General features: G+C 44.7%; 1 protein-coding gene and 1 long non-coding RNA gene across 2 annotated transcripts; one reads left to right on the forward strand and one right to left on the reverse strand.

The window, feature by feature from the left end:
- Positions 1-1,351: 1,351 nt before the first annotated feature.
- LOC116941509 (ras-like GTP-binding protein Rho1) lies at positions 1,352-11,582 on the forward strand. Its single transcript, XM_032952640.2, has 3 exons — positions 1,352-1,710; positions 3,335-3,683; positions 7,320-11,582. Exons 2-3 carry the CDS (start codon positions 3,415-3,417, stop codon positions 7,645-7,647), a joined length of 597 nt encoding a protein of 198 aa, XP_032808531.1. The 5' UTR covers positions 1,352-1,710; positions 3,335-3,414; the 3' UTR covers positions 7,648-11,582.
- Positions 8,189-59,195, reverse strand: LOC142924348 (uncharacterized). The gene is made up of 3 exons (XR_012941593.1): positions 57,713-59,195; positions 10,265-10,321; positions 8,189-8,267 (listed from the first exon to the last, which is right to left on the reverse strand). It is a non-coding gene; the product is annotated as an uncharacterized LOC142924348 (long non-coding RNA).
- Between the last annotated feature and the right edge of the window lie 4,767 nt (positions 59,196-63,962).

A 63,962-nucleotide genomic window follows, 5' to 3' on the forward strand; every position in this document is an offset into this window, starting at 1 on the left:
ATCAGTAGATACTACTACGGTCCGTAGATACTGCTATAGAGTCAGTAGATACTACTTATACAGTTAGTTGATACTGTTATACAGTTAGTATTTACTACTATAGTCAGTGGATACTACTATAGAGTCAGCAGATACTACTATAGAGTTACTTTTTACAACTATAGAGTCGGTAGATACTTCTGTAGGGCCAGTAGATAGGACTATGCTCAGTCGATACTGCTACAGTCAGTAAATACTACTACACAGTCAGTAGCTACTACTGGCTCAGTAGATACTACTGTACAGTCAGTAGATACAACTACAGAGTCAAGAGATACTACTTACTCTGTTGTATGTATGCTGTATAGGTATAGATACCTATGCGGGGGTAAATATATATCTTTGGGGGGGGGGGGGTGTCCACAATTTTCGGAAACCTTTTAGATCACCTATTTACCCCACACTTTCTATTAATTTTTGGACTTTTGCAAGCCTCTTATAATTTTGTTGGTGGTGAAATGAACAAATGGCCCACCGGGCTTTCACAATTTCTTAGTATCTGTGTATGTCTATGGAAGGTTTTTAAGAGTTGTTCTAAAATATTTTTTGACCCGGGCAACGCCGGGTACTTACTTAGTCCATAATAAAAAAAAAAATGGGGTTAGATCGCGTAAATGTGTCGTTAAATTAGTAAGGTTTTTCAGGTAAACAGAACATGCCAATTCATTTTGAGTACAGCGCACCGGTGTGTTGGAGAGCAAATCCACAACATTTCCAATTTGAGTTCGACGTTTCGCCAGTAATTACAACTAGCTTCATCAGTCGACAGCCAGATTGTAAATGTTGTGGATTTGCTCTCCAACACACCGGTGTGCTGTACCAGTAATCGAATTGGCACGTGCTGTTTACATGACAAACCTTACTAATTGGCCGTGTCGGGTGGTGGCGGGTTTAACGACATTTATATTTATGCGATCTAACCCCCCAAAAAACCCCTATATTATGAACTGAGTGCGACTATTTCACAGATGTCCAAGTTCTGTTAGCGAGCACCTACGAAGGCCCGAATGGCACACGAGGGAAGTGGGTAGCCAGCACCACGCCCGGCCGCCTTTGTCTCCCTCGGGGCGATTTTTACCCCTAGGTACCCATTTGAGGCTGAGTCTACCTAGATGGGGCCCAGATAATCGTCAAACGTGTTGGCCCAATTCACCGTCAACTATGTTAATGAGTTTCGCAACGTGCAGTGACGGGGGTGTGTGGGGCGTAAGTTTGTGGGTGGGGAGTGAAGGGGTGGGAGGGGGGGAGGCTTGCGCGGCTTCTGATTGGAAGTTTATTTTTAGCTGAGCCGGGTCGGGCAATATAAGGAGAGGGAAGCAGCGGGACCCGCATTGCATGCAGAGGGGACGGTGGGTGCGGGTTGATTGGTCACTGTGGTGGGGGCATCTCCAGTGAACAAAGGGCAAGCGGCAGGCTCTGCTCACCCCCTTCCCCTCCCCACACACACACGCGAGCTTAACACAGGAGGGACAACGCGTGCGACAATTAGGATTGTTCTACACGGGTGAATGGTCGTATTGTTGTAGGGCCGTACACATGGTTATTATATATTGTTTCCCCTTCCAATTGTCGGAATAAGTTTTCGGTTCGCTCGCTGGGTTTTTGTGGCGAGTCTCAAGGAGAGAAGTTGTTGGCTCAAAGTTGTGCAAGGACCCTGAGGAGTTTAGAGAGGTGAGTTGGGGGATGGGATGGGTGTGCTGGATGTTCGGTAGAATGTTTCGGACTAAGTTGAAGTTGGGGTCGTGTGTCTGAGTGAGTGTGTTTGAGTGTGTTTTGAGTTGTGTGTCTTTGAGTGTGTTTTGAGTTGTGTGTCTGGGTGTATGTGTCTGAGTGTGTGTTTGAGTGTGTTTTGAGTTGTGTGTCTGAGTGTGTTTTGAGTGTGTGTCTGAGTGTGTTTTGAGTTGTGTGTCTGAGTGTGTGTGTCTGAGTGTGTGTGTCTGAGTGTGTGTCTGAGTGTGTGTGAGTGTGTGTGTCTGAGTGTGTGTTTTGAGTGTGTGAGTGTGTTTTGAGTTGTGTGTCTGAGTGTGTCTGAGTGTGTGTCTGAGTTTGTTTTGAGTGTGTGTCTGAGTGTGTGTCTGAGTGTGGTCTGAGTGTGGTCTGAGTGTGTGTGTCTGAGTGTGTTTTGTGTGTGTGTCTGAGTGTGTCTGAGTGTGTGTGTGTCTGAGTTGTAAAGAGTTTCTCAGACGTTGGTAAGAGTGGGCGCGGTGGTGGAAGCGGTTCGCGCACCGCGCTACTAAACCCGGTCCTCCCGAGTTCGATTCCCGTTCACGGCCAACAACAAGTGACCCATTATATTCCACCAGTCCCGGGCCTCCCCTAGGTCGACTCGGCCTCATGAGTACCTGGTGCGTGGCGTGGTTGTTGGCCAACCACCCCCTCGTTTACCGTGCCGGCCTTAATAGGTGCTCGCTAACAGCACTCGCCCCAACAGTCTGTTAAAGACTATAACGTGGGATCTTTTGTAAGAGGTTTGATCATTTCGTCTGTAGTTTGCCAAATGTATTGGTTAGTTGAGTTGCTGGCATTTTGTTCGTTGAGACCTTGGAATCCGACTCGTCTGCAGTGCACTGCAGACGCGCACTGTGAGAACTACTGCAGTGGCACTCATGTGCGTCAACATAAGTTTGGGCCCATGCGTGTCGTTCAAGAAGATATGTGGGGATGATAGACACTCCATCATGTAATATAATGCAATAATATAATACTACGGTACCATTTCGAAGACGCCTGGCCACCGTGGAAGAGTAGGCCCAATACTGCACCTTCAGCAGGGGGAGTGGACGCAGCCGCGTCGGGATTTCTTCGTTAATTCTTGAAACGTTGATAAGTGCTGCTTGTTGCTGGCCGCTCGACGTGTTCGGCCTTTGGGGCCTGTCTGCTCCGGTCTACTCTGCAACAGTCTACAGTCCACTGCTGCATACAGAACACAGATACAGCCATCACCTTCAAGTCCCGAAATGTCATGGAGTACACCTCATGGCATCTGTGAGAAAGAGCTTTGTAGCTCCTTGACAGAGTGTTTGTTTGGGGGGTTAGATATTGTAAATATAGATGCGTCGTTAAGCCCGCCACCACCAGATAGACAATTAGTAAGGTTTGTCACGTAAACAAAACGTGACAATTTGTTATACTCGTTCAGCACACCGATGTCTTGGAGAGTACGACGTTTCGCCATCAGGCAGACAGCCTCCCTGTTTCGGTCTTAAATCTAAGGATAAATGTCACATCACTTGTGAGCTTCATAGCTCATCGGATTCCTCCAGCTTAAATATTCTGGTGTGTCGTGACCCCACAGTGAAGAGAGGAACAGCAGCGGGAGGAGGAGGAGATCGAGGCGAGACATCGCTGCTGTTGAGACAGCTGGCGGGCACGACCATGGCGGGCGTTACGACGCGCAAGAAGCTGGTGGTGGTGGGAGATGGTGCGTGTGGGAAGACGTGTCTGCTGACGGTGTTCAGCAAGGATAAGTTCCCCGATGTGTATGTGCCCACCGTGTTTGAGAGCTACGTGGCTGACATCAAAGTGGACGGCAGGCAGGTGGAGCTGGCCCTGTGGGACACGGCCGGGCAGGAGGACTACGACCGCCTAAGGCCGCTCTCCTACCCTGACACCGACGTCATCCTCGTGTGCTTCTCCGTGGACAGGTGAGGAGGGTGGGGATGGGTGGAGGCACCCAGACTGATACACGTGGATATCATCTTGAGTGTTCTTGGAAGATGATGGAATATGGTCGTTAAAAAAATGACCTCAACATCGGCTTCAATGTGGACAGGCAAAGGGTGGCCAGGTGGTTGGATACCTAGGACATAGAATTATCATGTATTTATCAGTGGATTGGTGAGGGTGGGAGGTATGGACACTCATTACTATGGGATTATTGGTGGGCAGGTAGGGTGGTACATGGGTACACATTGGCGTTCAATGTGACCACTGCTGGAAGTGAACATCGTAATGAGGACAGGCGAGGGTCAGGCGGTACAGGTTCCCCACCCCTGCAGTAGAGGATAGTAAAACAGACATCTTGTATTCCTTTGGAGAGATGTTTATTGTGGTTGCACATTACAGGGTGGCCACAGAACTTGTGACATGCAAATACATACAGTTTAACACGTAGGCTTTCGCGACCAATATTCATAATAAATGTTTTTGGGTTAGATCGCATTATTTATAAATGTGTCGTAACCCTCCACCACCCAACACGGCCAATCAGCAAAAAAAGTGTCACGTTGACAAAAGACAAATCATTCACTACTTTAGCCCACCGGTGTGTTGAAGAGTGAATCCACAACATTTACAGTTTGAGTACGACGTTTCGCTGGTAAATACATCCAGCATCATCGGGCAATTCGCCAGAATGGTAAAGCCCTCGTTTGCTCCCGGTTTTATATAGAGCAGCAGGGTGACGTCATCATTTAACTCATATCAGGTGCAGTGATTAGAGGCGGAGGGGGGGTATTGTAATTATTTAATCGATTAGTAATCAGTCAATGGTTATGATTAGTAATGAGTTGTAGATTAGTAATTAGTTGTAATGTGTGTTAGTGATTACATGCTATGTTAGTAATCCGTTAATTAGTATGTGTTTCCCCTATAAGGAATTGTAATGTGCATTCATATTCTTAGCTCCCTCGGCAAAGCCACGCCGAAGGGAAACAACAAAACAACAAACATATTCTATTATTGCATTGCTTCCCCCCCAACGAAAGAGCCAAGAACATGAATTACTGCAGTCACGAAAGCTTTAAATCAAAATGTAATGTGTATTATTTAATAATACGCTTCCAGGCTGCACTAAGCCTGTAGCTGTCAGAGCGATTAAAGTTATTTTTATTCCTCTCAATTTCAATGGATTCTCTAATTAGTCTTTGCCAGTAATAATTAGTTTTACACACCACTGCAACATTGTCAAAATCAATTGAGTGTCCTTGTTGACAAGCATGTTCTGCCACAGCCGACAGTTGTGTTTGAGATAATTTAATATTTCTCTGATGTTCTTTTAGTCTTACGCTAATGTTACGTCCCGTCTGTCCAATATAGCATCTGCCACATAAACAATTAATCCGATATACACCTTCTGTTGATAATTTAGGTAATGCGTCTTTAGTGCAAGATACTAGTTTTTGAATTTTGTGTACTGTACCAAATCTTACTGTAATGTTTTGCTTTTGCAAAACACGGGCTAATGTGTCAGTTACTCCTGAGATATATGGAATTTGTATTGTTTTAACAATCTGATCGCTACTCTTTGGTTCTATTGGGTAAAGTCACGTATGTGAAAATAAAATAACAAAAAATCACGACGTTTCGGCCACAACACAAGCGGCCTTCATCAGGTGAAGGGACGAGCCTGTCTGTCCTCCAGACGTCACCCTGCTGCTCTATATAAAACCGGGAGCAAACGAGGGCTTTACCATTCTGGCGAATTGCCCGATGATGCTGGATGTATTTACCAGCGAAACGTCGTACTCAAACTGTAAATGTTGTGGATTCACTCTTCAACACACCGGTGGGCTAAAGTAGTGAATGATTTGTCTTTTGTCAACGTGACACTTTTTTTGCTGATTGGCCGTGTTGGGTGGTGGAGGGTTACGACACATTTATAAATAATGCGATCTAACCCAAAAACATTTATTATGAATATTGGTCGCGAAAGCCTACGTGTTAAACTGTATGTATTTGCATGTCCTCCAGACAGGCTCGTCCCTTCACCTGATGAAGGCCGCTTGTGTTGTGGCCGAAACGTCGTGATTTTTTGTTATTTTATTTTCACCTACGTGACTTTACCCAATAGAACCAAAGAGTATGGATCCTAGCAGTCACGAAAGCTTTCAATCTAGAATCTGATCGCTTTCAGCAGTATTGCTTTGCGATCGTGATTTGGCATTCATTCGCTCTGACAGCTACAGGCTTAGTGCGGCCTGGAAGCGTATTATTAAATAATACACATTACATTTTGATTTAAAGCTTTCGTGACTGCAGTAATTCATGTTCTTGGCTCTTTCGGTGGAGTCGCGTTGGGGGGAAGCAATAAAATAATAGAATATATGTTTGTTGTTTTGTTGTTTCCCTTCGGCATGGCTTTGCCGAGGGAGCTAAGAATATGAATGCACATTACAATTCCTTATAGGGGAAACACATACTATCTTCTTTGGTTCTTTCGGTAAAGTCACGTAGAATGAGAATAAAATAATAAATTGATAAAATAAAATAACACAATAATATTCTCACGACGTTTCGGCCACAACACAAGCGGCCTTCATCAGGTGAAGGGACGAGACTGTCTGCTAGGACAGCGCTGGAGTGAAAGAGCCACGTTCAGATCACGACCTTTAAGCTGTGTGAGAGGAAACAAAGTGCCTTGACAAAGGAATTAGCATATAATTTAGCATACTAATTAACGGATTACTAACATAGCATGTAATCACTAACACACATTACAACTAATTACTAATCTACAACTCATTACTAATCATAACCATTGACTGATTACTAATCAATTATATAATTACAATACCCCCCCTCCGCCTCTAATCACTGCACCTGATATGAGTTAAATGATGACGTCACCCTGCTGCTCTATATAAAACCGGGAGCAAGCGAGGGCTTTACCATTCTGGCGAATTGCCCGATGATGCTGGATGTATTTACCAGCGAAACGTCGTACTCAAACTGTAAATGTTGTGGATTCACTCTTCAACACACCGGTGGGCTAAAGTAGTGAATTATTTGTCTTTTGTCAACGTGACACTTTTTTTGCTGATTGGCCGTGTCGGGTGGTGGAGGGTTACGACACATTTATAAATAACGCGATCTAACCCAAATACATACACATTGCTGTGAGCGGTAAGTCACATAGTAAAGAAATGTATACCTGGACCCTAGCAGATAAGCCCTCTTTTAGAGAACGGCCTTTGGATGGTGACCTCTCACAAATATGTCTAAGGTTCCTTAAGTTGCCTTTTTACCCATACAAGGTGTTTTTTTTTTATTAAGGCTTCAGATTAGTGTCAGTCAGCCTGAGATGCAACATGACCTAATTTACAAGCTGATTGTGTTTTGGAGTTTGTTATTTTCTAATCCTAAAACAAAATCGGCCTCAATGTAAAGTGAGGCCGATTTGGTTTCCAAGATGTCTGATCAACGTGGAAGAATAAGCCAAATATATCCACTGGAGGTGATGGGAGTTGGGGGGTTCTCTGTAGAACTACAGTCTGCCAACATTAGTATGAGCAGGAATATGCAGGGCTGCAGCTCTACATTGTCCTTCCATGTCCCCTCAGCCCTGACTCGCTGGAGAACGTGTCGGAGAAATGGGTCCCCGAGGTGCAGCACTTCTGCCCCAATGTGCCCATCGTGCTGGTGGCCAACAAGAAGGACCTCCGTGGTGACAAATCCGTGCTGCAAAAGCTGGCACGCATCAAGCAGGAGCCCCTGAAACCCAAGGATGGGAGGACCATGGCATCTCGCATCCAGGCCTTCGACTACGTGGAGTGCTCTGCGAAAACCAAGGATGGTGTGCGTCTCGTCTTCGAGACAGCCAGCAGGGCCGCCATCCAGACGCAGTCCAAACGCCGCAGCCGCTCGTGCTTCAAGTGCAACCTGCTTTAACGGACATGGGGAACGTGCGTGATCGTGTGCGGTCAGGCGGACGTTTGTGGCGACTGAACCACTGTGCCCAGCAACACACCACTGGCAGCAATACAACCGCTGCTGCTGTCTGCACCTTCGATTGGCTACGTACGATGCGAAAGAAGTTCGATGTATGTGCACTCACATCGTGGTCAACGCCAAACAATACAGCCACTGCACACACTTAACTGCCAATGCCACAAGCTCGGTCGCATCAGCACTTGTGCCACTGCCAAAAACGTGAGCACAACCATGACCACCATCACTACTAGCTTCATTGTCAACACCAAAACCTTTTTTCTGCTGCCATCGTGGTGCTGATAGTGGTATTGACGACAACACTATCAATACCACTACCACGACTACTCATTACCACCTCCACTATCACCACCACCATCACTGCTACTGCCACTACTACCGTCGCCGCTTCCTCCACGGGCCTTTCAATGTCTTTACCAGCTCTCGATCTCCATGCTGGCCATTGAACCTCCCCAGAAGCTTCTTGACATCCTCCAATGTCCACCTTACCTGTCTGGCAGCATCACCAGCATCCTTGGCTTCTCAACGTCTGCAGCATCATCTTGAGCGTCTGTGGTACTCTGGGGGTAGTGTGGAAGCGGAGGAGGTAACGGGGGCAGTGAAGGAGAAGAAATATAGCTTTGGTAGACACAGTGGAGAGGTGGTGGGGACAGGGATGAGAGATGGTGGAGATGATGTAGAGTTGGAGGAGAATGAAGAAGTGGTGAAGATCATGTAGAGGTGGTGGCGACCCGGAAGAGTTGGTGTAGATGAGCCAGTCCTGAACAAAATGACACGGAATGATTTTGGCAAAAACGATGCAACTATCTTCAGCAATGCTTTCAGACTGCCTCGTGGAACGGTGCAGTCGACTGTCCCTGATGGCGAATGTGGACTTTTAAGATTACTAATATAGTAAATGCTTATCTTTAAAGGTAAATGTATATTGTACTTTGAAATGTTGAGCGATGTTGATTTAATTTATTTGCGATTTCTTTCAAGACATTTTTTGTCTTCTGTTTTGGACACTAATGAATTTAACCACTTGCGGCTAAAACTGAAAGCGTAAGTTTACACACCGGTTTGACTTTTAAAAGTAAATACTGTACAGAACTCTTTTGGTTGAAATGTCGAGGTAATTTTTTATTGTCAATTTAAGGTACAATTTTTGGGATTACACAACATATAATTTGGTCCTATCATGCACCTGTTGTTTGTGTTGAACATGAAAATCGGTTTACTTTTTATGGGCTTTGTGACGTGTAAACTGAGTTTGTAGACACACGTACATGTGCACTCATACTGTACACACGTACAAAACCTGTACACATACAACTCGCACACATGTACATTTATCTGTACACAAAGACAAAAAGTCCCCTTATAGGTTTTTTTAGGCCTTTTTGGAAGTGCTGGAAACATACTTAAAGCCTATACACGTACACTTACCCATGTACGCTCATCTATACACAACACATCTATGTACAGACATTTGCACTCTTGCACTAAGTTTATATACACACTTCACTGTGTACATGTACACGCTTACACTTACATATACATGTATGTTTACAGACGTGTATGAACAGGTACACACATGGTTTACAGTTCAAGCACTGCAGCTGTGTACATTTCACAATTTAACAAGTTGCCAATAATGGAATGAGTTTCACGGGACTACTTTAAACGAATCCCTTATCCTCTTGTGATTAAAAAGAACAGACCCCCCCCCCCCCCGACTTTTTGCCCACGCATTTTTTAAAAAGTACCCAAATAAAGTTATTTGCGTGGAAAGAAGTTAATTTTAAAATCTTTACGTGAGCTTGGATGACTCAGAGGCAGTAATTGCACAAGCAATTGCACAAGCAGTGTACGCTGCTTTCTTAAACAATGGCACAACATTTTAGGAAGTCTTCAACGGATTTGTCCACACCATGATAATGTGGAATTTCCATCGCTGGCTCCCGGGGTCACCAAGAAAATAAAATGGGCACTGCCACACACGGTTGTTTGGGCAGGGGAACACTTTGACTTGAAACATATATGCAGGTGGTTTATCCAGGAAAAGCCTGACATGGTTTCTGCATTTGGGGGGGGGGGGATAATTGCCATGTATGTACCAATTGAGTCATTTGTGGGTAATTTTTTTCGGATTAATATACTCGCAGAATTTAATCAAGGAGGCCACTGGGTTTGAACTGTGAACGTCCACCGTGAACGCTCTGCTGCTAGACTATCAATGGTGCTACGGTCTCGAAATGTTAACTACCTCGCCTGGTATACAGGAGATTGTGGGTTCCATCTCGACCCTGATGCCTCTATATTTGAAGGTTGTGTGTTCTTCCCCTGGTCGTGTGGATTTTTCTCTGCGTGCTCCGGTATTTTCCTCCACATTTAGAAACTGGTGTTTCGAGAATTGGCTGCTAGGCCTCTTTAAATTCCAGGTTATTGTGGCAGAGCCAGCATCTCCTTAGAGCAATCACTGTTCATGTTGGGCTTCCAGGAGGAAGGATTTGTTTTGATGAGGTCAGGTTGAACTTGGATGAGATTTGAACTAATTTAAAGGGCCTGTACTCACCAGTACGATCAAGTAAATGCCTTCCCGTGTGGGTTGTGCCCCTTTCCATTGGTAGTCCTGAAATGAAGGGAAGTACACATTAACATGACATGGGCCAGTGTATGCATATTATAACCACTTTACAAAGTACTGGATTACTACTTCGTAGATTTAGCTATTTGTGCTGAATATCTCCGATGTGTTTTTGGGTTGTACCATATGTTATTTGGCATGATGCCTGACATTTCACTCCACGTGCTTAGGGCTGGTTCAGAAACTGCGTTCAAATAATTCGCCTCTTTAAGTGATGGAAAAAACGCTCCATCCCATCACGGCAGACACACTAGTGCAGGTCGGAACACAAATATCTCGCAACAGGAAGTTGTGCAATGCATGTACAAAATCTCTACATCTGTGTGTGCTGTTAAATCTAACTATTTCAGTTCACAAAAAAAAATATTCCAGTTCCTGAAGACGTTCCCAGCATGTGGAGTGAAATGTCTGACATTGTGCCGAACAACACAACGTACGAACACACATAGTCAAACATAACCCACAGCGAATGCGCTCTTGGGGCACTTGCCTGTCTGCGACCTTATTCGCAGTCACGTGACTGAAAAATACTGAAGTGACGTCATGCTCCCAGGGTGTGTGAGTCAGACTTGCCAGTGAGCTTGTGTAGGTGGGTGCGTCCGAGGCCTGCTTTGTGAATTCCACTGTTTAGTGGCTGGTTTCAATTAAATAGTGGCCGATTCTCAGTGTGCTGCTGCATTGTAAATATTGGTGTGCGCATTTATTATGTGGGATTGAAGCAGTATTGCAATTCAAGTTGGCAGTTCCATTCACATTTTAGGGTGGCAGACCGATTACCCACATTGCCATGAGTTAAATTGTCAAACGTAACCAACATTATGCTCTGATTAGAGTGTGGGATGGTGCTTAATCCATTATAAACCTTGAGTCAGCGTTGTCCATGCCAGTAGACAGTCTTATTACAAAAACTGCTGGAACCCGTTAAATCAGCATTGACCGACCCGGAGCCTTCTAATTGTGCATCGAGCACCAAACCAAACACCGCCGAGCCGAATAAGGAGCTATAGGTGTGTGCGTTAGGCCTATGACTGGAAAAACGATTAAGACATTTCTTCTTATATATGAAAGTCTCAGCGCGCGTGCGCTTGCGGAGGATTTGACTCTCGGACCGCGGGGTTAGCAGCCCGGGCCCCAGACTCGGCCGGCCGGGCAATCTAGGCGAGGCCGGAGACTTTGCACGGGACTAGGCCTCGTCACGGCAATCTGTCACGGAGTACTTTGTGCAATAAAGTCGATATATACACTGCTACTAGCGGGGAAATATATTTAAAAACGTCTGAAAACTTAAAAACTACATACAAACGAAAAGATAACTAATTAATTTACAATAACAAAACCAGAGTGCGCCAAGAATCGATTCTTTAAATCGCGCAAAGGAATCTAAGGTTGTACATTTCTTTAGAATTGCCCTCTTCCCGTTAACAAAACTTGCTTGCATGTCGCCAAGTATGCTTAACATTTTGAACACACATACTCACAAATTTACCTTTCACATCTAAGATACATAACGTCAGCATGTACTGCTGTCTTCATAGCAGGTACGACCACCACAGTATGCACTGCTGTGATCATAGCAGGTCCCACCACCACACTATGTACTGATGTCATCATAACAGGTACCACCACAGTATGTACTGCTGTCATAGCAGGTACCACGACCACAGTATGTACTGCTCTCATAGCAGGTACCACCAGTGTCAGTATGCACTGCTGTAATCATAGCAGGTACCACCACAGTCGGTATACACTGCTGTTGTCATAGTAGCTACCACCACAGTCAGTATGCACTGCTCTAATCATAGCAGGTACCACCACAATCAGTACGCACTGCTGTAATGATAGCAGGTGCCACAACGTCAGTATGCACTGCTGTAATCATAGCAGGTACCACCACATTCGATATACACTGCTGTCGTCATAGCAGGTACCACCAAAGTCGGAATACACTGCTGTAGTCATAGTAGGTACCACCACAACAATATACACTTCTGTAATCATAGCAGCTACCACCACAGACTATGCACTGCTCTATTCATAGCAGGTACCACCACAATCAGTATTCACTGCTGTAATCATAGCAGGTACCACAACAGCAGTATGTACTGCTGTAATCATAGAAGGTACCACCACAATCAGTATTCACTGCTGTAATCATAGCAGAAAACAACAGCAGTATGGACTGCTGTAATCATAGCTGGTACCACAACAGCAGTATGCACTTCTGTAATCATCGCAGGCACCACCACAGTCGGTATACACTGCTGTCGTGATAGCAGGTACCACAACAGTGGGTATACACTGCTGTCGTGATAGCAGGTACCACCACAATCGGTATACACTGCTGTAGTGATACCAGGTACCACAGTATGCACTGCTGTAATCATAGCAGGTACCACCACAGTCAGTAAGCACTGCTGTTATCATAGCAGGTACCACTAAAATATGTACTGCTGTAATCATAGCAGGTACCACCCCAGCAGTATGCACTGCTGTAATCATAGCGGGTACCACCACAGTCAGTATGCACTGCTGTAATAGCAGGTACCACCACAGTCAGTATGCACAGCTGTAGTCATAGGATACCACCACAGTCAGTATCCACTGCTGTAATCATAGGTATCACCAGTCAGTATGCACTGCTGTAATGATAGCACGTACTACCACAGTATGCACTGCTGTAGTCAAAGCAGGTTCCAACACTATCCACTGCTGTAATCATAGCAGGTATCACCCATCAGTATGCACTGCTGTAATGATAGCACGTACCACCACAGCAGTTTCCACTGCTGTAGTGAAAGCAGGTACCACCACAGTCAGTATGTACTGCTGTAATCATAGCAGGTACCACCACAATTAACATGCACTGCTGTACTGATAGCATGTACCACCACAGTCAGTATGCACTGGTCTAGGGAAAGCATGTATCACCAAAAGTAGGCATGCACTGCTGTAGTCATAGCAGGATACCACCACATCAGCATGCAATGCGGTAGTCATAGCAAGATACCACCACAGTCAGCATGCACTGCTGTAGTCATAGCAGGCTACCACCACAATCGGCATGCACTGCTGTAGTCATAGCAGGATACCACCACAGTCACCATGCAATGCTGTAGTCATAGCAGGATACCACCACAGTCAGCATGCAATGCTGTAGTCATAGCAGGTTCCACCACAGTCAGCATGCAATGCTGTCGTGATCACAGGTACCACCACAATATGCACTGCTGTTATCAAAGCAGGTACCACCAGTCAGTATGCACTGCTGTAATGGGTTCCACTGCAGAAGTATGCAATGCTGTAGTGAAAGCAGGTACCACCACAATATGTACTGCTCTAATCATAGCAGGTACCACCACAGTATGCTCTGCTGTAATAGCAGGTTCCACCACAGTCGGTTTGCACTGCTGTAGTGAAAGCAGGTACCACCACAGCAGTATGCACTGCTGTAATCATAGCAGGTACCACCACACTCAGTGTGCACTGCTGTAATAGCAGGTACCACCACAGTCAGAATGCATAGCTGTACTCATAGGATACCACCACCGTCACTATCCACTGCTGTAATCAAAGCAGATATCACCAGTCAGTATGCACTGCTGTAATGATAGCACATACCACCACTGCAGTTTCCACTGCTGTAGTGAAAGCAGGTACCACCACAGTCAGTATGCACTGCTGTTATTATAGCAGGTACCACCATAATCAGTATGCACTGCTGTAGTGATAGCAGGTACCACCACAGCCGGTATGCACTGCTGTTATCATTGCAGGTACCACCACAATTTGTATGCACTGCTGTAGTCATAGCAGGATACCACCACAGTCAGCATGCACTGCTGTAATAGCAGGATACCACCACAGTCAGCATGCAATGCTGCAGTCATAGCAGGATACCACCACAGTCAGCATGCAATGCTGCAGTCATAGCAGGATACCACCACAGTCAGCATGCAATGCTGTAGTCATAGGATACCACCACATTCAGCATGCAATGCTGTAGTCATAGCAGATACCACCACAGTCAGCATGCTGTCGTGATAACAGGTACAACCACAACATGCACTGCTGTTATCAAAGCTGGTACCACCACAGCAGTATGCAATGCGGTAGTGAAAGCAGATACCACCACAATATGTACTGCTGTAATCATAGCAGGTACCACCACAGTCTCTCTGCACTGCTCTAATAGAAGGTACCACCACAGTCAGTATGCACAGCTGTAGTCATAGGATACCACCACAGTCAGTATCCACTGCTGTAATCATAGCAGGTATCATCAGTCAGTATACACTGCTGTAATGATAGCACGTACCACCACAGGATGCACTGCTGTAGTGAAAGCAGGTACCACCACAGTCAGTATGCACTGCTGTATTTATAGCAGGTACCACCACAATCAGTATGCACTGCTGTAATCATAGCAGGTACCACCACAATTAGTATGCACTGCTGTAGTGATAGCAGGTACCACCACAGTCAGTATGCACTGCTCTAGGGAAAGCATGTCCCACCAAAAGTAGCCATGCACTGCTTTAGTCATAGCAGGTACCATCACAGTCAGTATGCACTGCTGTAATCATAGCCGGTCCCACCATAGTCATTATGCACTGCTGTAATCATAGCAGGTACTACCACAGTCAGTATGCACTGCTGCAATCATAGCAGGTACCACCACAGTCGGTATGCACTGCTGTAATCATAGCAGGTACCACCACAGTCAGTATGCACTGCTGTGGTCATAGTAGATACTGCTATTCAGTTGGTACATCATGCTATATAGAGTTAGTAGATACTAAAACAGTCAGTATATACCACTACGGTCAGTAAATACTGCTACAGTCATCAAATACGACTACACGGTCAGTAGATACTACTACGGTCCGTAGATACTGCTATAGCGTAAGTAGATACTGCTATACAGTCAGTTGATACTGTTATACAGTTAGTATTTACTACTATAGTCAGTGGATACTACTATAGAATCAGCAGATACTACTATAGAGTTACTTTTTACTACTATAGAGTCGGTAGATACTACTGTAGGGCCAGTAGATACGACTAAGCTTCAGTCGTTACTGCTACAGTCAGTAAATACTACTACACAGTAGCTATTACTGGCTCAGTAGATACTACTGTACAGTCAGTAGACGCAACTACAGAGTCAATAGATACTACTTCCTGTTGTATGTAGGGTGTGTAGGTATATATACCTACGCGGGGGGGTAAAGATATTTTTTGAGCGGGGGGGGGGGGTGTGTCGACAATTTTCAGAAACCTTTTAAATCAACTATTAACCCCACACTTTCTATTACTTTTTAGAATTTTGCAAGCCTCTTATAATTTTGTTGGTGCTGAAATGGACAAATGGCCCACCGGGCTTTCACAATATCTTGGTATCTGTGTATGTACATGTAAGGTTTTTAAGAGTAGTTCTGAAATATTTTTTTGACCCGGGCAATGCAGGGTACTTACCGCTAGTAAGTTAATACAACTATTGTATAACACGTAGGCTTTCCCGACTGATATCCATAATATAGTTTTTTTGGGGTTACATCGCATAAATATCAATGTGTCGTTAAACCCGTTTGATGTCCTTGGAAGATTTATACAATCGTTCCTTAAAACAGGATTTCTCCACAAATACGGCTGTCCGCCTGATGAAGCTAGTTGTAATTACTGGCGAAACGTCGTACTCCGATTGTAAATATGGATTTGCTCTCCAACACCCCGGTGTGCTGTACTAGTAAGGAATTGACATGTTATGTTCACGTGACAAACCTTACTAATTGTGTTTGTCAAATTCTGGCAGGTTTAACGACACATTTATATATTCACGTTCTAACCCAAAAAAACTATAATGGAAAACGATTGTAATTATTCGGATACGAATAAAGGCAGCATCAGCCTGCCCAAGCGAGTGTGGGACTGTACTGCAAATGCGTGTTGGCTATCTTGAGCCATTGGGTAGACATCCACATTCCTTTGGCGGGAACCAGTTTATCGAGGGGTGCGACTTCGGTCGACTGTATCCATAGAGTCATCAAAGTGTGTTCCTGTTCCAGCGAGTGCTGTAGCGCTCAACTCTTATTGGCGGCGGTGAAAGTTCCACATGCCTATGGTTGCGATCCCGCCTACACACAGAACAACCGCTGGTGATTTCTCGCAAAGCGAAACTGATTTGATGAGCCCCGCATGGATGATGGGACCCCTAAGCCAATGCACAGTTTACCAATGGCTCATCACTGGGATACTTGAATGACTGAGTACGTGCACACGTACGCACTCGTTGTTTAGAGAAACGCGTATTCAGCTCAGCCTTAGGGGATCAAAGCCTAAACGAAGACTCGCGTTTGTACCTCGAAACATTGGCAGCTGTGTGTGCATTGCATGGTAAGTCGCTAAGCAGCTTGCAGTGCTGTAGTCGAGTGTTGGGGAACGGTGCCGCTTACAAGGGACGCACGACGTAGGGTCGGCACCTGCCCTGGTCTTCCCTTGGTGTCCTCATTGTTAAGGTGGCTATCCTGGGAAATCTATAAATCTTCCAAGGACATCAAAAGTCCCGGTTTTTGTCAGTTGTGTAGATGATATCAAGGATAATAATACTGCACTAAAGGCAAGGTATTTTCATGTAGCTTTCTCCACTTCTGGTATTGTGATATATTCTCTTTCCCATGATGTTTGTTCGTTTTATTAACAGACCCGATTACTTTAAGCTTGTGATATTATTTGCTGTAACATTTATTGATTATGTTCCAAAGATTATCCAAGGCAATGTGAAAGGAAAACCAAACAAATGAAACCATCGCAATTCACGCAGCATGGTGATGTGAATAAACCACAAGTCAGCAGGGCTTTGCTCGCACTTAAGTTCTTGAGCTCTGGGAGAGCAATTAGTACGAAAAAAATACCCACTTTTATATAAAAAATAGGGGTCCTCCATGAACCCCAGATTATTTGGGGGACTCGGTGCATTCGCTCAGGGGTTTTGAAGCTAGTAAGGCTTGGTAAGAGTATTGGCCCAAGGTGGCAATGCGTTCAGGGCACTTTACTCCCAATATTAAGCTAGGAAATGTTTAAAATTAGGGCCAGGCTTCGCTAAGCTCGTCATCCTTGTGTGGTCAATAAAATAAGCACCACTTTGCGGGAAGTCAACAATGATCGTCCTAAGAATAAACTGACCTCTGATGCCCATGCGGAATCCCCACCGCAAACCTTGGGGCTGCCAGTTCAGATGACGATTCGATCGAACAAGAACACATTTTAACTCACGTTTGAATCGTAAAATAAATGAAGGATGTGTAGGTTTTGACTTTAACATAGCCATTTCCGTGACCAGTCACAAGCTAATCCCTCAGCTATTTGCACAAGCTAATCCCTTAGCTATTTAAATGCTAAATTACTAGTTGCCTCTGTGGATGTGTAGGTTTTGACTTTAACATAGCCATTCCTGTGACCAGTCACAAGCTAATCCCTCAGCTATTTGATATGTAAACCCCTTTGTCAAGGTGCCTCACTTCTCCCAACCAGCTTAAAAGTCGCTACGAATCTTAACATCGTTCATTGAAGCTCTGTCGTCCCGACAGGTCTGTACCTTTCACCTGAAGACGGCCGCTTGCGTTGTGGCCGAAACGTCGTGAGAATTTTATTGTGTTATTTTATTATTTTACTCTGATTCTACGTGACTTTACCGAAAGAACCAAAGAAGAGGTAGACGGCACTTAAGAAATATAAACGCAAAATACAGGAATACACGACTGTTCTCATCATTAGTAATCAGTAATCACGGGCTGATTACTTGTTAAAGTTACCCTTAAAAAATATCAAAATGTGTTCCTGCTCACACGAGCAGGAAGCTGTGCTCTTGTCGTGTCTATGGCCTTGCAGTGGGCAGTCGTGGAAATTCCACTTTCTTACGGTGTAAGCAAGTGTCTCAATAGGACAACCGCTATTGCCCCACAGAGTGGTTCTTAATGTATTGACCCAAGAAGAATGACGTGTTGAGTCGAGCCCCACCCCAGGAATTGAACTTGTAACGTTCTCATTTGCGAGCCGTGCGCTCTTAACCACAGTGCCACCACCCGGTGGGATCATCCGCCATTATTTGTGTAGATGTCCTCGGACATAAACCAGAGCCCTGTGGTTTCAGTGCGCCATGATTTATGGGTAACAGTTAATCCCGGAATTAGTGTTACAAACACTGGCTACATTTCTCTATCTCAAGACAGGGAAGCGAATTCATCCTTGCGTATGGCCCGTCGTGGAATTAAGAAAGCTCTCTTCCTACTAAAGAAATAAAATGAAGTGGGATGCTGCCACGGTGTAATGGTGAGCACACTGGAATGCCAATCTGGGGGTCATCGCTTCGATCCACTCTCCGAGCGTAGCAGTCGAAACAATTTTACACGTTTCTGAAATCCCCCCCCACAGCCTCTGTCCGCCCGGCAGTGTAAATGGGCAACAGCACAGTTGTTGATCGGCAGGTCGCGTGAGGTGGGGTAAAATATAGGTAGACGTTTGGCCAGCGTGAAAGAGTAGGCAAGATACCCTCTAGAGCTCCCTCAGTGGGGTATTTGGAAGTCCTCCTGCCAGGAGTGGCATGAGCAAGTAGTCGCAGGGCTGTACCTTTACCCTTGGAAGTGAAAGTATATCCTAATCAATGCCTGATCTTCCATCCGACCGCCAGCAGAGTCACATATTACATGGTGAAATTACTCCGGCCGTGAAGGTACAGGACTTGCTCGTGTGTTCTATAGGGTTCTCTCTTACGAACTCGAGACGAATCGGCCGTGCAGACGAGACAGATAATCTGTGCGCCAAATCTTTAAAAAAGCCAAAAGGTATGCAATGACTCCACAAGTGTATTTTGTGTAGCCAACGTTAATAAGTAAATCTCACTTCATGCTTGGAGATCTGATTACGCATTTTGGTTAAGAGCCTGTTCAAGTGAATGATAACGTCAACATCAAGATGATAACATCTTCGACCGCTACAGCAGACGGTACACGTTGGTATTTACACGCCTCTGTAACGGGACTCCTACGGTCAACTCTATGAGGACAGCACTCTGCCCACTTACAGTGAGCGAAAAAAGTATTTGATCCCCTGCTGATTGTGTACGTTTGCCCACTGACAAAGGAATGATCAGTCTATAATTTTAATAGTAGGTTTATTTGAACAGTGAGAGACAGAATAACAACAAAGAACATCCATAAAAACGCATGTCAAAAATGTTATCAATTTATTTGCATTTTAATGAGGGAAATAAGTATTTGACCCCCTCTCAATCAGAAAGATTTCTGGCTCCCAGGTGTCTTTTATACAGGTAACGAGCTGAGATTAGGAGCACACTCTTAAAAGGAGTGCTCCTAATCTCAGCTTGTTACCTGTATAAAAGACACCTGTCCACAGAAGCAATCAATCAATCAGATTCCATACTCCCCACCATGGCCAAGACCAAACTGCTCTCCAAGGATGTCAGGGACAAGATTGTAGACCTACACAAGACTGGAATGGGCTACAAGACCATTGCCAAGCAGCTTGGTGAGAAGGTGACAACAGTTGGTGCGATTATTCGCAAATGGAAGAAACACAAAATAACTGTCAATCACCCTCGGCCTGGGGCTCCATGCAAGATCTCACCTCGTGGAGTTGCAATGATCATGTGAACGGTGGGGAATCAGCCCAGAACTACACGGGAGGATCTTGTCAATGATCTCAAGGCAGCTGGGACTATAGTCACCAAGAAAACAATTGGTAACACACTACGCCGTGAATGACTGAAATCCTGCAGCGCCCGCAAGGTCCCCCTGCTCAAGAAAGCACATCTACATGCCCGTCTGAAGTTTGCCAATGAACATCTGAATGATTCAGAGGACAACTGGGTGAGAGTGTTGTGGTCAGATGAGACCAGAATGGAGCCCTTTGGCATCAACTCAACTCGCCGTGTTTGGAGGAGGAGGAATGCTGCCTATGACCCCAATAACACCATCTCCACCGTCAAACATGGAGGTGGAAACATGCTTTGGGGGTGTTTTTCTGCTTAGGGGACAGGACAACTTCACCGCATCAAAGGGACGATGGACGGGGCCATGTACCGTCAAATCTTGGGTGAGAACCTCCTTCCCTCAGCCAGGGCATTGAAATTGGGTCGTGGATGGGTATTCCAGCATGACAATGACCCAAAACATACGGCCATGCCAACAAAGGAGTGGCTCAAGAAGAAGCACATTAAGGTCCTGGAGTGGCCTAGCCAGTCTCCAGACCTTAATCCCATAGGAAATCTGTGGAGGGAGCTGAAGGTTCGAGTTGCCAAACGTCAGCCTCGAAACCTTAATGACTTGGAGAAGATCTGCAAAGAGGAGTGGGACAAAATCCCTCCTGAGATGTGTGCAAACCTGGTGGCCAACTACAAGAAACGTCTGACCTCTGTGATTGCCAACAAGGGGCTTGCCACCAAGTACTAAGTCATGTTTTGCAGAGGGGTCAAATACTTATTTCATTAAAATTCAAATCAATTTATAACATTTTTGACATGCGTTTTTCTGGATTTTCTTGTTATTCTGTCTCTCACTGTTCAAATAAACCTACCATTCAAATTATAGACTGATCATTTCTTCGTCAGTGGGCAAACGTACAAAATCAGCAGGGGATCAAATACTTTTTTCCCTCACTGTAGGCTAGCAATGCTGATGGCGACGATCGTAATGGCGATGCTGATCGCGTCAGTAATAATAACAGTGTTTGCGAAGATAATTTTTATGGTGAAAATAAGTGGTGCTGATGTGACAAAGTGAATAACATTGGGAGCGACACATGCAGATGGCAATCACGTGGGTTTTGTTCTAAGGGAAATTACTGGGGAAACTCATTCACTTCAGCCCCCTGGTATTACAAGGCAAAGTTGAAGTCTTGCAAGGTCTCGCTCTTGTCACTGCGATAGCGAGCGTCCACCACCACCACCAGAAGGAGCTCTAGATGGCCCCTCAGGTGGGTATTTTTGGCCTGCTATTCTATCCTGACCAGAAGTCTTAGAAGAGATGGGGAGTCCCCAACCTTTACCCCCACTGCACGTGACCTGCCCGTCGCGACTGCAAACACCCCAAAACACGCGCTCGTGATGCGTGCATGCTGATACGCGTGACGCCACGAGGCACCCGTATTTGCAAATCGCATTTCCCTACGAATTCGTAAAAGTGATGCCTCCTCCTCTGACTGGGCAAAAAAAAACCCGGTTTTGTCGGATAAAGGTCGTTTGTGTTTCTCAGCGGCGTCCGATACTTATTGCCTAACTCGTGCTGCAATCGTCTAAGTTTGCTTATATTTTCCAGTTGTGGTGTTCAGCATAAATAATCGGAAGGCAGCAACATGCCAATCCCAGTCAGGAGACGATATCAGCATCATCATCGGTTGCCATGGTCATTCCACTGCTGGATGAACATGAAAATGTTTGGGAGTGTGTAAAATGGGTACCACTTTGTGGGGAATTCAGCAGCGATTATCTGAAGGTGAGACTAACATCCGTCATAGACAGACTGGAGCAAGTAGGCGCCGAACGTATCCTGAACTCGCAACAAAACACACTGGCGAGCTACCCAGCAAATATTGTTTGTCCTACCAAGGCCGTAGCCATGAAGTCAACATTGGAGGGGGACCAAACCTTCCAGGGGGTCTAGCCCCCCCCCCACCAGAAAAAAATCTAAACAAATTTCCTGCCATTTCCTGCCTAAAATATTTTAAAAATTCACTAACACATGGGATGGACTTTTTTTAAACAATAATATAAAATAGTGTGTTGTATTACGTTGCTCTGTTTTTTTTTCTTTTTTACCTTTTATTGTTTCATTGTATGTAAAGACAGAGATTAGGGATTAATAAAGTACAACCATAACCACAATCATATGAACATAAATCTATGCATTGTTATATGAAGACAAGTCCAGATACAGTGGCCAAGGTTTAGCACTTTTATTTTTATTTACATAGCATAGCAATTATTTTAAAATATTGTTTATAGCAATATATTGGGTGGGGGACATTTTGAACATAATTGATTATTGGGGGGGATGTGTGGGGATGTGTCCCCCCCAATCTTATATATAAAAGTCTCCGCGTGCGCGCGCTTGCGGGGAATTTGGCTCTCAAACGGTGTGGTTCAAGTCCGAAAAAAATTGCCGGGTGCCACGCCCGAGCCCCCTGCTTGGTATAGGCTATTCCGTTTTCTCAGCCGTCAACTTTAAATTAGTTTAATTAGCGATTTAGCGCCATTCTTATTTTAATTATTTATTTACTGCACGAGCTCGACCGTACCAACTGACGACAATTGCGTGGGGGGGCGGACCCTGCCAAGTGATGCGCGTTCAGTCGAGCTCACGGCCACACCACGGCACTCTGTCACGTGAGTACTTTGTGCTATAGAGTCACTAAATATACTGATATACAGTCAGCATGTACTCCTGTACAGTCTATAAATACTGCTATATAGTCAGCATGTACTACTGTAGAGTCTATAAATACTGCTTTAGAGTTAGCCTGTACTACTGTACAGTCCATAAATACTGCTATACAGTAAGCATGTACTACTGTACAGTCGATATATACTACTATAGAGTCAGCATGTACTACTCTACTCATAGCAGGTACCACCACTGTCGCTTGCCCTGCTGTAATCATAGCTTACACCACAGTATACATGCACTGCTGCAGGGAAAGCAGGTACCACCACTGTATGCACTGTTGTAATCATACCAGCTACCACAACAGTATACATGCACTGCTGCAGGGAAAGCAGGTACCACCACAATATGCACTGCTGTAATCATACCAGGTACCAGCACATTCAGCATGCACTGCTGTTGTTAAACCATGTACCACCAAAGTATGCATTGCTGTTATCATAGCAGCTACCACCACAGTATGCACTGCTTTTGTAATAGCCGATACCACCACTGTCAGTATGCACTGCCTTTGTGATAGCAGGTTCCACCAGTCACTAGGCACTGCTGTAGTGATACCACAAACCACCACAGTCGGTTTGCACTGCTGTAGATCAAGCAGGTACCACCACAGGCCGTGTGCACTGCTGTAGCGAAAGCAGGTACCACCACAGTCGGTATGCATTGCTGTAGTCATAGTGCATACCGTCGTGTTGTGTGCGTAAGTCCATGTATGTGTGTGCGTAAGTCAATGTGTGTGCGTGGTGTGTGTGTGTAGAAAACGACTTTTTTAATTAAGTTACTTCTTTCACAGTAATAATGCCTGCGTCTAAGTCCATGTGTGTGTGTGTGGGGGTCGATGTGCATGTCTGCGGCCATGTGTGTGTGTGAGTCAATGTGTGTGTGTGTCAATGTGTGTGTGCGTCGCTCCATGTCAGTGTAAGTACATTTCTTTCTATGTGTGTGTTTTTTGGTCCATGTGTGCGTGTGATTCCATGTGTGTGTGTCTGTACGTACGTGTGTGTGTACGTACGTGTGTGTGTGTGCGTACGTCCATGTGTGTGCGTACGTCCATGTGTGTGTCTCAGTCCATGTTTGTGTGCCTCTATGTGCGTGTGTCAGTCTATGTATGTTTGTGTGGGAGTCTGTGTGTCAGTCGATGTGTGTATGGCAATGTGTCTATGTGTGACAATCCATGTGTGTGTGTGTAAGTTCATGTCTGTGTGTGTGAGTCTATGTATGTGTGAGTCGATGTGTGGCTGTCAGTCGATGTGTGTGCGTGGGTCCATGTGTGTGTGTAAGTCCCCTGTTTGTGTGTCTGTAAGTCCATATGTGTGTGTGTAGGTCAATGTATCTGTAAGTCTATGTATGTGTGTGTGTCACTCGATGTGTGTGTGTAAGTCAATGTGTGTGTGTGACTTGATATGTGTGTGTGTCAGTCCATGTGCATGTGTGTTCGTCGCTGTGTGTGCATGGCTCCATGTTAGTCAGTGTTAGTCCATTTCGTTGCGTGCCTGTAGGTGCATGTGTGCGAGTTAGTCCATATGTGTGCTTTATTCACTTGCTCAGGGCCTATGATACCATCATTAGGCCTGGGCTCTGTGTTGCTCCTCGTACTTTTCGAGTCCCTGACCCTCTGCTCACGATCCTTAAGGACCTTCATGATGGTGAGCGGCCCCACATCAAACTACGTGACCGTGAATCAGAGCCACTCCCTGTACATCTTGGGGTGCGACAGGGATGTCCACTGCCTCCCACATTCTTTTACATATATTTGGACCACGTACTTCGTTAAGCCTTCAATGCCTCTACCGGAAGAATTCACATCTGGTACAGATACAATGGGAGGCTCATCGATGTCCGGGTGCAGTCAATCGATGGCTCCCTATTGGTCAACCATTTTATGTATGCCGATGATCTGGTAATTAATGCTCACTCAGAAGAGGAGTTGGACGCGCTGCTGCTCAACCTGGAGCTTGCCACTAAGAGGTGGGGCCTTACCATCAGCCCCACCAAAACTAAGCACCTGCCTGGGTATTTTGTACCATCGGACAATCCACCCCCATAACTCACAATTGGTGATGGGCCAGTTGTGGAGAGTGCAGAGTTTCCCATACCTGCCCAGTGTACTCATGACCGGCTCCGGTTTAATACCAGAGGTCTCACTCTGAATCAGTTGAGCGGCATTATCTTTTCATCAGCTGTGTAACACTGTGTTGAAGCTCCACGTCGTCTCGCCCACGGTTATTCCCTCCCTTCTCTACACTTGCGAAACTTGGACCCCCCAATGCAACATTTTCGCCGGTTACAAACATATAGGCTGGCCTACCTACGATCCATCCTGGGTTTAACCAGGCTGGATTGTGTGATGAGCTCACAAATACTTGAAAGATCTGGACAAAGTCCCATTGGTGACCTCCTACGCCAGGCAAGGCTGCGTTGGCTGGGCCATGTAGCCTGCATGCCCAGCCACCGCATGCCTAAACACCTTTTGTTCCGCCGGATCGAGGTCTCTAAACGGGCGCGGCACAGGCTAGAGAAGAGATGGAGTGATGTGCTACTGGACGATGTGCAGCTGAGTGGACTTGTCAATGACTGGTACCAGCGGTGTCAAGGTCGGTATCTGTGGAGGAGCCCCGTGAAGGACGCTATAGGCCAGTTGGAGGCAGTCGGCCTCCAACAACAATGGAGGGTGGAGGAGCGATGCTCACAAGAACGAGCGCTGCACCGTGTGGCTAAAGCACAGCAAGTTAGCAGGATACAGGGCACAGGTGGTGCATCTGCCAGTCATCTCAGTCGACCTGTGCCATCTGGGTCTGCCCCGTGACCTCCTGCCAGCAGGTGTTCGACACTTCACGTGGCCTCAAGGTGCACATAGCCTGCCACAAGCATTGTGATGACGTCACTGCCACTTAGTGGCGAATGGCGGTTGTTGTTGTTCAGCCTATGTATGTATGCGTGAGTCGATATGTGCGTGTGTAACTCCGTGTGTTTGAGTCGATTTGTGTGTGTAACTACATGTGTCTCTCAAGTCGATGTCTGTGTGTGTGAGTCCATATGTGTTTGCGTGCGTGTAAGTCAGTCGGTTTCTATGTGTATGGGTCCATGTCTGTTTGTAAGTCCATGTGTGTGTCTGCCTTTTTTGCCCGGGCAACGCCTGGTACTTACCGCTAGTCTAACCTATAAAAGGCATTTTTGTCTGTCTGTCCGTCTGTCTGTGTACGCTCCCTTGCGGGGGATTTGGCTCTCGGACCGCGGGGTTCGCGTGGAAATTTTTTTGCCGGGCGGCGCGCCCCGGGACCCCCGCTCGGCTTAGGCTATTCCGTTTTGCCGTCCGTCGCCTTTGAAGTGGTTTAATAAAAGTTTTGGCGCGGTACCTCTTTATTTATTTATTTTAACCGACCGGCTCGCTGCTGCGCATGCGCGAAACGCCGACGTGAGTTGTTGCCCCTGGCAACGCACAGACGCCGTCGCCCCAGGGGGGACGCTCTCCCCCTCCACCCCAATGTTGTGCACTTACTATTATAGTCTCGGTAGATACTAAAATTCTAGCGATTAAATAGGATTATTGTAGCGGGGGGGGGGGGGGGGGGGGGGTAGCGGCCCAGGCCTCCAGCCTCGGCCGGCCGGGCAATCTAGGCGAAGCCGGAGGCTTTGCACGGGACTAGGCCTCGTCACGGCAAATCTGTCAGGTGAGTACTTTGCTATATACTCGATATATACTGCTACTAGCGGGGAAATATATATTTTAGAACGTCTGAAAACTTATAAACATAACTTACTAATGAAAAGATAACTAATTAATTTAAAATAAAATCCGTTTAAAATAAAATCCGAGCGCACCAATAATCGATTCTTTCAATCGCGCAAAGGAATCGAAGGTTGTAGATTCCTTCAGAATCGTCTTGAAGCGACGACGCTCGATTGCGAGGGATTTGGCTCTCTAACCGCGGGGTTCGCGTAGAAAAAAAAATGACGGGCGGCAAGCCCTAAGCCCCCTGCTTGGCATAGGCTATTCCGTTTTCCCATCCCTACACTTTAAGGTAGTTTAATTAACGATTTAGCGCGCTGCATATTTATATATTTCTTTTTACCGCTCAGCGCACGTTTGCGCATGCGCGAAACGCTGAGCGAGGGTTGCCCCTGGCAACGCGCACACGGGGGAGGGGCGATTCTCATTGCCGTGGGCACGCTACACAAGGTGAGTCGCGCATATTAACAGCTCCGTTAAAACATAAATATTACTCTTTACTAATTTGTATTACTCTTAATTATTAGGTCAGATGATAGAGGTTGAGCAATGTTTGATGATCGTACATATGCACAATGTAACACTTTTTTTTCCCACCCTGGGTAGTAAGTGTTATTTTTAATTTGCTTAAGCCTACTATTTATGGAAAATGTCTTATTATTCCCCGCAAACTTTGCTTTTGTGACCAGGCCTTTATGTGAAGGAATGACACAATTGCACACCACGTATTATCATTGAAAATTGCTACATTTCTAAATATGTCCTTGACACAAAAGCTAAGTTTGAGGGGAATTATATATTTTTGGTACTTTTGAAGCATAAGCATATAGAGAGTAACACTTACTACGCAGGGACTAAATAAAGAATCACTTTTTTGTTACACAGTGTTTATTTACGATACCAAATTTGCTCCTTTTAGACTTTGTTATTAAAATAAATAAATATGTTTATGTTTTGGTTCCAGCTTATTCACACTTTCTTCCTCTGTGCGGGGGTTGGTCAGTGATATGTTTATTCGGGTTTATTTGTGTGCATCTGGACATAGTTAAAGGTCTCGTAAGTTTATTAATTATTATTAGCTTATATTTTTTTACACTTTCGCTCGCGGCTAATTAAAAAAAACTAAATAGCGGCACTTGAGTCAGTGTATGATGTGTAAGTGACTCAGCGTATGATGAGTGAGTCATTGTATGATGTGTGAGTGACTCAGCGTATGATGAGTGAGTCAGTGTATGATGTGTGAGTGAATCAGCATATGATGAGTGAGTCAGTGTATGATGTGTGAGTGACTCAGCGTATAACCACTGCTGTAATCATTGCAGGTACCACCACAGTCAGTATGCACTGCTGTGATCATAGCAGGTACCACCACAGTCAGTATGCACTGCTGTAATCATAGCAGGTACCACCACCACAGTATGTACTGCTCTCATCATAGCAGGTACCACCACAGTATGTACTGCTGTCATCATAGCAGGTACCACCACACTCGGTATGTAATTCTGTCATCATAGCAGGTACCACCACAATCGGTATGTACTGCGCTCATCATAGCAGGTACCACCACAGTATGTGCTGCTGTCATCATAGCAGGTACCACCACAGGATGTACTGCTTTCATCATAGCAGGTACCACCACCACAGTTTGTACTGCTGTCATCATAGCAGGTACCACCACCATAGTATGTACTGCTGTCATCATAGCAGGTACCACCACAGTATCTACTGTTGTTATCAAAGCAGGTACCACCACAGTATGTACTGCTGTAATCATAGCAGGTACCACCACAGTATGTACTGCTGTCATCATAGCAGGTTCCACCACAGTATGTACTGCTGTCATCATAGCAGGTGCCACCACAGTATGTACTGCTGTAATCATAGCAGGTACCACCACAGCAGTATGCACTGCTCTAATCATAGCAGGTACCACCACAGTCAGTATCCACAGCTGTATTCATAGCAGGTACCACCACAGCAGTATGCACTGCTGTAATCATAGGTACCACCACAGTCAGTATGCACTGCTGTAATAGCAGGTACCACCACAGTCAGTATGCACTGCTGTAATCATAGCAGGTACCACCACAGTCAGTATGCACTGCTGTCGTGAAAGAAGGAACCACCAGAGTCTTTATGCACTGCTATCGTGAAAGCAGGTACCACCACAGTCAGTATGCACTGCTGTTATCATAGCAGGTACCGCCACAGCCAGTGTGCACTGCTGCAATCATTGCAGGTCCCACCATAGTATGCACTGCAGGTACCACCACAGTCAATATGCACTGCTGTCGTGAAAGCAGGAACCACCAGAGTCTTTATGTACTGCTATCGTGAAAGCAGGTACCACCACAGTCAGTATGTCCTGCTGTAATCATAGCAGGTACCACCAGTCAGTATGCAATGCTGTAGTGAAAGCAGGTACCACCACAATATGTACTGCTGTAATCATAGCAGGTACCACCACAGTCAGTATGCACTGCTGTAATAGCAGGTTCCAACCACAGCAGAATGCAATGCTGTAGTGAAAGTAGATACTGCTATCGAGTTGGTAGATACTACTATATAGAGTTAGAAGATGCTAAAACAGTCAGTATATACCACTACAGTCAGTCAATACTGCTACAGTCAGTATGTACTACTATACAGTCAGTTCTTACAACTATGATGAGTAGCTACTGGAGTCAGTAGATACAACTATAGAGTGAGTAGATACTGTTGTAGAGTTAGTAGTTACTACTATAGTCAGTGGATATTACTATTGAGTCAGCAGATACGACTATACAGTTAGTCGTTACTACTATAGATTCAGTAGATGCTACTGTATGCCCAGTAAATACTACTATGGTCAGTAGTTACTGCTACAATCAGCAAATACTACTACACAGTCAGTAGCTGCTACTGGCTCAGTAGATACTACTGTACAGTCAGTAGATGCAACTACAGAGTCAAGAAATACTACTTACTCTGTTGTATGTAGGGTGTGTAGATATAGATACCTACGCGGGGGTAAATATATTTTTTGAGGGGGTGTCCACAATTTTCGGAAACCTTTTAGATCAGCTATTTACCCCACACTTTCTATTGCTTTTTGGACTTTTGCAAGCCTCTTATAATTTTTTTGGTCGTGAAATGGACAAACGGTCCAACGGGCTTTCACAATATCTTAGTATCTGTGTATGTATACGTAAGGTTTTTAAGAGTAGTTCTAAAATATTTTTGACCCGGGCAACGCCGGGTACTTACCGCTAGTCTTATATATAAAAGTCTCCACGCGTGCGCGCTTCCGGGGGATTTGGCTCTCGGACCGCGGGGTTCGCGAAAAAAATGTTTTGCCGGGCGACACGCCCCGGGCCCCCCGCTTGGCATAGGCTATTCCTTTTTGCCGTCCCTCACTTTTGAAGTGGTTTAATTAACGATTTAGTGAGATTTCTTCATTATTTATTTACTTACTTTTACCGACCGGCTCGCTGCTGCGCATGCGCGAAACGCCGTTGCCCCTGACATCGCACAGACGCCGTCGCTGCAGGGTGGACGCCATTGCTCATTCAAAATGCAACAAATGTACACGCAACGCTGAGGTACATTCATCAAAGTGTCACGTCCTGTCCCCCTCCACCCCAATGTTGTGCACTTACCATTATAGTCTCGGTAGATGCTAAAATGATAGCGATTGAATAGGATTATTGTAGCGCAGCGGGGGGGGGTAGCGGCCCGCGCCCCAGCCTCGGCCCTCCGAGGCCGGAGGCTTTGCACGGGACTAGGCCTTGTCACGGCAATCTGTCAGGGAGTACTTTGTGCAATAAAGTCGATATATATACACTGCTACTAGCGGGGAAATATATTTAAAAACGTCTGAAAACTTAAAAACTATATACAAATGAAAAGATAACTCATTTTAGAATAACAAAACCATATCGCGCCAAGAATCGATTCTTTAAATCGCACAAAGGAATCGAAAGTTTTGATTTAAAGCTTTCGTGACTGCAGTAATTCATATTCTTAGTTTTTTCGGTAAAGTCACGTTGAAGAGAAACAACAAAATAACAAAATATATATAAAACAATAAAAAATTCTCACGACGTTTCGACCATAACTCAAACGGTCATCATCAGGTGTGTTGGTTTGCATAAATTTATTTTTAAACGGCACATTTATTTATTTATAAATATATTTTGTTATTTTGTTGTTTCTCTTCAACGTGACTTTACCGAAAAAACTAAGAATATGAATCGAAGGTTGTACATTTCTTTAGAATTGCCCTCTTCCCGTTTACAAAACTTGCTTGCATGTCGCCAAGTATGCTTAACATTTCGAACACACACACATACTCACAAGTTTACCTTTCACATCTAAGATACGTAACGTCAGCATGTACTGCTGTCTTCATAGCAGGTACCACCACCACAGTATGTACTGCTCTCATCATAGCAGGTACCACCACAGTATGTACTGCTGTCATCATAGCAGGTGCCACGACAGTATGTACTGCTCTCATCATAGCAGGTACCACCACAGTATGTACTGCTGTAATCATAGCAGGTACCACCACGGCAGTATGCACTGCTGTAATCATAGCAGGTACCACCACAGTTAGTATGCACTGCTGTAATCATAGCAGGTACCACCACAGTCAGTATGCACTGCTGTAGAGACAGCAGGTTCCACCACAGTCGGTTTGCACTGCTGTCATAACAGGTACCATCACAGTCACTATGCACTTTTGTCATCATAGCAGGTACCACCAGAGCAGTTTGCACTGCTGTAATCATAGCAGGTACCACCACAGTCAGTATGCACTGCTGTCGTGAAAGCAGGTACCACCACAGTCGGTATGTACTGCTGTAATCATAGCAGGTACCACCACAATTAATTTTCACTGCTGTAGTGAAAGCAGGTACCACCACAGTCAGTATGCACTGGTCTAGGGAAAGCATGTCCCACCAAAAGTAGGCATGCACTGCTGTAGTCATAGCAGGATACCACCACAGTCAGCATGCAATGCTGTAGTCATAGCAGGCTACCACCACAGTCGGCATGCACTGCTGTAGTCATCGCAGGATACCACCACAGTCAGTATGCACTGCTGTTGTGAAAGCAGGAACCACCACAGTCCGTATGCACTGCTGTAATCATAGCAGCTACCACCAGTCAGTATGCAATGCTGTAATCAAAGCACGTACCACCACAGTATGCACTGCTGTAATCATAGCAGGTACCACCACAGCAGTATGCACTGCTGTAATATCAGGTACCACCACAATATGCACTGCTGTAATCATAGCAGGTTCCACCACAGTTGGTATGCACTGCTGTCATCATAGCAGGTACCACCACAGTCGCTATGCACTGCTGTCATCATAGCAGGTACCACCACAGTCAGTATGCACTGCTGTAGTGACAGCAGGTTCCACCACAGTCGGTTTGCACTGCTGTCATCATAGCAGGTACCATCACAGTCGCTATGCACTTTTGTCATCATAGCAGGTACCACCAGAGCAGTTTGCACTGCTGTTATCCTAGCAGGTACCACCACAGTCAGTATGCACTGCTGTCGTGAAAGCAGGTACTACCACAGTCCATATGTGCTGCTGTAATCATAGCAGGTACCACCACAATTAATTTGCACTGCTGTAGTGATAGCAGGTGCCACCACAGTCAGTATGCACTGGTCTAGGGAAAGCATGTCCCACCAAAAGTAGGCATGCACTGCTGTAGTCATAGCAGGATACCACCACAGTCAGCATGCAATGCGGTAGTCATAGCAGGATACCACCACAGTCAGCATGCACTGCTGTAGTCATAGCAGGCTACCACCACAGTCGGCATGCACTGCTGTAGTCATCGCAGGATACCACCACGGTCGGCATGCACTGCAGTAGTCATAGCAGGATACCACCACAGTCAGCATGCATTGTTGCAGTCATAGCAGGTTACCACCACAGTCATCATGCAATGCTGCAGTCATAGCAGGATACCACCACAGTCACCATGCAATGCTGTAGTCATAGCAGGATACCACCACAGTCAGCATGCATTGCTGCAGTCATAGCAGGTTACCACCACAGTCATCGTGCAATGCTGCAGTCATAGCAGGATACCACCACAGTCACCATGCACTGCTGTCATCATAGCAGGTACCACCACAGTCGCTATGCACTGCTGTCATCATAACAGGTACCACCACAGTCAGTATGCACTGGTGTGATCATAGCAGGTACCACCACAGTCGGTATGCACTGCTGTAATCATAGCAGCTACCACCAGTCAGTATGCAATGCTGTAATCATAGCACATACCACCACAGTTTGCACTGCTGTAATCATAGCAGGTACCACTACAGCAGTATGCACTGCTGTAGTGATAGCAGGTACCACCTCAGTCGGTATGCACTGCTGTAATCATAGGTTCCACCACAGTATGCACTGATGTAATCATAGCAGGTACCACCACTGTCAGTATGCACTGCTGTAGTGATAGCAGGTACCACCTCAGTCGGTATGCACTGCTGTAATGATAGGAGATACTGCTATTGACTTGGTAGATGCTACTATATAGAGTTAGAAGATACTAAAACAGTCAGTATATTCCACTACAGTCAGTCAATCCTGCTACAGTCAGTATATACTACTATACTGTCAGTACATACTACTACGGTGAGTAGCTCCTGGAGTCAGTAGATACTACTATAGAGTGAGTGCATACCGTTGTAGAGTTAGTAGTTACTTCTATAGTCAGTGGATACTACTATAGAGTTAGCAGATACTACTATACAGTTAGTCGTTACTACTATAGATTCGGTAGATACTACTGTAAGCCCAGTAAATACTACTACGGTCAGTAGTTACTGCTACAATCAGCAAATACTACTACACAGTCAGTAGCTGCTACTGGCTCAGTAGATACTACTGTACAGTCAGTAGATGCAACTACAGAGTCAAGAAATACTACTTACTCTGTTGTATGTAGGGTGTGTAAATATAGATACCTACGCGGGGGTAAATATATTTTTTGAGGGGGTGTCCACAATTTTCGGAAACCTTTTAGATCAGCTATTTACCCCACACTTTCTATTGCTTTTTGGACTTTTGCAAGCCTCTTATAATTTTTTTGGTCGTGAAATGGACAAACGGTCCAACGGGCTTTCACAATATCTTAGTATCTGTGTATGTATACGTACGGTTTTTAAGAGTAGTTCTAAAATATTTTTTGACACGGGTATCGCCGGGTACTTACTGCTAGTATATATGCTTATACATCTGTGTATGTTCATGCAGTTATAATACAATAATTATTTCATCAGGAAAGCCTCTGCTTTCAAAAACACCTTTAATAAATATTTTCAGAAGTAATGTTTTGCATGTGGAATGACTTTAGATCTCAAATATAAAATATGGATGTGATGGAATAACACTCAAAATACGGACAGGCCAATAATATACTTGAATTACTGAAATGTCCTAACCATGTTGCAGCCCATTGGGTTTGTAAACCGCATGCAGATGATGCCAACCCATACCTCCAATGTACTGGCAAGTTCCTCCACGCCAGTCTTAATTGTGAAATTAACAGGATAAAGCTAACGTCTCGTTTTTTCATGTACACACTGTACTTTCCAGTTATCGAACACGAAGAGAAGCCACGCGCCCTGTACAACAATGTCAAGGTCACCTTTTTAAATATATTGCGCATCTGGAAGGAGACCAGGGTGGTCAGCATCAAGGAGATGCGGAGGGTTGGTGATGCGCTGGACAAACTGGAGAAAGATGTCACCATCTCCCAGACAGCGGGCACGGTCACCAGCCTTGTTGGTGGCATCGTGGCTACCGCTGGAATCATTACAGCCCCATTCATCTTCGGTGCCTCTGCTCTAATAGCAGGTGTGGTGGGAGCTGGGATTGGCATAACGGGTGGTTTGGTGACAGCTGGGAGCAGCCTATCCAAGTTCTTCATAAAAAAATGCAGACTCAAGCCCACTGATGCATCCATTAAATTGGACACAGAAATGCTGGAAGAGGTCATGAATTCACTGATCAACCTCACCGAAGCATGATTCGAGCTTACTCATTTCGACAAGCAAGACCACAGGGCGTATTCTTTCAGGAAAGCTTACGGAAAGCTGTGCATACATGTGGGGGTCCGGCCTGGCAGTGGTGATCAGTTCACCGAGGCTCTGGTACGAGTGTTCATTGGTGTAGGCATTGTTCCAGTGCAGGCAGCTGATGCAGTTGAGATTGGAGTGAGTGTGGTCAAGGCAGCAAGATTTGGGACAAAAGCAACCTTGGTGGGAGCTGAGTTGGCAAATAATGCCAGAATGGGGGCTTCTATGGTCAAAACCGCCAGTATGGCAGTGGGAAAGGCTGCATTTTCTGGCGTCTTTTCTTCCCTGGGGATTGTCTTAGACGTCGGATTCCTTGCCTACTTGGGAAGAAAGCTGCACAAAGAGAGCCCATCCCAGGTGGCGAAGGAGTTGCGAGAGAGGGCTGACATGTTTGAGCAGCAGCTGCGAAAGTTTGATGAATTTGCCAAACGTTTTCCTGGGCCGCCGTCGTGTCTGGAGCGACTCGACCTCCAAGCACGTCGCAAGATCTCTAAAATGGATCTGTGCTCTATTGTTCTGTGCTTTGCTGCTCTGCTGGTCGGTATATGGGCCCTAATCGCATGGCTCTGTAGTGGTCCCATGCCGATGACCGCGCTAGGTTTCCCTCGCCCTGCAGAGCGAGCGAGGTTTGTCGGGCAGGAGCAGAACTCATTTTTCTGGCACGTGGTTTACGTCACTCTGACCTTTGTGTTCATGCTTGGTACTGGGGCCGTTTTGCTCCTTTTTTAACAAACGTGCAATCACATCAGCGGCGGTACAACAGGCATGCTTTCGGGTGCGGGAGCCTGTGTGCAATGTAAGATTGTAGGCTGAAAGAGGTGGGTTAGGAAGGTGTTGTTTTGCAGGTTGCCATTCCACAAGGCTCTTTGCCGTCTCTGACATTATTTCTTCTCTTTGTGACTTGCTATATCCTGCTCACACGATTCACTCTTCATAACAGCACTCGTAATTCATCATACTCATCAGAAGTCTAGAGTCCACTCTCAGCTGCTAAATGTGCCGAATCAAAAGGAGGAGGTCTCGTTTACGAACCGTTTTCCCATTTGCCTTTGAGTTTGTGGATCGCGGATTTGCCGATTCCGGATATTTTCAAGAACGTAACCCTTGCCATAGGTAATGGTTTGGTGTACAAGTTCAGCCGGAGTTAGAATGCTGTTGTCAAATCTGGGATTGCCTTATTCCTACAGTTCTGACATTGGAAAGCATGAATACTCCCCATTTATGCATTTTTGTCTTGTTTGCATAGTTTAGTGAATTGCCATGTATTTGTATGAATGCTTGCAAATCTTGTTGTAGTGTCGTATAAACATAGTAATTTTTTTTTAGCTGAAGGTTCGAGTTGCCAAACGTCAGCCTCGAAACCTTAATGACTTGGAGAAGTTCTGCAAAGAGGAGTGGGACAAAATCCCCCCTGAGATGTGTGCAAACCTGGTGGCCAACTACAAGAAACGTCTGACCTCTGTGATTTCCAACAAGGGTGTTGCCACCAAGTACTAAGTCATGTTTTGCAGAGGGGTCAAATACTTATTTCCCTCATTAAAATGCAAATCAATTCATAACATTTTTGACGTGCGTTTTTCTGGAATTTTTTGTTTTTATTCTGTTTCTCACTGTTCAAATAAACCTACCATTAAAATTATAGACTGATCATTTCTTTGTCAGTGGGCAAACGTACAAAATCAGCAGGGGATCAAATACTTTTTTCCCTCACTGTACCTTGAGTCCTTGTTTGCTTGTATTGTTGGAAGTGATGTATTGAGTCCCAGAGCAGTGCTGGAACTCACTACATCTCGCCCAACAAAATAGTTGCGTGGATCGGTTCATAAGTCTGACCGAACGTTCGCAAATCAGATGGTTAAAAAAAAGAATGTTTAAAAATATTTCTTTTTTGATAGAATATAGTATTGTCATCAGTATGACATAAGTATACCAAGTTTGCAGTCGATGCCACATTGGGAAGTTGGTTAAAAATTGAGTTACAAGATTTGAGGATACAACAACAACAGACAGAATGAGTTAAATAAAAGCGTGTAATAATAATGTCTTATGGCGGTTCGTTCATGAGTGCAGATGTTCGTAAGTTCGATGTTCGTATCTCGGGAACTGTAACATCAGTCACTATTACATACTGTGCTCACGAGTTCCATCTACTGTGCTCGTACAAGGGAGTGGTGTGCTCCCAGTGATGCCCTCAAAGTTTCTGTGGTGAGGTTTCTTTTCGGTGGAGCCTGATACTTTATCCTGTTCTCGTGAGTTTTTACCTGCCTAAACACACTGTAGTCAGATTTAAACAAAAGCATCGATATTTTTAGTTTAATCGTGACCATGAATTGTCGTCATCGAATCGTTGGGGGTGGGGTCCGGTCAGCTCAGCGTACATCGCTCTCATTGGCTGAGCGAATGATGGAGGAGGATACGTTTCTTCGGCCTGGGCTGCGTGTTCTCACTCGTAAGCGCTTTGTAGATAGTTGGATTTCATTTTATTTTAGTAAAAAAATTCTCCAGGCGAAAGAACACTATAAGGAATAAGCGTTTTTTGGGTTCGAGCTAAGCGAGGTCTGCCTGTATAATATAAAGTGATTGGTGTGACTACTACAATTATTCCTGTTTTAAAACATGTGATTATAATAGCTTTCTTCAAATAAATTTTGCATCAAGTGTGCTGAATACATTGCATCTGTTGCTGAGTTCCGCGTCGTTAATATTTGGTATAGGTCATCTCAAAGCTTGCCAGTATCATAGTAAAGCCACCAAAAGTCCTAGTTTGGTCAGGACAGTCCCGGTTTCAGAAAGAGTGTCGTGGATTTTCAGAGCTTTTGAAAATCTAAAATTTGTCCCAGTTTAAAATGTTCTGGCCTCAAGTTCAACTCATGATACAAGAAAAGGATGGAGATGGAGCTACCAAAGCAGTGGGTAGAGTTGCTAGAGTAGGAGGGTCTTATGAGTAGACGGGACTGATGCAAGGAAGAGCTGCCAGATCGCCATGAATTCTGATCAAGTCTCTTAGAAAAGCTTAAGCTCATGGGCTACAATACACTGAGGGAAAAGGAAGTCAAGTGCAGAATGAGTTAAACACGTATCAGACACGGGCCACTACCATGCTCAAGAGCTATGCACTTTTAAATCTAGATGAAAACTTATTTCTTTAGAATTGTTGTATGTGTTTCGTTTGTTGTCCTTCCCCCTACCTCCGATTAGCACAGTTGGCTACGTAACCAACCGTGCGAAACACGTTCTACATATGGTACGTACAACACACACATGTTAATGATATTCAAACTGTTAAGAGAAGCAAGTTTACTTGGGCAGGACACGTGGCGAGAGCTGATGATGCCCAGTAGAAAATAATTGCTGAGTGGCAGGCACGGAATTGAACGCGTCTGACAACACGTCCACCGAGGAGATGGAGTGATGAAATCAACTCGTGTGCAGCGCGACGTGGATTATTACGTCACAGGTGCATGATGTATGGCAATGGTTTGGGGGGAGATCTTCATCCAGCAGTGGATTGACTATGGCTTAGGGGCCGTCCATAAATGACGTCACGCACCTGGGGGGGGGGGGGGGGTCAGACATTTGTGACGATGTGTGACGAGGGGGTGGGGAGTTTGAGAAATGTGACATCACATCAAAATGCGCAACTTTAAATAAATATACACAACATGTTCTACTTAATTAAATATACTTTTTAATAAATGTTTTCTCCTAAAACATCAGAGTGCAGCGGCACATTAAATACGCACTACAATGACAATAGTTTAAAGCGATTTGAAGCATATTTTTTGTGGGGGGGGGGGCAGAGCCTTGTGTCATATTTGAGGGGGGGTCTGACTTTTTGTGACGCCGTGTGACGAGGGGGGGGGGGGTCAAATCGTCCAAAATCGCGTGACGTCATTTATGGACGGCCCCTTATAATAACGCTCACCCGCGCAGCCCAAACAGGCGAGGACTCGCCGTAAAGGATGGGCGCTCAGCCGCCGCCTCAATCTCCACCGTGGAAAGTAGTTAGCAGCGACGTTGCAGAGATAACACACAACGTTAAATGCATTAATGGGTATTGTTTCATCGGCGACGTTAAACGTGCCGACGTGAAGCGAGGAGCGACTGTACAGGGTGGCTACAAAGTCCCTTTGCATGAAACAAAAATATGTGCATGGATGCACCTCGACTGGAACGCATCTGTGTGTTGCCATCGAATCCCAAGCACACAGCTGGGTTCGTACCAACGTTCTCCTCGACAGGGAGATCCCTCCAATTGGATGTCTGCGTCCTGTAAAAGCAATTACTGACAGCTGTTTAGATCTACTAAATATCTGTCAATCTTAAGTGTGATATACTGTCTCCTCAATCATTCCCGAAAGATAATTATTACATGCTGTAGTTGTTAGGTCTGGGCTTCGGGCGGACAAAACAAATCAGATCTTTTCCAATTCCATTGTCCATTGAATTCCTGATTCAAGTACGTATTCCCGAATTGCGAGAGCATAATGCTCCAGGGAACATGCATATTTATTTCAGGGGGACTTTGTGGCCACACCAAACTGTTAAAGCCCACTGAGCTATTAGCTACTTTTCAGAAGCGACCTGCCCACAAATGATAGCGCAACGAAGTGGCTTATTAAGTAGAAATTTATAGCAGCCAAATCCTCTAAACGCATGTTTCTAAATATGGAGGAAAAAACAGGAGGATCCGGAGATAAATCCACACCACCACGGTGAGAGAAACATGGAAACTCCAAATATACACGCATCAGGGTCGGGATCCAACCCATGGCCTCTTGCATACCAAGCAAGAAAGATAATTTTGCCACCGCAGAGCTGGAATGTTAAAATTGGATAACCATATCTTTGGTTCTTTCGGTAAAGTCACGTAGAAGGGAAACAATAAGATAATAAAAATATAAAACAATTAAATTCTCACGACGTTTCGACTGCAAAACAAGCAATCATCATCAGGTGGGAAAACCACAACAAGAACATTTGATAAAAGTGGCGGTTATTTTTAATGTTAGAACCACGGAGAGAGATTTGATAGTCTTTTCAGATTATTAGTACATCAAAGCTACCCATACGGATGCTTACTTAAAACCGGATTCCCACCACCATCCATCCCAGAAGAACTCCCTCATCAAGACTCTATACCATAGAGCCCAATGCATTTCCGACCAGGATCACATTGACAGTGAACTCAAACACATACACCAAGCTCTGAAGGCTAATGGTTACTCCGACTACACAATCTGCAAAGCCATCACTCCAGTCATGAAGAAGGATCCTTTTGAGGAACCATTCAAAACCATCACCTTACCCTACATTGCTGGGGTCACACAAAGATCTCCAAAATCCTGAATAAACACAAGATCCAGGTCCGATTCAACACAGTACATAAAATCCGTGATCTGGTTCCATTTGTAAAAAATGTGGTTGCAGACATACAGTACCCGGGCGTTTATGAACTAAAGTGCCTCTGTGGTAGCAGCTACATTGGAGAAACCAAACGACATATCTCGGACCGCATTCGTGAACAGAAAGCAGACCTGAAACACAGTAGGACCAACACCTCGGCCGTGGCAGATCACTGTTATAATTCAGTAGGTTCACATGACATTGACTTCTCCAAGACAGAGGTTATTTGCAAGCCATCTGGCTACCATGAGAGATTCGTTCATGAGGCTATCCACATATACAAACACAGAGACAATTTCAACGGAGAAGATGGATTCTGGCTTAGCAATCATTGGAAGAATTTGATAAACCATTTCAGATCTTAAATTTTGATTTAAAGCTTTCGTGACTGCAGTGATTCATATTCTTGGTTCTTTCGGTAAAGTCACACCTGATGATGACTGCTTGTGTTGCAGTCGAAACGTCGTGAGAATTTTATTTTTTATATTTTTATTATTTTATTGTTTCCCTTCTACGTGACTTTACCGATAGAACCAAGAATATGAATCCCTGCAGTCACGAAAGCTTTAAATCAAAATTGGATAACCAATTAAATAACCGATCAGAGATCTGACCATATATGATGTTGTGGATCATGAATCGAGGCTAATTGTATCGATTCTGCTCAGTTAATCTGGCAGGCAGCTCAAAGTCGATCAGGCAGCCATCTTGAAAATGTCCGTTTTTATCTTAAATAACATTCTGGGGTTCGCAGTGTACAACGGTATTGATTTTGATTTAAAGCGTTTGTGACTGTAGTGATTCATCTTCTTGGTTCTTTCGGTAAAGTCACGTAGAATGGAAATAAAATAATAATAAATCAATAAAATAATACAATTCTCACGACGTTTCGGCCACAACACAAGTGGCCTTCTTCAGGTGAAGAAACAGGTCTATCCAGAAGACAGAGCTTGAATGAACGCTTTCAAGCAAGGTCCGCGTCTTTTAAAGCTGTGCGGGCGGAGTTGAATTAGCATGTTACCAACAAAATCATCTCTGATTCAACAGCATTAATTGATCAGACCAAACAGTTCTCGTTGAAACCTTCTGCGGCCAGACCACCAAGATTATATGGCCTTCCAAAGATACACAAAGAAGATATACCCCTTCGTCTCATCGTCTCCACTATCAACTCTCCCACCTACAAACTGGCTTGTTTTCTTTCTGATATCCTACGACCTTTCACTGGAAAAACCACCTCTGAGGTACTAAACTCTACTCACATGGTATCGACATTCAAGGGTATTTCCCTGTCCCCAGACGACCTGCATGTCAGCTTTGATGTGGTTTCCTTATTTACCAAAGTTCCGGTACTTGATACCATCGCAATCATTGAAGACTTGGTTCATCAAGGACTGCATACGGAGGTACCCCCTCTGGTGAGACATTGGTTAACCAACACATACTTCACCTGGAATGGAACTTTCTACACACAGACTGAGGACACCCCAATGGGTTCTCCCCTATCACCAGTTGTAGCCAACGTGTTCATGGAAAAATTTGAAACTGACGCCATCCAGACTGCCACTCTACGCCCGACCTTGTGGAAGAGGTACGTGGATGACACCTTTGTCATCTGGCCACATGGCCAATCTGCTCTAGACCAATTCCTCGACCACATCAATTCCATACACCCAGCCATCAGATTTACCATGGAGGTCGAAAAAGAAGGCAAGCTACCCTTATTAGATGTCTTAATTAAAAGGAGACCTGATGGTTCAATGAGCCACTCTGTCTACAGGAAAGCTACCCATACGGATGCTTACTTAAAACCGGATTCCCACCACCATCCATCCCAGAAGAACTCCCTCATCAAGACTCTATACCATAGAGCCCAATGCATTTCCGACCAGGATCACATTGACAGTGAACTCAAACACATACACCAAGCTCTGAAGGCTAATGGTTACTCCGACTACACAATCTGCAAAGCCATCACTCCAGTCATGAAGAAGGATCCTTTTGAGGAACCATTCAAAACCATCACCTTACCCTACATTGCTGGGGTCACACAAAGATCTCCAAAATCCTGAATAAACACAAGATCCAGGTCCGATTCAACACAGTACATAAAATCCGTGATCTGGTTCCATCTGTAAAAAATGTGGTTGCAGACATACAGTACCCGGGCGTTTATGAACTAAAGTGCCTCTGTGGTAGCAGCTACATTGGAGAAACCAAACGACATATCTCGGACCGCATTCGTGAACAGAAAGCAGACCTGAAACACAGTAGGACCAACACCTCGGCCGTGGCAGATCACTGTTATAATTCAGTAGGTTCACATGACATTGACTTCTCCAAGACAGAGGTTATTTGCAAGCCATCTGGCTACCATGAGAGATTCGTTCATGAGGCTATCCACATATACAAACACAGAGACAATTTCAACGGAGAAGATGGATTCTGGCTTAGCAATCATTGGAAGAATTTGATAAACCATTTCAGATCTTAAATTTTGATTTAAAGCTTTCGTGACTGCAGTGATTCATATTCTTGGTTCTTTCGGTAAAGTCACACCTGATGATGACTGCTTGTGTTGCAGTCGAAACGTCGTGAGAATTTTATTTTTTATATTTTTATTATTTTATTGTTTCCCTTCTACGTGACTTTACCGATAGAACCAAGAATATGAATCCCTGCAGTCACGAAAGCTTTAAATCAAAATTGGATAACCAATTAAATAACCGATCAGAGATCTGACCATATATGATGTTGTGGATCATGAATCGAGGCTAATTGTATCGATTCTGCTCAGTTAATCTGGCAGGCAGCTCAAAGTCGATCAGGCAGCCATCTTGAAAATGTCCGTTTTTATCTTAAATAACATTCTGGGGTTCGCAGTGTACAACGGTATTGATTTTGATTTAAAGCGTTTGTGACTGTAGTGATTCATCTTCTTGGTTCTTTCGGTAAAGTCACGTAGAATGGAAAAAAAATAATAATAAAAAAATAAAATAATACAATTCTCACGACGTTTCGGCCACAACACAAGTGGCCTTCTTCAGGTGAAGAAACAGGTCTATCCAGAAGACAGAGCTTGAATGAACGCTTTCAAGCAAGGTCCGCGTCTTTTAAAGCTGTGCGGGCGGAGTTGAATTAGCATGTTACCAACAAAATCATCTCTGATTCAACAGCATTAATTGATCAGACCAAACAGTTCTCGTTGAAACCTTCTGCGGCCAGACCACCAAGATTATATGGCCTTCCAAAGATACACAAAGAAGATATACCCCTTCGTCTCATCGTCTCCACTATCAACTCCCCCACCTACAAACTGGCTTGTTTTCTTTCTGATATCCTACGACCTTTCACTGGAAAAACCACCTCTGAGGTACTAAACTCTACTCACATGGTATCGACATTCAAGGGTATTTCCCTGTCCCCAGACGACCTGCATGTCAGCTTTGATGTGGTTTCCTTATTTACCAAAGTTCCGGTACCTGATACCATCGCAATCATTGAAGACTTGGTTCATCAAGGACTGCATACGGAGGTACCCCCTCTGGTGAGACATTGGTTAACCAACACATACTTCACCTGGAATGGAATTTTCTACACACAGACTGAGGGCACCCCAATGGGTTCCCCCCTATCACCAGTTGTAGCCAACGTGTTCATGGAAAAATTTGAAACTGACGCCATCCAGACTGCCACTCTACGCCCGACCTTGTGGAAGAGGTACGTGGATGACACCTTTGTCATCTGGCCACATGGCCAATCTGCTCTAGACCAATTCCTCGACCACATCAATTCCATACACCCAGCCATCAGATTTACCATGGAGGTCGAAAAAGAAGGCAAGCTACCCTTATTAGATGTCTTAATTAAAAGGAGACCTGATGGTTCAATGAGCCACTCTGTCTACAGGAAAGCTACCCATACGGATGCTTACTTAAAACCGGATTCCCACCACCATCCATCCCAGAAGAACTCCCTCATCAAGACTCTATTTCATAGAGCCCAATGCATTTCCGACCAGGATCACATTGACAGTGAACTCAAACACATACACCAAGCTCTGAAGGCTAATGGTTACTCCGACTACACAATCTGCAAAGCCATCACTCCAGTCATAAAGAAGGATCCTTTTGAGGAACCATTCAAAACCATCACCTTACCCTACATTGCTGGGGTCACAAAAAGATCTCCAAAATCCTGAATAAACACAAGATCCAGGTCCGATTCAACACAGTACATAAAATCCGTGATCTGATTCCATCTGTAAAAAATGTGGTTGCAGACATACAGTACCCGGGCGTTTATGAACTAAAGTGCCTCTGTGGTAGCAGCTACATTGGAGAAACCAAACGACATATCTCGGACCGCATTCGTGAACAGAAAGCAGACCTGAAACACAGTAGGACCAACACCTCGGCCGTGGCAGATCACTGTTATAATTCAGTAGGTTCACATGACATTGACTTCTCCAAGACAGAGGTTATTTGCAAGCCATCTGGCTACCATGAGAGATTCGTTCATGAGGCTATCCACATATACAAACACAGAGACAATTTCAACGGAGAAGATGGATTCTGGCTTAGCAATCATTGGAAGAATTTGATAAACCATTTCAGATCTTAAATTTTGATTTAAAGCTTTCGTGACTGCAGTGATTCATATTCTTGGTTCTTTCGGTAAAGTCACACCTGATGATGACTGCTTGTGTTGCAGTCGAAACGTCGTGAGAATTTTATTTTTTATATTTTTATTATTTTATTGTTTCCCTTCTACGTGACTTTACCGATAGAACCAAGAATATGAATCCCTGCAGTCACGAAAGCTTTAAATCAAAATTGGATAACCAATTAAATAACCGATCAGAGATCTGACCATATATGATGTTGTGGATCATGAATCGAGGCTAATTGTATCTATTCTGCTCAGTTAATCTGGCAGGCAGCTCAAAGTCGATCGGGCAGCCATCTTGAAAAATGCCCGTTTTTATCTTAAATAACATTCTGGGGTTCGCAGTGTACAACGGTATTGATTTTGATTTAAAGCTTTTGTGACTGCAGGGATTCATCTTCTTGGTTCTTTCGGTAAAGTCACGTAGAATGGAAATGAAATAATAATAAATAAATAAAATAATACAATTCTCACGACGTTTCGGCCACAACACAAGTGGCCTTCAGGTGAAGAAACAGGTCTATCCAGAAGACAGAGCTTGAATGAACGCTTTCAAGCCAGGACCGCGTCTTTTAAAGCTGTGCGGGCGGAGTTGAATTAGCATGTTACCAACAAAATCATCTCTGATTCAACAGCATTAATTGATCAGACCAAACAGTTCTCGTTGAAACCTTCTGCGGCCAGACCACCAAGATTATATGGCCTTCCAAAGATACACAAAGAAGATATACCCCTTCGTCTCATCGTCTCCACTATCAACTCCCCCACCTACAAACTGGCTTGTTTTCTTTCTGATATCCTACGACCTTTCACTGGAAAAACCACCTCTGAGGTACTAAACTCTACTCACATGGTATCGACATTCAAGGGTATTTCCCTGTCCCCAGACGACCTGCATGTCAGCTTTAATGTGGTTTCCTTATTTACCAAAGTTCCGGTACCTGATACCATCGCAATCATTGAAGACTTGGTTCATCAAGGACTACATACGGAGGTACCCCCTCTGGTGAGACATTGGTTAACCAACACATACTTCACCTGGAATGGAACTTTCTACACACAGACTGAGGGCACCCCAATGGGTTCCCCCCTATCACCAGTTGTAGCCAACGTGTTCATGGAAAAATTTGAAATTGACGCCATCCAGACTGCCACTCTACGCCCGACCTTGTGGAAGAGGTACGTGGATGACACCTTTGTCATCTGGCCACATGGCCAATCTGCTCTAGACCAATTCCTCGACCACATCAATTCCATACACCCAGCCATCAGATTTACCATGGAGGTCGAAAAAGAAGGCAAGCTACCCTTATTAGATGTCTTAATTAAAAGGAGACCTGATGGTTCAATGAGCCACTCTGTCTACAGGAAAGCTACCCATACGGATGCTTACTTAAAACCGGATTCCCACCACCATCCATCCCAGAAGAACTCCCTCATCAAGACTCTATTTCATAGAGCCCAATGCATTTCCGACCAGGATCACATTGACAGTGAACTCAAACACATACACCAAGCTCTGAAGGCTAATGGTTACTCCGACTACACAATCTGCAAAGCCATCACTCCAGTCATAAAGAAGGATCCTTTTGAGGAACCATTCAAAACCATCACCTTACCCTACATTGCTGGGGTCACAAAAAGATCTCCAAAATCCTGAATAAACACAAGATCCAGGTCCGATTCAACACAGTACATAAAATCCGTGATCTGATTCCATCTGTAAAAAATGTGGTTGCAGACATACAGTACCCGGGCGTTTATGAACTAAAGTGCCTCTGTGGTAGCAGCTACATTGGAGAAACCAAACGACATATCTCGGACCGCATTCGTGAACAGAAAGCAGACCTGAAACACAGTAGGACCAACACCTCGGCCGTGGCAGATCACTGTTATAATTCAGTAGGTTCACATGACATTGACTTCTCCAAGACAGAGGTTATTTGCAAGCCATCTGGCTACCATGAGAGATTCGTTCATGAGGCTATCCACATATACAAACACAGAGACAATTTCAACGGAGAAGATGGATTCTGGCTTAGCAATCATTGGAAGAATTTGATAAACCATTTCAGATCTTAAATTTTGATTTAAAGCTTTCGTGACTGCAGTGATTCATATTCTTGGTTCTTTCGGTAAAGTCACACCTGATGATGACTGCTTGTGTTGCAGTCGAAACGTCGTGAGAATTTTATTTTTTATATTTTTATTATTTTATTGTTTCCCTTCTACGTGACTTTACCGATAGAACCAAGAATATGAATCCCTGCAGTCACGAAAGCTTTAAATCAAAATTGGATAACCAATTAAATAACCGATCAGAGATCTGACCATATATGATGTTGTGGATCATGAATCGAGGCTAATTGTATCTATTCTGCTCAGTTAATCTGGCAGGCAGCTCAAAGTCGATCGGGCAGCCATCTTGAAAAATGCCCGTTTTTATCTTAAATAACATTCTGGGGTTCGCAGTGTACAACGGTATTGATTTTGATTTAAAGCTTTTGTGACTGCAGGGATTCATCTTCTTGGTTCTTTCGGTAAAGTCACGTAGAATGGAAATGAAATAATAATAAATAAATAAAATAATACAATTCTCACGACGTTTCGGCCACAACACAAGTGGCCTTCAGGTGAAGAAACAGGTCTATCCAGAAGACAGAGCTTGAATGAACGCTTTCAAGCCAGGACCGCGTCTTTTAAAGCTGTGCGGGCGGAGTTGAATTAGCATGTTACCAACAAAATCATCTCTGATTCAACAGCATTAATTGATCAGACCAAACAGTTCTCGTTGAAACCTTCTGCGGCCAGACCACCAAGATTATATGGCCTTCCAAAGATACACAAAGAAGATATACCCCTTCGTCTCATCGTCTCCACTATCAACTCCCCCACCTACAAACTGGCTTGTTTTCTTTCTGATATCCTACGACCTTTCACTGGAAAAACCACCTCTGAGGTACTAAACTCTACTCACATGGTATCGACATTCAAGGGTATTTCCCTGTCCCCAGACGACCTGCATGTCAGCTTTAATGTGGTTTCCTTATTTACCAAAGTTCCGGTACCTGATACCATCGCAATCATTGAAGACTTGGTTCATCAAGGACTACATACGGAGGTACCCCCTCTGGTGAGACATTGGTTAACCAACACATACTTCACCTGGAATGGAACTTTCTACACACAGACTGAGGGCACCCCAATGGGTTCCCCCCTATCACCAGTTGTAGCCAACGTGTTCATGGAAAAATTTGAAATTGACGCCATCCAGACTGCCACTCTACGCCCGACCTTGTGGAAGAGGTACGTGGATGACACCTTTGTCATCTGGCCACATGGCCAATCTGCTCTAGACCAATTCCTCGACCACATCAATTCCATACACCCAGCCATCAGATTTACCATGGAGGTCGAAAAAGAAGGCAAGCTACCCTTATTAGATGTCTTAATTAAAAGGAGACCTGATGGTTCAATGAGCCACTCTGTCTACAGGAAAGCTACCCATACGGATGCTTACTTAAAACCGGATTCCCACCACCATCCATCCCAGAAGAACTCCCTCATCAAGACTCTATACCATAGAGCCCAATGCATTTCCGACCAGGATCACATTGACAGTGAACTCAAACACATACACCAAGCTCTGAAGGCTAATGGTTACTCCGACTACACAATCTGCAAAGCCATCACTCCAGTCATAAAGAAGGATCATTTTGAGGAACCAGTCAAAACCATCACCTTACCCTACATCGCTGGGGTCATAAAAAAGATCTCCAAAATCCTGAATAAACACAAGAACCAGGTCCGATTCAACACAGTACATAAAATCCGTGATCTGGTTCCATCTGTAAAAGATGTGGTTCCAGACATACAGTATCCGGGCATTTACGAACTAAAGTGCCTCTGTGGTAGCAGCTACATTGGAGAAGCCAAACGACATATCTCGGACCGCATCCGTGAACATAAAGCAGACTTGAAACACGGTAGGACGAACTCCTCAGCCGTGGCAGATCACTTATAATTCAGTGGGCTCACATGACATTGACTTCTCCAAGACGGAGGTTCTTTGCAAGCCATCCGGCTACCATGAGAGATTCGTTCATGAGGCCGTCCACATATACAAGCACAGAAACAATTTCAACCGAGAAGATGGATTCTGGCTTAGTAACCATTGGAAAGATGTTTTAAACCATTTTGGTTCTTAATTGATTGTATTTTACGGTGACCGCCAGACCGCAGCTCTTTTGCTGGCATTGCCTCTTAATACCTCTCACACCATGGTTAATTATTTAGTTTATAACATGTAGTATAATAATTAATAGTGTAACATTGTAATGTTTAACATAACTCATAAGGCAATATATAGCATCATAATTGCAAAGTGAATATACAGTAGTGTGGTATATAGTTGGGTTCATAGAATAAAACATAGTGTAATGTTACAACTCTAATATTTTATAGTCTAAAGTAAAGGGTTGTGTAAAGTAACACATTGTATAATTCAACGGTGGAATTTGTCTATGTTATACCATGTAGTTTAGATTGGAGGGTATAATATTGTATTATATAGTAGTCCAGTTTATAGCATAGTCATAATGCAACTCCGGACACAGCAGTGCACCTTAGCTGTTTCTCTTGTTTTTCTTTTGTTTTTTCTTTTTTCCCCTTTTTTGTCGCTGTTCCCAGCCCCCGCCCTCCTCCGCTCCGGAGGTGGGGCTGGTAACATGCTAATTCAACTCCGCCCACCCAGCTTTAAAAGACGCGGTCCTTGCCTGACAGCGTTCATTCAAGCTCTGTCTTCTGGATAGACCTGTTTCTTCACCTGAAGAAGGCCACTTGTGTTGTGGCCGAAACGTCGTGAGAATTGTATTAGTTTATTTATTATTTATTTCTATTCTACGTGACTTTACCGAAAGAACCAAGAAGATGAACGGTATTGATGTCCGTTTTACGTAATTTTATATTATTCTGTTTGTATAGCCGATCAGACTACTATGTTAAAACTATTTTTTTATGATTTTAAAACAATGTTAAGCTGATGAACAATTTAATCATAGCTGCGATTCAGTGTATTCCGATGTCCTACTTCGTCTTTAACTTGCTTCTGAGTGTCCGATCTTATATTAATGTTCATTCCATGAGTGCATTCAAGACGATTGGATTCCGACGTCCCACTTCACCTTCAACTTGATGCTGTATTAGATTTTGCATGAAGCTTTATTCAGTGAGTATATACAAGCAGTCCGCATTCTAAACCATTTGGTCATTGAGGTTAACCTTCTTTCTGGAAGCAAATCAATGAGGGAAGGTAAAAGCCTCGTCTCACATGTTTTTATTTGGTCAAAAGATCATGACATGCCACTGTAAATGCAAACAATGACACGCAAAAAGGGAGATTTGAGCAGCACCTCAAATCTGGCCACACACCCTGAGAAATACAACTACAAAGCCACGTGCATGAGGCGCAAAGTCAGAACGCCACTCACAACTATGGACCTACGCAATCCTCACACACACACACAGATAGTCCACCGATTCCATGTCTGCACAGCATATCTGCCCCACTGATCTTCAATTGGGAGGCCCACACTCAGGCTTCAACTGGAAATCTTGGTGAGGGTAGAGGGGCCTGGGCTGGATTCTTGCCCCTGCCCACTACCTCCGATCCCCACAAGATGCCGCTCTATGCGTTTCCTCTGGCTCCTCCGGCTACCCTATTATTGTAATCTATTGAGATACACGTGAGAGATGGAGAAGATGTGGCGGAATTGGGACTAGGTTTAATTTCAACACCCGACCTAGTAATATAAATATTCTTAGTTTTACAATGTACTTTGTAATGGAGAGCTGCCCAAAATATAATTTCTTACACATAGAGAGACATATTCTTGGTTCTTTCGGTAAAGTCACGTAGAAGGGAAACAATAAAATGATAAAAATATAAAACAATAAAATTATCACGACGTTTCGACTGCAACACAAGCAATCATCATCAGGTGTGCAAACCACAGCAATAAAATAATGGTTTTCACACCTGATTATGATTGCTGTGTTGCAGTCGAAACGTGAAAATATTACTATTTTATATTTTTATTATTTTATTGTTTCCCTTCTACGTGGCTTTACCAAAATAACCAAGAATTTGAATCCCTACAGTCATCAAAGCTTTAAATCATAATCGAGTGACATGTCTACAAGTAATATTTAAGGTACATGTGACCTTATTAAACGATAAATATCACACAATTGTAAACTGGAGAGAACAAAAAAATACATGGGAGGTGTCTTGACATAAAGCTTTCGTGACTGCAGGAATTCATATTCTTTTGGTCTTTTGGTAAAGTCACGTATATAGGTTCAAAGTAAATAAAAAACTATGACGTTTTAATGACAACACAAGCGATCGTCATCAGGAGGAAAAAAAGGGAAGCTGCTGAGGCAGACTTTTAAAGGTTTAAAATGGGTGTAGCACAAGGTTTATAAACGAAGTGGGCGGGGCTAGTGATGTTAATGTGAGAAATTAGCACGTTAATGTAAGATCGGAGGGCGTGGAAGTGGCTATGTTAATGTTCTTCTGGGATGGATGGTGGTGGGAGTCAGGTTTTAGGTAGGCATCCGTATGGGTGGCTTTCCTGTAGACAGTGTGTCCCATTGAGCAATCAGGCTCAATGGGACACACTGTCTACAGCCATCTGGCTCAATGGGACACTGTCTACGGGAAAGCCACCCATACGGATGCCTACCTAAAACCTGACTCCCACCACCATCCATCCCAGAATTATTATTTCATCAAAACTCTACACCATAGAGCTCGATGTATTTTTGAGCATCATCGCCTAGAAATGCTTTTCACGATCAGCTAATATTTAACGCACCACCTTGGAATGGCAACCCTTTTCGAAACACAAAGATAACTTTTTGGAACAATCTTATTAGTCCCGATATGCGTGTTATGTGTGTGTCTTCTTTGCCACTTTTCCTCTTGGCTGCACTGGTTCAGACTCTTTCCACTGCTCCGTGCTCTTTACCCTGGCGTGCAGCTGCCAGCTTCGCGCGGGCACCCGGTGGTGCCTCTCCCGCGCTTCCTCTTGGCTGCGCCTGCTCTCTGTGCGATGCTCGCTCGGTCGATGCTTGGCGCTTTTGCCTATTCTCCAGGTTGATTGCTTGTCGTTGCTCGTCACTCTTTCTTTCTCTCTTGCTGCAGCTGCTGGTGGGAGCTGGCACTCAATGTGGAATATAACTTTTAGCGATATTTCGTCTGTCAGCGCCGAACTCGCACTCGGCGGCACATCACTTATCTGCAAGCCTCGTCATCCATGGTCGATTACGGGGCCAACCCCCCGAGCTTGCTGCAGCAAGACTCAATTTTCGTTGATTCTTATAGACTCGACCTTTGTTGGTGTGCAGCGCCGTTTTTCAACTTTTGTGCTCTCCGCCCTTATTCCAAGAGGACGCCTGCTGTGAGCTGCTAGTCGCTGGCTGGATCACTCACTCTCATAACTCGTAAATTGTATTTCCACACCTCTTAGCTTCTCGCAACTCTTATAGCTTAGCATAATACAACTTATCGCGCGTCCTCGACTCAGCAAGCGACTCAAAACATAAGGGTAGATGTAGAATAAAACTTTTTAGCGATGCTCTGTCGGTCCATGCTGAACTCAGCTCTTAACAATACATCGTCCCTTTTCTCTGGAGATATAACTAAGTTTTGACTTAAGCTTGTGACTGCCAGAATTCATATTCTTTGGTTCTTTCGGTAAAGTCATGGTAATAGAAAGATACAATAAAAATATATATAAGGTCAATACGAGTCATATAAGTAAAAATAAAAGCCACTAATGTAGACTGCAGTCTGGTTCTTAATCTGAGAGTGTACTGGCAGTCTATAATGTCGATCTATTATTGTTGCTAAGTTTCGAACTTTTACCATTGTTAAAAAAAACGCCAGTTGTAATGTCTGATTGCCCCTGCTCTGCGTCTGTGGAGATCTGAATGGGGTGGTGCAACGACCGTGTCAGCAAGTTTCGATTTGAGAACAGGCTGTTCCTTCCCTGCCAGCGAGTCTGGAGATTTGTTTGTGAAACTCTCCAAAACGTCCGTGGAGGTGTGTCCCATGGTCCCCCGCCCCGTGGAGATTTCCCAGATTGTCATTAACTTCACTTTGTCCCGGAGTTTTATTATTTAATGACTTTGTAGGTGGCAAGGCAGCTGGGGTGTGAGGGGTGGGGGTATGCCTCACTGTTTCATGCCCCATGCTCACCCCGATTGATTATTACCAAAAAAGAGGCAGAATCATTCTTAATATACATTTTGGAAAAAGGCCTATATATTCAACACCACAGTGCACTGACCAGCGTTGTGAAGTATGGCTAATTAGCCAGCAGTGTCAGATCATAGCAGCTGCTGATGTACTAGTGAATGCTTGGGGAGGCCTTCATCCAGTTGTGGATGGACTGGCTAATGATGATGATGGTGAATTAGAGGGGGGATGCCTTCATCCAGCAGTAGATTGATAAAAGGCCCATGTTTGAAAAAGAGAATATGCACGTAAAGTACTATATATAAGTTCTGGAGAGTGAAGGGGTAAACCCCTTACCCCGACAATTTTTTTGTATACACTCAGAATAAGATTTAATATACAATCGGACGTAAGAATACCATTGCTTTGTATTTACTCACTGAATACATTTTGATTAAAAGCTTTCGCGACTGCAGGGATTCATATTAAATAAAAGTCTCACGACGTTTCGACTGCAACACAAGCAATCATCATCAGGTGTGAAACCCACAGCAAGAAAATTTGAAAAAGTGGCAGTTATTTTTAGCGTTACCACTACGGAGAGTGATTTGACAGTTTGTTCAGATGGACGAGTCCATCTATGTTCCGAAAAGAGGAGGGGGGAAACGAAAATTATGGATGCGGTCTGGAAGCCACCATAATCGTGAACAATCAATTAAGACCCGAAATGGTTTATCAAATCCTTCCAATGATTGCAAAGCCAAAATCCATCTTCCCGGTTGAAATTATCTCTGTGTTTGTATATGTGGATAGCCTCATGAATGAATCTCTCATGGTAGCCAGATGTCTTACAAAGAACCTCTGTCTTGGAGAAGTCAATGTCATGTGAGCCTACTGAATTATAACAGTGATCTGCCACGGCCGAGGTGTTGGTCCTACCGTGTTTTAGGTCTGCTTTGTGTTCACGAATGCGGTCCGAGACATGTCGTTTGGTTTCTCCAATGTAACTACTAACACAGAGGCAACTTAGTTTGTAGACGCCAGGGTACTGTATGTCCGGAGTCACATCTTTTACAGATGGAACCAGATCACGGATTTTATGTAATGGGTTGAATCAGACCTGGATCTTGTTTTCATTCAAGATTTTGGAGATCTTTTTTGTGATCCCCGCAATGTAGGGTAAAGTGATGGTTTTGAAAGGTTCCTCAAGAGGGTCCTTCTTCATGGTTGGAGTGATAGCTTTGCGGATTGTGTAGTCGGAGTAACCATTAGCCTTAAGAGCTTGGTGTACGTGCTTGAGTTCACGGGCTATGTGTTCCTGGTCGGATATGCATTGGGCTCTGTGGTGCAGAGTCTTGATGAGGGAATTCTTCTGGGATGGATGGTGGTGGGAATCCGGTTTCAGGTAAGCATCCGTATGGGTAGCTTTCCTTTAGACCGAGTGGTTCACTGAACCATCAGGTCTCTTTTTTATTAGGACATCCAAAAAAGGTAGCTTGTCATCTTTTTCGACTTCCATGATAAATCTGATGGCTGGGTGTATGGAATTGACGTGGTCGAAGAATTGGTCTAGAGCAGGCCGGCCATGTGGCCAGATGACAAAAGTGTCATCCACCTACCTCTTCCATAAGGTTGGGCGTAGAGTGGCATTCTGGATGGCGTCAGTCTCAAATTTCTCCATGAAAATGTTGACTACAACCGAAAGAACCAAGAATATGAATCCCTGCAGTCCCGAAAGCTTTAAATCAAAATTTAACCGCCTCTACGGGGAGGGTTTCCCCATAACTTTAAGATCCTTCAACAAACTCCGGGATAAGAAGGCTCAGCTGATCGAGTCTCTCACCTTTCTGAAGAGATGCCGCAACTCTGGGGTAATACCAATCGCATTTACACTGACCTGTGCTGCTGTAACTTCTTCTAATGCGAAACGAATTCTTTCCAGAACTAGCTTAGCTCTTAACCAGATCAGTTAGACAAGACACTCTACAAATCACACTTATCATTGACGGCAACAATGTCCACACCGGATTGGGAAAATGTAGAGAATATGACTGCCTCTTCAGCTGCCACTATGTCGACCAAATGTAAGGACAACATGATTTCAAAATTTAACCTCCTCTCCAACAAAAGACCGGACCCACACACCAAAAAGCTAGACGTTAACAAAGTCGTAATTAATCGCAATAACAGTTCTATTTCTGATGGTCTGAAATTCGTTTTAGCTAAAGGGCAAACCTTGCAGTCACACCTAAACACATACCAGTTAATGATATCATTGCCCAAGTAGACGTGGCTCTCAAGGGCCTGGGTCACATCGCTGCAGACGTAGCAAGATCTGAAATCGCTGCAACCCCTAAAAAAACGCTCATATGCCAGCTAGCAACCTCAGCAAAGATGAGCGTTTTGAATTATATAAATTAAAAAAGAGGGATGACATTGTCATCCTCTCAGCCAACAAGGGCAATGCCACTGTCATCATGGATAAAATAGAATATAACAACAAAATTCAAGAATTACTCAACGATGGCAGCTATACAAAAATAAGAAAGAGATCCCACCAACAGCCTCGTCATACCAACCAACAAAATCATTTCTGATTCAACCGCATTAATTGATCAAACCAAACAGTTTTCGTTGAAACCTTCTGCTGCCAGACCACCAAGATTATATGGCTTACCAAAAATAAATAAAGTAGATACACCCCTTCGTCCCATCGTCTCTACTACCAACTCCCCCACCTACAAACTGGCTCGTTTTCTGTCTGAAATCCTGCCGCCTTTCACTGGAAAAACCACCTCTGCAGTACAAAATTCTACTCACCTGGTATCGACAATCAAGGGTATTTCCCTGTCCCCAGACGACCTGCTTGTCAGTTTTGATGTAGTTTCCTTATTCACCAAAGTTCCTGTACCTGACACCATTGCAATCATTGAAGTCTTGGTTCATCAAGGACTAAACACTGAGTTATCCCCCTTGGTGAGACACTGCTTAACCAATACATACATCACTTGGAATGGAACTTTCTACAAACAAACTGAGGGCACCCCAATGGGCTGTCCCCTATCTCTGGTTGTAGCCAACATTTTCATGGAGAAATTTGAGACTGACGCCATCCAGACTGCCACTCTACGCCCAACCTTATGGAAGAGGTACGTGGATGACACTTTTGTCATCTGGCCACATGGCCGGCCTGCTCTAGACCAATTCTTCGACCACATCAATTCCATACACCCAGCCATCAGATTTACCATGGAAGTCGAAAAAGATGGCAAGCTACTGTTGTATATGTGGGTGTTATGAAAATTTTATGAAAATAATGAAAATTAAATGAAATTTGAAATTTGCATAATTTATCCGAAATTATGTTAATTCAAGAGATAATCGTATTAATTTATGTGAGTGGGTGTGGTTATGTTAATGACAGCTTTTCTGATAATCAGGCCCCACCTCATTGACAAGGGTCTGTTATCAATCGGGACAATGCAATTAATCGTATGCAGTTATGCTAGTGTCAAGAGTCAACTCGGCTTCGTGGTTTAACTTTGTATAATCGATCAGGATAATACAATGATTCTCACTTAGCATTTACCGACTATGGATTACAGTTTATGTTAGGTCCCCACATTCATATCATTCTTGCTTTAACATTTACTGAGTATGGATTAGTGTGTTTATGTTAGGTCACCAAGTTCACATCTCATCGCAGAACCAGATCTTATGCATAGATTTCAGGAAAAAATCACACGACCACTTCTGTATTAATCAAATTATTTCTAATTAAACCTTAACTCTAAAAGATACAACTCTCGGCTTGGAATTATTACACAGTATCAACACATTCTCATCAATGACTGCGTGGTTTCACTTTGACACCAGCACCTGTGGTTAATTCCACCGCGTAACGCGATCTGTTGGTGAGAGAGAGTCGTTAAAACATCTAAACACAACGAAACTTGATACTCTATTATGAAATATTATATTGGAATTCACTCAATTATGAGAGATTATACTGGAATTCACTCTATTATGAAGATTATACTCGAATTTACTCTATTAGGAAAGATTATACTGGAATTTGCACACGCAGTACCGCTCTTATTCATAGATCCATAAGCAACCCTTATCACGTTGTTAGCACATTGGGTCACGGAACAGTTGAGTATTCTGTAGAGTACGCGAGTACGTGCGCGATCAGTAACGAAAAGTACTTAAAGATTATATGACGATATTAATACGAAAAAGGCGATCAAAAACAGATATTATTCCCAAAGGCACAAATATCTCAACAGATCCATCGGGTAGATTATATGATTACCGGAATGGCTTAGGGTGAGGGGGTGCGGTGGGGTGTGCTCTCTCCCCTGATATCCTTATCTTGGACTAACGTTTAATTAATTGTGGACCAGATCGCCTGATAAGGAAGCCGGTTGGATACGCTATTCCCCCCCACATGAGCGTAGCTCCGTGGTGAAGGTGTCAAGGATTCAATCTTATTTATAGATCGGTTAGTACTTATGCGATTAGAAGTACAGCCCAACACAAAATATTAAGGAGGAAATATTACGAATATACTTATAAACGACGGAGTGTTCACTCGATATGCGCGATGCCTTCACAGCCACTGATGGCCTATGGACTTGAGTATTGGCTTCTGGTTAAGGACCCGTGTATCTTTGAGTGATATGAATTGTTTTGAATAGTTAGTTTTTGGAGTTGAGTCTTTAGGTCAAGCGAACGCCTGATTTGTCGTGTAGTGGAGCAGTGTGCGTCATACCTATCAGTTGATTAGGCTCGGCCCACACTGGTTGACGTAGGCTGACCAGCTGAGACGTTGTTGTAGTTGCGATGGCCCGTCGGTAGATGGCGCACACAGCACGCTTGTAGCGTGCGCGGGAGGTGAGTCGGCTTGGCAGCTGGCCCACGTTGTTCTAGTTGCGATGGCGTACACAGCACGCTCGTAGCGTGCGCAGGAGGGGAGTCGGCTTGGCCCGGTTGCGCAATCGGCGCGGGCGATGCACGTTTGTAGCCTCGTCGCTAAACAGCGACCCTCGCCACCCCGGCGGGCGGCAGAGACCTCCACGTCGGCAGACACTGACCCACGCAGGGGCGAGTTGAGCTGTCAAGCGGGTTTTGCCCGCCTGCAGATGAGACGGGGAGCCACTCCGATGAGTTGAGCCCCGATGGGCCAGCTCCGGTAAGCCGACCGAACTCAGCTGAGTTCCGGACGAACTGAGTTGAGATGATGAGCTCCTAGTTGGTGAGCTGAGGAGCTGAGGAGCTCCATTGAGGAGCTCCGTTGATGAGTTCCCCCGAACTCTTGCTGATGAGATGGCAAGCTCAGCTGATGGGCTCAACCGAGCCGAACCAGACTCCAATGAGCCGGCCGAACTGAGTTTTCAATGCGGCAGCATCCTCTTTTATGCCAAAATCCTTCCTCTTGACTCCTTCCCACAAGGTGCGGCTTCTTTTTGATTTATCGGTGTGTCATGGTCTGGAGTGTGTGTCCGTATGTGTGTCCTTGTGTATGTGTATCCTTGTGTGCGTCATTTACGGCCTTGTTCTCTTGATTCCTCTTTCCATATACCATCAAAAGAACAGCAGATGTTACAAATCGTCTCAAGGCGTCTTTGTCTATGTGGCACAACCTTGAGGGAGGCGGACTTCTCGTCTGTGTGACCAACTATCACCGCTTCCCAGACCCAGGCCCCCTCTTTTCATATCATCAAAAACAACAGGTGTTTCAAATCATCTCACAGGCGTCTTTGTCTGTGTTGCGCAACCTGGAGGGAGGGGCGATGTTCCCTCATACGACCTTTACCGACGCACGGAGAAATGGTTAAGTTTTTTTAAGCTAACATTTTCATCACAGACTTACAGTTATGATTCTGCACGTGACTCGAGGTCTGCTTTGTTTGCTGTGTCAGTCTTCCATCGTGGCTCTTGACTTTAGCTCCAGGGAAAGTGCTCTCTTAAGCATATGTATACTCTCATCATGTACGGCAGGGAGACAAAGGCGGTTGGGAGACCCTCTTTTTCCTTGGCCCTCGGTTTAACATCGCTCAAGTATCTGCAAGGCCATGCCAGCGGGACATAGCTCATGGCGCCTTTAACTGAAACTCCCTGTCCCACTCTCTCACTGTCTGTCTCAGTCTCTGCCCCACACTCTCTGCCCCATTATCGTGCAACTGCTAGCTTTAGCTCAGACACCCGATGGGGTCTCTCCCGCCCTCGCTTCAGGGCTGCGCTTTGAGCTGTTTTTCGGTCGACACACGCCGTGCATCTCAAGGTTCCTCATTAATTTCGTCATTCCGTCTGGCTGCGGTGGGGGAGTGTTATCTACAGACTCTCCCTTCTCGCGAGTACAGGTGGCAGCAATAATGAGTTGGCTCTGATTCTTTCCACTCTTATCTCTAGCGTGCCAAGGTCAGTTTCACACGCTGCATTCAGTGTTGCCTCTCTCCACGCCCTTGGTTTTTTTTTAGGCTCTTTTTGGCTTACCTGTTGTTTTTCAGTTTACTATTCTCTTATGTGTTTTATTCATTTAAAAAAATATAGGTGTATCGGATAATTTCTTGTTAATAATAATTTTGGAAAAAGGCGCATATCCAACATTACCTCTTTAGCATGTCTAATAAAAAAGAGACCTGATGGTTCAATGAGCCACTCTGTCTACAGGAAAGCTACCCATACGGATGCTTACCTGAAACCGGATTCCCACCACCATCCATCCCAGAAGAATTCCCTCATCAAGACTCTGCACCATAGAGCCCAATGCATATCCGACCAGGAACACATAGCCAGTGAACTCAAGCACGTACACCAGCTCTTAAGGCTAATGGTCACTCCGACTACACAATCCGCAAAGCTATCACTCCAACCACGAAGAAGGACCCTCTGGAGGAGCCTTTCAAAACCATCACTTTACCCTACATTGTGGGGATCACAAGAAATATCTCCAAAATCTTGAATAAACACAAGATCCAGGTCCGATTCAACACATTACATAAAATTCGTGATCTGGTTCCGTCTGTAAAAGATGTGATTCTGGACATACAGTACCCTGGCGTCTACAAACTAAGTTGCCTCTGTGGTAGTAGTTACATTGGAGAAACCAAACGACATGTCTCGGAATGCATTCGTGAACACAAAGCAGACCTAAAACACGGTAGGACCAACACCTCGGCCGTGGCAGATCCCTGTTGTAATTCAGTAGGTTCACATGACATTGACTTCTCCAAGACAGAGGTTCTTTGCAAGCCATCTGGCTACCATGAGAGATTCGTTCATGAGGCTATCCACATATACAAACACAGAGACAATTTCAACCGAGAAGATGGATTATGGCTTAGCAATCATTGGAAGGATTTGATAAACCATTTCGGGTCTTAATTGATTGTTCACGCTTATGGTGGCTTTCAGACCGCATCCATAATTTTCGTCTCCCCCCTCCTCTTTTCCGAATATAGATGGACTCGTCCATCTGAACAAACTGTCAAATTGCTCTCCGTGGTGCTAACGTTAAAAATAACCGCCACTTTTTTCTAATTTTCTTCCTGTGGTTTTCACACCTGATGATGATTGCTTGTGTTGCAGTCGAAACGTGAGAATTTTATTGTTTTATATTTTTATTATTTTATTGTTTCCCTTTTACGTGACTTTACCGAAAGAACCAAGAATATGAATCACTGAATACAGTTTAACATTAAATCGAACACTCAGAATAAAGTTTAAGAAAACTGGCATCAGAATAAAATGGTCTTCAGTTTAATGTAAAAACGGGCATTAGAATATACTAACCATAGAAAAACCGGGTGAATCACGATCGGCTCATTATTTGGGGGGTTAATTGCTGTGTCGATTAATTGCCAATCAATCCATGGATCGAGTAAGCATCATGTGACACGCCCACCTTTTTTTATTAGCAAATATCTGCATGATCGGTGATTCCATCACAGTTAATTTTTTTACGTATCACAGTTGCCTAAGGTTCCAACCCGCCAAGGCCTGTATGCTTCACGAACTTCTTTCACACCGTACGTAGCCAACCGTGCTAATCGGAGGTGCGGAGGAACTCATTTGCATTTAACGTTAAATTATAAAACGTTCACATTGAATTATGGGTAATCATGATGCAGTGCAGTCAACAGCATAAGCCACACAGCGATGCATTCCGAGGACGAATTTTTATTCAATAGGAATAAAGAGACTTTCAAAGGTATTCTGTCATGAAAATCACTAACAGGAGTGGAGACAAGACGCACCCTGAGCAGAGTCCAACACCGACAGTGAACGACTTTGATTTAACACCAAGCATACAGACACAGCTCTCACTGCGGAAATAGAGGGACCAGATAGTGCACAAAAGTGGCACTGGTACATCATGCTCCCACAGCACCTCCCACAAGACATTGCAGGGAACCCGGTCAAATGCTTTCTCCAAGTCTACACAGCAGAGGTAAGCTGAAAAAGCATATTCCCATGACCTCTCAAATATCTGTGAGAGGGAAAAGAGCTGGTCCATTGTTCCACAACCATGACAGAATCCACATTGTTCCTCCTGAACCTGAGGCTCGACCACTGGGTGGAGCCTCCTCTCCAGCGATCTGGCATAATCCTTACCTGGGACGCTGAGGAGTGTGATTCCTCTGTAGTTGGAGTACACCCTCTGGTCCCCTTTTTCAAAAATGGGAACCACGACTCCAGTTTTCCAATCAAGAGGTACTGTACCCGCCTTCCATGCAACATTGAAGAGGCGTGTTAACCACGACACTCCTACACTGTCTAGCGCCTTCAACTCTGGGCGAATCTCGTCAACCCAACAGCTTTGCTGCTATGAAGGCTTTCGACCGCCGCAGCGACTTCAGCAGCCATTGATGGATCAAACCCCTTCAGCTGTTTTCAGGGCTGCCTCCTGGGTTGAGGAGCTCATCAAAGTGTTCCTTCCACCTCTAGACTATCTCCTTAGTTGAGGTCAATGTTACGACATCCTTACTGAAAACAGCATGTGCCACGTCCCGTTGACCCCTCCTAAAGCATCGGATGGTTTGCCAGAACATCTTTAAGGCTACCCGGTAGTCCCTCTCCATGGCCTCTTCAAACTCCTCCCACGCCCGAGCTTTCTCTTCAGTGACTGCTGTTGCTGCCGCCCTCTTGGCAAGCTGGTCCCTCTCAACCGAGTCAGGAGACCTTCTTTTGAGCATAGCTCAGCAGCCATTGATGGATCAAACCCCTTCAGCTGTTTTCAGGGCTGCCTCCTGGGTTGAGGAGCTCATCAAAGTGTTCCTTCCACCTCTAGACTATCTCCTTAGTTGAGGTCAATGTTACGACATCCTTACTGAAAACAGCATGTGCCACGTCCCGTTGACCCCTCCTAAAGCATCGGATGGTTTGCCAGAACATCTTTAAGGCTACCCGGTAGTCCCTAGGACCCGCTAGTGGACACACACTGGTGTCCACTAGCGGGTCCTAGGGTTGCCGCCATGACAGGCACCAACTGCCTTCAGGCCACAGCTTTTTGCAGCTACATCCACAATCGAGGTTCTGAACATCGCCCACTCAGACTCAATGTCCACGACCTCCCCTGGAGTGCAGGATAAGTTTTCCCGGAGGTGGAAGTTTAAATCTTTCTGCACTGCGTCTTCCGCCAGACGTTCCCAGCAAAACCTGTACAGTTCGTTTGGGTCTTCAATGCCTATCTGGTCATCTTTCCAAGCGTCGGATCCAATTTACCACCAAGTGGTCATCAGTTGATAGCGCTGCACCTCTCTTCACCCGAGTGTTCAGAACAATCGGCCTTAGGTCCGATGATGCAACTTTAAAGTCAGTCATTGACCTTCGGCCCAAGATGCTCTGGTACCAAGTACACTTATGAGCATCCTTGAGTTTGAACACAGTGCTTGTTATTGACATTCCGTGACCAGCGCAGAATTCCAATAACATCTCGCCGTTCAGGTTCAGATCAGGGGGGGCAGTCCTTCCAATCACGCCTCTCCAGGTATCTCGATCGTTTCCCACGTGAGCATTGAAGTCGCCCAGTAAGACTATGGAGTAGGTAGGCGGCACTCTGTCAAGCACTGCACCCACCGTCTCCAAAAAGGCTGAATACTCTGAACTGCTGTTTGGTGCATAAGCACAGACAACAGTAATAGTTTCCCCTTCTGAGACCTGAAGTCTTATTGAGGTGACCCTCTCATCCACGGGGAGAAACTGAACAGCACCCAGCCGGGTGTTTGTGAGTATCCCCACACCCCCGGGGCTTCTCACCAGGGGTTACTATGGAATAGGAGAGAGACCACCCCCGATCGAGAAGTTTGGTTCCAGTGCCAATCCTGTGTGTGGAGGTGAGACCAACTATATTTAGTCGGTATCTTACCACCTCCTCCACAAGCTCTGGCTCCTTCCCCCCTAGTGACGTGCCATTCCATGTCCCAATAGCTAGTGTCCATTGCCAAGGTCTAGTCCGTCTGAGACACTCACATGGTACCAAAAAGTGTAAAGGCAAAACACAATGGAGGGGGGGGTCCACCTGTAATAGGGAAAGCGGTGATGAAAATTAGAGACACCTGCAACAAACAAGGTGTCAATCACCATTAGTGCTGCCGGCTTCCTATAAATAGCGACCACTCCACCCCCACCAGATAATGGAGGGTGAATGGAGGAAGACCCTGGCTTAATCTGCTCGTGAGCTCCAGCCAGCAGGGAACAGGAGCGGTCCCCGAAAACCTCCAAGTGTCCAGCTTGGACACCCTGTGGGGGAGCAGGGACGGGCAGAGGAGCGCAGGGAGGCTCCCTCTGACGCTGCCCTGTTGTGGAGAGGAGCCAGTAGATGCCGGCTCTCTTCCTCCTCGGACGATGGTGGCAGGTGGGGGATGACCCACGGCGAATGACGTCGAATGTCACCGCGAAGTTGGCTTTCTTGTGAATGTAGCCCAAAAGTGGGTAGCAAACACCATCTAATGCTGAACGTGCCTTAGGGGTGTGTGTGTTTGGAAACGTGTCGTCTCACGTGTGAGTGAGGTGACAAA

The sequence above is a fragment of the Petromyzon marinus genome, chromosome 12, assembly GCF_048934315.1.
Source record: "Petromyzon marinus isolate PM22_M1 ecotype Great Lakes invasive population chromosome 12, UKy_Petmar_22M1.pri1.0, whole genome shotgun sequence".
Classification (NCBI taxonomy): Eukaryota; Metazoa; Chordata; class Hyperoartia; order Petromyzontiformes; family Petromyzontidae; genus Petromyzon; species Petromyzon marinus.

Coding starts and splice junctions, on each gene's coding strand:
- LOC116941509 (XM_032952640.2), top strand. CDS start 3,415: ATGGCGGGCGTTACGACGCGCAAGAAGCTGGTGGTGGTGGGAGATGGT. Junction 3,684..7,319: donor GTGTGCTTCTCCGTGGACAG/GTGAGGAGGGTG, acceptor ATGTCCCCTCAG/CCCTGACTCGCTGGAGAACG.